Raw genomic sequence first — 64,698 nt, 5'->3', positions numbered from 1 at the left:
CTTTGGCATCCTCTTTCTAATCACATATTCCTTTAGAGGTTGAAGGTATAAAAATTTTCAAGGAACTGTGTCTGATGAGTGTTCCTTTTATTGCAGTTATACTTTTTTTTGAGATTTTAATTCTTTTTAATTTTTTTATTGGAGCAAAATTGCTTTACAATGTTGTGTTAGTTTCTGCTCTACAGTGAAGTAAATCAGCAATATTTATACCAATATCCACTCCCTCTTGGACCTCCCTCCCCACCTTTGCCCTCCCCCCCGCCCCCCCCAATCTAGATCACAGAGCACCAAGCTGAGCTCCCTGTGCTATACAGCAGGTTCCTACTATCTATTTTACACACAGTAGTGTATTTATATCAAACCTAATCTCCCTATTCGTCCCACCCTCCCTGTCCCCCCCATGTCCACAAGTCTGTTCTCTATGTCTGTGTCTCTATTCCTATCCTACAAATAACTTCATCTGTACCATTTTTCTAGATTCCACATATATGCGTTAATATACGATATTTGTTTTTCTCTTTTTGGCTTACTTCACTCTGTATGATAGACTCTAGGTCCATCCACATCTCTACAAATGACCCACTTTCATTCCTTTTTATGACTAATATTCCATTGTATATACATACCACATCTTCTTTATCCATTCATCTATCGTTGGACATTTAGGTTGTTTCCGTGTCCTATTGTAAAGCGTGCTGCAATGAACATTGGGATACATGTGTCCTTTTGAATTACGGTTTTCTCAGGGTATATGCCCAGTAGTGGGATTGCTGGGTCATATGGTAGTTCTATTTGTAGTTTTTTAAGGAACCTCCATACTGTTCTCCATAGTGGCTGTATCAATTTACATTCCCACCAACAGTGCAAATGGGTTCGCTTTTCTCTACACCCTCTCCAGCATTTATTGTTTGTAGATTTTTTGACGATGGCCATTCTCACTGGTGTGAGGTGATACCTCATTGTAGTTTTGATTTGCATTTCTCCAATAATTAGTGATGTTGAGCATCTTTTCATGTGCCTCTTGGCCATCTGTATGTCTTCTTTGGTAAAATTTAGGTCTTTTGCACATTTTTAAATTGGGTTGTTTTTTTGATATTGAGATCCATGAGCTGTTTGTATATTTTGGAGATTAATCCTTTGTCTGTTGCTTCATTGGCAAATATTTTCTCCCATTCTGAGTGTTGTCTTCTTGTCTTATTTATGGTTTCCTTCGCTGTGCAGAAGTTTTTAAGTTTCATTAGGACCCATTTGTTTATTTTTGTTTTTATTTTCATTACTCTAGGAGGTAGGTCAAAAAAGATCTTGCTGTGGTTTATGTCAAAGAGTGATTTTCCTGTGTTTTCCTCTAAGAGTTTTATAGTGTGTGGTTTTACATTTAGGTCTTTAATCCATTTTGAGTTTATTTTTGGCTGTGGTGTTAGGGAATGTTCTAATTTCATTCTTTTACATGTAGCTGTCCAGTTTTCCCAGCACCACTTATTGAAGAGGCTGTCTTTTCTCCATTATATGTTCTTTCCTCCTTTGTCATAGATTAGGTGACCATATGTGCATGGGTTTATCTCTGGGCTTTCTATCCTGTTCATTGATCTATATTTCTGTTTTTGTGCCAATACCATACTGTCTTCATTACTGTAGCTTTGTAGTATAGTCTGAAGTCGGGTACCTGATTCATCCAGCTCTGTTTTTCTTTTGGAAGAGTGCTTTGGCTATTCGGGGTCTTTTGTGTTTCCATACAAATTGTAAAATTTTTTGTTCTAATTCTGTGAAGAATGCCATTGGTAGTTTGATAGGAATTGCATCGAGTCTGTAGATTGCTTTGGTAGTATAGTCATTTTCACAATATTGATTCTTCCAATCCAAGAACATGGTATATTTCTCCATCTGTTTATATCATCTTTGATTTCTTTCATCAGTGTTTTATAGTTTTCTGAGTACAAGTCTTTCACCTCCTTAGGCAGCTTTATTCCTAGGTATTTTATTCTTTTTGTTGCAGTGGTAAATGGGATTGTTTCCTTGATTTCTCTGATTTTTCGTTGTTACTGTATAGGAATGCCAGAGATTTCTGTGCATTAATTTTGTATCCTGCGACCTTACCAAATTCAGTGACTAGTTTAAGTAGTTTTCTGGTGGCATCTTTAGGATTTTCTATGTATAGTATCATGTGATCTGCAAACAGTGACAGTTTTACTTCTTCTTTTCCAATTTGTATTTCTTTTCTTTTTCTTCTCTGATTGCTGTGGCTAGGACTTCCAAAATTATGTTGAGTAAGAGTGGCAGGAGTGGACATCCTTATTTCTGATCTTAGTGGAAATGCTTTCAGTTTTTCATCATTCAGTATGACGCTTGCTGTGGGTTTGTCATATATGGCCTTTATTATGTTGAGGTAGGTTCCCTCTATGCTCATTTTCTGGAGAGTTTTTATCATAAATGTGTGTGGAATTTTGTCAAAAGCTTTTTCTGCACCTATTGAGATGATCATATGGTTTTTATTACTTAATTTGTTAATGTGGTGTATCACATTGATTGATTTGTGTATATTGAAGAATCCTTGCATCCCTGGGATAAATCCCACTTGATCATGGTGTATGATCCTTTAAATGTGTTGTTGGATTCTGTTTGCTAGTATTTTGTTGAGGATTTTTGCATCTGTGTTCATCAGTGATATTGGTCTGTAATTTTCTTTTTTTGTTGTATCTTTGTCTGGTTTTGGTATCAGGGTGATGGTGGCTTTGTAGAACAAATTTGGGAGTGTTCTTCCCTCTGCAATTTTTTGGAAGAGTTTGAGAAGGGTCAGTGTTAGCTCTTCTCTAAATGTTTGCTAGAATTCACCTGTGAAGCCATCTGATCCTAGACATTTTTTTGGAAGATTTTTAATTACAGTTTCAATTTCATTACTTGTGATAGGTCTGTTTATATTCTGTAATTCTTCCTGGTTCAGTCTTGGAAAATTGTACCTTTCCAAGAATTTGTCCATTTCTTTGAGGTTGTCCATTTTATTGGCACATAGTTGTTTGCAGTAGTCTCTTATAATCCTTTGTATTTCTGCAGTGTCAGTTGTGATTTCTCCTATTTCTGATTTTACTGATTTGCATCCTCTCTTTTTCTTGATGAGTCTGGCTAAAGGTTTATCCATTTTATCTTCTCAAAGAACCAACTTTTAGTTTTATTGGTCTTTGCTATTGTTTTATTTCTATTTCATTTATTTCTGCTCTGATCTTTATTATTTCTTTCCTTCTACTGACTTTGGGTTTTCTTTGTTCTTTCTCTAGTTGCTTTAGGTGTAAGGTTAGATTGTTTGAGATTTTTCTTGTCTCTTGAGGTGAGATTGAATTGCTATAAGCTTCCCTCTTAGAACTGCTTTTGCTGCATCCCATAATTTTTGGGTCGTAGTGTTTTAATTATCATCTGTTTCTATGTATTTTTTAATTTCTTCTTTGATTTCTTCAGTGATCTCTTGGTTATTTAGTAGTGCACTGTTTAGCATCCATGTATTTGTGTTTTTTAGTTTTTTTCCTGTAATTGATTTCCAATCTCATCCCATTGTGGTCAGAAAAGATGCTGGATACGATTTCAATTTTCTTAAATTTTCCGAGGCTTGATTTGTGGCCCAAGGTGTGATCTACCCTGGAGAATGTTCCATGTGCACTTGAGTAGAAAGTGTATTCTGCCACTTGCAGGTGGAATGTTCTATAAATATCAATTAAATCTGTCTGGTCTATTGTGTCATTTAAAGCTTGTGTTTCCTTATTTATTTTGTTTGGATGATCTGTCCATTGGTGTAAGTGGGGTGTTAAAAGTCCCCTACTGTTACTGTGTTACTGTCCATTTCCCCTTTTATGGTTGTTTTAGCATTTGCCTTATGTATTGAGGTACTCCTCTGTTGGGTGCATATTTATAATTGTTATTTTTTTTCTTGGATTGATCCCTTGATCATTATGTAGTGTCCCTTATCTCTTGTAACAGTCTATTTTAAAGTCTATTTTATCTGATACGAGTATTGCTACTCCAGCTTTCTTTTGATTTCCATTTGCATGGAATATCTTTTTCCATCCCTTCACTTTCAGTCTGTATGTATCCCTAGGTCCGAAGTGGGTCTCTTGTAGACAGCATATATATGGGTCTTGTTTTTGTATCCATTCAGCCAGTCTGTGTCTTTTGATTGGGCATTTAATCCATTTGCATTCAAGGTTATTATCAAGATGTATATTCCTATTACCATTTTAATTGTTTTGGGTTTGTTTTTGTGGGTCTTTTTCTTCTCTTGTGTTTCCTGCCAGGAGAAGTTCCTTTAGCATTTGTTGTAAAGCTGGTTTGGTGGTGCTGAATTCTCTTAGGTTTTGCTTGTCTGAAAAAGCTTTTGATTTCTCCATCGAATCTGAATGAGATTCTTGCTGGGTAGATTAATCTTGGTTGTAGGTGTTTCTCTTTCATCACTTTAAGCATATCTTTCCACTCCCTTCTGGCCTGCAGTTTCTGCTGAAAAATCAGCTGATAACCTTATGGGGATTCCTTTGTATGTTATTTTTTGTTTTTCCCTTACTGCTCTTAATATTTTTTCATGAATTTTTGTTAGTTTGATTAATATGTGTCTTGGTCTGTTTTTCCTAGGGTTTATCCTGTATGGGACTCTCTGCACTTCTGGACTTGGGTGACTATTTCCTTTCCCATGTTAGGGAAGTTTTCCACTATAATCTCTTCAAATATTTTCTCAGACCCTTTCTTTCTCTCTTCTTCTTCTGGGACCCCTATACTTCGAATGTTGGTGCATTTAGTGTTGTCCCAGAGGTGTCTGAGAGTGTCTTCTTTTCATTTTTTCTTTATTCTGCTCCTTGGCAGTTATTTCCACCATTCTGTCTTCCCACTCACTTATTCATTCTTCTCCCTCAGTTATTCTGTTATTGATTCCTTCTAGTCTATTTTTCATTTCAGTTATTGTGTTGTTCATCTCTGTTTGTTCTTTAGTTCTTCTAGATCTTTGTTAAACATTTCTTACATTTTCTTAATTCATGCCTCCATTCTGTTTCTGAGATTCTAGATCATCTTTACTATCATATCTCTGAATTATTTTTCAGGTAGATTGCCTATTTCCTCTTAATTTATTTGGTCTTGTAGGTTTTTACCTTGCTCCTTCATCAGTAACATTTTTTTGTCATCTCATTTTCTTTTTTTTTTTGGATGGCTGGGATTGTGTTCCTGTTTTGCTGGTTGTTTCGCCTGAGGCTTCCAGCACTGGAGTTTGTAGGCTGTTGGGTAGAGCTGGGTCTTAGTGCCGAAATGAGGACCTCACTCTGATGAATATTCCCTGGGGTCTGGGAATATTCTCTGTCAGGCCAGTGGTTTGGACTCGGACCTCCCACCACAGGAGCTCTGACCCAGCCCCGGGCTCGTGAACCAAGATCCCACAAGCTGCATGGGGCAGCAAAAAAAGGAGAACAATAACGAAGTGTAAAAAATAAAATTAGATTAGAAAACTGACAGACATGTTAGAAAGAATAAAAAAATAAAAATATAGATGAAAACAACACCTGGATGGTAAAACAAAACCACAATAGTAAAAAAAAAAAAAAAAAAGCTTGAAAAGGCCTTGGCTATGGGGGGCGGGGCTTAGGCAGCGGTGGTGTTTAGGTAGTAGGCAGGGCCTATGCTTAGGACCCACAGGGCAGGAAAAGGCCCTAGGGGTGGGGGAATGGAGGGGGGCTTAGGCTTAATGCAACAGGAGGGGCCCCAGCCCTGGAGGGCAGAGGAACAGGTCCAGGACCCGAGCAGGCTCACTGGGCCTGAGTGGGTGGGGGAAACACTAGGCACATCCCCCCAATCCTCTGATCCCACAGGGCCCCTCCCCATTGGACTGTCTTCTTCTACCTGCTCCTTCCCTCCTATGCCCTAGGACCCATGAGGCTGGAGGGGGCCTTGGAGAATGGAGGACCAGGCCCGGGAGCCCAGCAGGCTTCTCAGGCCCCAAGTGGGTGAGGGGGAAACACCTGCCACACCTCCCCTGATCCTCCCGTCCCAGAGGGCCCCTCCCATCCACCTCTCCTCATGTCCCCGCTTCCCTCCTATGCCCCAAGGACCCATGCAGCCCAGAGGGGGGTCTTGGAGGGCAAGGGACCTGGCCTGGGAGCCCAGCAGGCTTCCTGGGTCCCAGTTGGTCAGGGGAGATGCTAGGTGTGCTCCCCCTTGATCCTCCAAGCCCCAAGGGTCCCTCCAGGAGTGGAAACCCCTCCCCTCTCCCAACTACCCCTCAGGTGCATTCGTCCTGTCCAGCCTCCACTTCTCCCCCCTCACTGCCCCCTCATCCTACCCGGTCGCTCGGGGGTTCTTCCCGTCTCCTTAGGCGTCGAGGTCCCCCACCAATGTCCAGCAGGCACCCTAGTTGTGGGGAGACGTGAACTCTTCATCCTCCCCCGCCACCATCTTGACTCTGCCCCCTCTATACTTGTTCTTTATAACAGTCGTAGTTCAGGTAGAGAATACCTAGGTATATTACCAACATATCACCTTCAGTTGTATCTGCAAACCCAGAGAAAGGTCAATATTGTTTCACCAACACAGCACTCAAACAAGTAAAGAGAAAGCCATAGGGATGTGCTTTCAACTCAGCTTTATCCAAGGTAAGAGAAAGTAAAGGCCCAGGACAGGCCTTGGTAAATACCATCCCAGGAGCTTGATTGATTTTTATGAGGCAAAGAACAATAATATTGATCATTTCAGCAATGCAGTTTGAAGTAACATATAATGTGAACTTGAGCCTTTTAGAGTAAGCAAGGGATAACATGCCTCAAAAACCATTCTTTTAGAAATGTGGGCTAGTATACAATTGGTTTTGAGTCCAGCTCTGATCACAAAAGAAAGCAGAGATCCACCCAAAAAGGCCAATTAGGTACAATGATGTAATAACAGTGCACAGTGCTATAGAAAAAGGTATCTGAAAAGCTTGCAGGACAGGTAAAATCCAACAGGTGTTGGCTGAACAGACTGAAGTTATATCCAAGGAAAAGGAAATGACCATGTGAGGCTTTGGTCATGAACTGTTACCGCAGAAGTTAGAGAAAAAAAAGCAAAGTTTTACCTTCTGGGTTTTGCTTTGTAAAGCTTACTTTGCAAGCTTCAGTTCAAAATTTCTGAGTTTTCCTAGTGAATGTCATCCATACCTGAACCTTAGTAAACAGATAAATTAGTAATTATTATTGATAGCTTTTCATGATGCCCATCTTTCTTAAAAACTTAAAGATATGCCTTAAATAGTTTAAAACTACTAGTTAGCCACAGTCCTAACAGACTTTAATAATAAAAACAAATACTTGATACAGATAAAATGACAATGAAAAACTGTACAATACTTGCTATGTTAGGGCAAAAGTATACAAATGGCTTTTCAAAAAATAGTGGATGCCTAACACAAATACTCGGTTTTCATTCAATTTCATGATTAGCTGTAAGATAGCACATGTCTGCCTAGTAAAAAGACTACATTTATTGTTTGTACTAAGTTGACCAGTAGAGGTGATAAGCATTATAAAGTAACAGGACAAAACAATCTAAAGTCAGGTAAGCATTTTCACAGGCAAAAATCGGGTTCTTCTAACTCTGTAATAATTCAGAAGGGCTTCCTGTAGTCTGCATTTGCCCACAGAGATAGACAGGAAGGTCCTTGAGCAGCTTGGTGAGTACCAGAAGCACACATCCTTAAAAAGTTGCTAAAAGAGGAAATTCATTCATTTATTTAATATACATATATTGAGCACCTACTATGTACCAGGCACTAGTAACACAGATGAAGAATACATTGGTAAAGCTTAAATTCAGACTAGTCTTTAAAAATGCTTTCTACCTAGCCCCAGGGACCACTTATATCTTCTGAAGAAGTCTGCATATTAGGTAAAGGTGAGATTTCACCTGGGGGGGGGGGGGAATGCACCAGGTTACAGTGACAGAAAAAATCTACATTTGTGAGGTCTGATGGAATAGTGGGGAAAGGACTGGATTAGGATTAGGGAAACCTAGTTCTAGTCCTATTACTTATTAGAGCTGTGTGACCTTAAGCAAACTTTACTTCTGTGGCCCTAACTCTTCATAAGTAAAATGATAATTGGGCTACAATCATAGAATATTAAAGCCAAAAAGAACAGAGGTCATCTAGTCCTGTGCTTTTCAAAGTCCTTAGTTCAAATGTAAATACACAGAAGTCCCAATGTAAAACTGATGAAAGCAGAGTCACCTTGAAGAAGTAAAAGCAGCACCCCAGAACCTCATTCCCCCCTGCCCACCGCTGCCTTGAAGTGGTCCAGGAGGCGAACTCACAGACCACCACCTGAAAATCACTCATCTAGTGCAAACTCTCACCTTTCAGATGAGGAAACCAAGACCCAAAATAGGAGTGATGGTTGTGATGTGAATATTTGGTTTCCTAAATAGAAAGGGAGGGAGGCTAAATAAAAGTTTTAAAAACTCATTAAAAAAAAAAAAAAGCACAACAAAGGAAGTTTTCTAATTCTCTCGAAGTAGCTCCTTTATGAAAGGGAGCTTTGAAACAGACTTTAAGGCAGCCAGCCCATCAGAGGCTGAAATGAACAAATACCAACTAGTCTGCAGGGCCTACAGAGAGGACTGTGGCAGAAAACCACACAGCCCTCATATATCAGTGGGCACTGGACCATGTAAGATCCTTGTCCCAACAATGCAAGCATTAGCACTTTCAAGAGAAACATCTGGAAAATTAGGAATGAATATAGACAAGTGTCTAGCTCCCAGATCCCCAAGGAGGATTCACCATCTATTACTCAAAAATATTAACAGAAGTGGGCATATTAGACCTTAAAGTGAACAGTGCAACCAAAAATCACTAGTTTGAAAGTTCTTCACAGGCATCCTCTCCGTGGAGGATAGTTTGGTATCTTGAACACTGTTAATCACAGCAGATTTGAAATTAAACCAGAAAGTTAAAATGCATGTCTAGTGCTCGACTACTTGGTCAGGGCTGTGATCTCTTCTGATTTCATGGCGTCAGACAGGAAGCTGAGCTCATTGCATAAGGTCTCATATCGGAACGCCATCCGGATCTGAGCAACATTTGTCTTTCGAATATCATTTCCTTCAGGTCCCTCTTTATAATAATTTTGTCCCAGAAATTTTTGCTTTTCCTGTGGACCAAGAGAAATACAAATGAAACAATATACCTTAGAATCACTTTCTATATCCACATGGCAGCTCTGACATTAACCACACCAAGTCAGGCTAGTCCTCCAAAGCAGGTCCTCCATCAAGACATCTTTCCCCACAGAGCTCTTACAAAATTCCTCCTGGCCTCCCTCTCCTCGAGCTTGTCACCCTGACAACCACATTCATTCCCGTCATTTCCAACTGTGCTTTCCTTGGTCAGAAAGGCTAAGAACTACAAGAGCTGCTGGCAATGAAGAAGGCAAGATGAAGGCGTGAAGACTCTAGCAAGGCTCTCCCGGGAGCTGACAAGAGCACAGGTGTGTCTGGGGACAGCCAGTCCAAAGAATCATGTCCCCACAAAATGAATCTTGAGCCTTAACTCTTGTCTACATCAGCATCCAACAAGAGCAAGATGCAGCCCTCTCCCTGTACCAGTGACACCACCCAGCGAAGGTACCCAGGGACCTAAGACACCATCTGGAGCAATGGTTCTCAACCCTGGCTCCATGTCAGAATCACCTAGGGAGCTACAAAAAATTTTTTTGTAATTACTGATGTCTGGGTCCCATCCCTAGAGTTTTCTATTCAATCTAGGTACTATTCATCTATTCAAGAAGTATTGAGTGCCCACTATGTGCCAGGGTCTATTCTAGGCCCCAGGGCTATAATGCTGAACTTACATTCTAGAAGGCAAGACAGAAAAACACATGACTACATATGGCAATGTCATATAGTAATAAATGTTATGATGGAGAATGAGGGCAAGTGTGTGGCTATTGTAGAGTGGGTAATCAGGGGAGGCCTCTCTGAGGAGGTGACATTTGAGCAGAGGTCTGAAAAAGGTGACAGAGCATCCATGAAAATTCAGGAGTCTCCACAGCGTTCTCCCCTAGAATATGAGTTTTCAGTGTGACAGAGACCCTGCTTGTTCTGTTCATCCCCAGTCCCAGGGCCAAGAAAGTGCCTGGCACACAGCAGGCATCCGATGTACACGTGTGTTGAAAGGACAGGAGGGATGGGGTGGTGCAATCACACGGCGTACCTGATGCGAGAGGCCGCTCTGCAGCACACTGTTCCTGGCGATCTCACACAGGTCACACGTGCTCAGCTTCCACACTTGAGCCGCAATTGCATATTCTTCCATAAGTGCTTCCTAGATTCCCCCAAAGTAAATGTGTTAGATGGGAGACTATCCATTTCAATGCTTCACATATTTCCCAAGCTAGAAACATCAGACTGACATTGCAGATTTCATTTTTCTTTAAGGACTGGCACCTGAATAATAAAACAATATCCCCCCACCTTTAAATTACAAACTCCGGAGATCTTTGTGTGAAAGCTCAGGTTGCCAAAGCCAGATATATCAAAGAACACCTACAGATTTATCTGTTGACCAACACATGTTCCAAGCCCTGTGCCCATGACTGGGGATGCCAGCCTGCTCTCCTGTGCCTGTCTCCCTGTCGTGCACACTTTTAGTACCCATCCTATAGTCTTGCTTTGTATTTAACACATTTTCTTAGGATCATCCAAAATAAAAGTTAATCTGAGTAAAGAACAGAGATGGAACATTAAATAGGAATGAGAAGCGATCAAGGATCAGTAGTGAGATAGTGTTAGCCCAGAAGCATTTGGGTTTGAGCTGTGCTTATACTTTGTCCTCTGGGATGTGAAACGTCTGACATTTATCACAAGCCCTTCCGTCACCTCTTTGCCACATCATTGCCTCTGTATTGTAGAGCAGTGGTTCTGAAAACATGGTCCCAGCATTCCTGAGGGTCCCCAAGGCCTCTGGAAGGTCCTCCCTTTTCCAACTATGCATTTTGTGAGGCAAGATTTTCTTCATACACCTTGATAAAAGTAATTTATCACAGCAGATTAACTGAAGAAGCAGAGATGAGAATCCAGCTGTCCTCTATCAAACTAGACATTAAAGAGATTTTCAAAACACCATTCTTGCCATTCTCAGTATTTTGTTATTGTAGTTTGCAGAAATATGGTTATTCTCATAAAAATTGCTAAGTTTGTTAACATTTAATGATTTATTAGTGTTATTTTACATGAGTTAGTATTTTTCAATTTCACACAGTTAAGTATCACTAGATACAAGGCATGTCAACCACAGCTCTCTGAGGGCCTCAGTTCTTCATAATATAAAGGGGTCCTGAGACCAGAAGCTTGGAGCTTGGAGCCTGTCCTAGAAGACCCAGGCACCTCTATTTTTACTAATCCGTGGCTGGTCTTATCAGTACCACCCAAACGTGCTTGTACACTAAGTGATGCATGGCATCGCCTTTCCCTTCCTCTTCAGTTTCCCAGAGATCCACAGTGTGCTAGTAATAATAGTGGTAACAAAAATGGTAGCTAACATCTTTAATACATGCTGTACGCAGACACTACATTAGACACTGATTCATTATCTTAATGAATCCTTAGAATAAGGTAGAGGTGGACATAGGAACAATTTTATCCCTATTTTACACATGAAGAAGGATAAAATACAGAGAGGTCAAGTAAGTAGCTCTACCAACATCACAGAGCTAGTGAATATCAAAGACGGAAAATGAAAGGCAAAGAAAAATCCTCAAAGATTCAAGAACCCCGAGGGCTCCTGGAAGGAGCACTTCGCTCACCAGAAAGTTACCTCTTGTCTTCAGTGGGCCACCAATGCCACCCCAAAGGCAGAGCTGAGCCATGTGCTCAGGTGCCAGCAGTGGGAGGCCCTACAGTCCTTATCTGCCCCTAAAGTCCTCACCTTCGTGTAGTGGAACTGCATGGGGTCATCGGTGGAGAGAGAAACATGCAGTCCCTTATGCAGGAATTCCCTCAGAGGGTTTTTGGAATATTCGAGGAACAGACTGTTGTTGCTAAGAGGAGACATGGCAATGGGGATCTGAGCAAGGTAGTAGAGATACTGCAACACCGGACTCTGCAAAAGAACCACCAAACTCAGGAAACAAGAGCCAGCGAGGGGAGGGAGGGATGGGAGAAGCATTCACCAGGGGAAACCAGGGGTCCGGGCAGTGTCTGCGGGAGCCCCCAGTCACCCCGAGCTCCACAACGCCAGGACCCCCAGGCCCACCCTCCACATTTACCTCACTACTGCATCAGGGCCCATCCCTCCCTGGGACTGCTCTCCTGCCCACTAAGCGCTCCCTCTTGGCTCCAGACTGGAGGCACAGCTCAGGGCAGGAAGGGAAGGGCACCTACAAGGCCCCGGGCTGACCCCAACCTACGTCCTCAGCTGCCCTCCCCCAGGAGCTGACCCCAATAGGTCAGTCCTGGAGATGCCCACTTTTGTTGCTTTGCGCTCTGACCACAAACATTCAGGTTGAGACTGTAAACACTGCAGCTCCTCGGAGGTAGGAAGGGGCGGACCTGACCGGGCCAGAGTGGTTCTCTGATGTAGCAGCCACCCCACACAGAAATGTGAAACACGGTTCGACCTCCCCAGGACCAGGGAAGGAGAGGAGTTGGAACAAATATCCTTCCTATGGAAGTGAGTCAAAATACGGAGAAGACAATGCACAGAGTTCATGGTAGCATGATTTACACGAGCAAAAAGTTGGGTGGATTCTGTGCAACAGCTAGAGCCTGGCTGAATCAGGCACAGCCCAAGCAAGTGGCAGCCGTCCTTTCAGCAGCCTTTAGAATGAGCAGCGCAGAAAAACGCTTGTGACGATAAGGGATGAAGAAGGAACCAAAAATTTGTGTTCTTTATGATAATAAGCATATTAGAAATATGTTCTGGAAAAAGATGGGAATTGGAAATACTAAAAAGCTAATAATGCTGTTTCTATTAAAGTAATAGCAATAAGGACTTTTTTCCATTTCTCCATTTTTTTGAAAATCTAAATTGTGATGTATTTGGCTATGTTTTTTCATAATTAAATACGAAGCCAAGAGACTACAGACGGCACAGCCCAGAAAAAGGCCCCGCCTTCCTGCATCACTGGCCAGAGCCTCCCAGGGCGCAGGCAGGAGCCCAGGTGGTCCCACTCCTCCCCAGGGCAGCCCCGGGCGGGACTGTCACTGCAGGGCAGCCATCTGTCAGGGGCCCAGTTACCTTCTTGAGGAGCAGCCCATGGGAAATGTTGTCGGCAGTCAGGAAAGCAGATACCAAGTGAGTGATGGAGCCAGACTCCCCGCAGTGAGGCCGGAACAGGAACGTGCTCAGGCCCCGTTCCCTGCAGACGTGAGGCTTGTGGTGAGAAAGAACCCCTGGTCCACCTGCCCCGGGCCCCACAGGCCTGCACTGCTAGCTCAGGGCCCACTCCAGGGGAGACAGTCCCCCATGGCAGGGTCCGCACCGCTGAGGCAGGGCACCCTGGAAACAACCTCTCCCCAGGTGCTGAGGCCCAGGCCCAGAGCTCCTCAGAACCAAGAGACCTCATCTCTGGGAAGAGAGGACCTAGTCCTCCATCCTCTCCTCCCCTTCCCCAGGGCCTGGTAGCCCAGATTCATAAACCTTCAGAGCAGGAAAGCCCACGAGAAACTGTGGAGTCCAGCCTCCTTGTTATAAAAAGGGGGTAAACCCAGATGTCAGAAGCCACCGAGAGGGCAACAGCAGAGCTAGAACTAGAGCTCCTACCTCGGAGAGCTCAGCCCAGGGCTCCAACCCTGGCCGTCTCCTTTCAATCATGGTCCCCCTCAAAACTTCCACACCCACAAACTAGCGCTGGCTGAGGCTGAGCTCTGAGGCCCCGTGGCCCAGCAGGGGTGGGAGGACGCTAGACGTGTGGGGAGGGACTGGCTCAGCATCCTGCCTCGTGGGCCTCGCCTCCATGTGTGCGCTGTGGGGAGCCTGGGCGTGAGACCACTGGATGGAAGCTCCATGAGCACGTGGATGCAGTGTTTTGTTCCCTATTATGTGTCCCGTGCCCAGGACCGTGCCTTAACATGGCAGGTGCTGTGATTCACTGAATGGATAGACGCACGTGTGAACACCACTGGCGTGGAGGTTAGTGAACGTGTATCAGCAGGTCCTGTGTCTCTATCATATCAGGGACAGACGTGCACACATGTAGGTGTTGGTGAGTGTGTGTATGGACGTGTGTCCAGGCATGGGGTCTGGCTGCCTTGTATGTGTGATCGTATCTGTGGCAGCAGGCACGCCTGCATGTGTGTGTAGCCCTATGGGTACGTGCCCTGTGGGTACGTGCCCTGTGGGGTGGGCCCAGGAGCATCCCCTGGTTTGAGGTGTGCACAGGGGCCAGCTCACCCACCTGCGGAGGTTGTTGAGCACCATGATGTTGGCATACATGTAGTACAGGTAGTAGCTGTAGGGCGGGTTCTGCTCGCTGGTCCAGACGTCCGGGCTGGGGCTCTTGTCTGAGAACATGTGATCGCTGTGCTTGGACTCATCATCCACGCTGTCAAACCCCGTCACCTGGGCAGGAGGAGGGGTCCTGCGTCAAGCCAGGGCAGACGAGCTGCCAAAGGCCTTGGTATATGTGCAGCTGAGGTGAGCCTGCTGAAGGCACTGGAGCCCAGGCCTCTCAGCTGTGAAACCTCAGCTGGGGACCCCGTGGCCTGCCTGAGCCCCATTCTTTCCAGGGATAGTGAGTGGGCGCAGCGCCCCAGTCTGTCCCTCCGGGGCTTCCAGAGGTACCCGGGAAGTCAGTCTGGAGAGTGCCAAGCCCCTGTGTGGTGGCAACAGTGAAGGGAAGCTCAGGCCAGGCCAGGTGAGCGGTGAGGCAGCTATACTCACCTCCCATCCTTAGGCTGTGCCAACAGCAGCGGTGACAACAGCTGTGAGGGGGAAGGGGACAGGCATTTCCCCTGCACCTACTGTATGTCAGGGCCTGCTTGAAGCACTTACCACACATCAGCTAACTTAATACTCAAGTGACCCTGTGAGGGAGGGCTTGGCTGACAGCAAAGCAGGGCCAGTTAAGGAGCTTTCCCACGTGAGACGACCAGCTCTGAGCCTAAACGGGCTCAGGGTCTGCACTGTTTGGGGCTGTAGGTGGAGGATGCCCTAGAGCAGCCATGATGTCCCAGGTGTGGCCAGCTGGGATGCCTCTCAAACAGGCCAAGGTGTGTGCCATCCAAGAGGGCCCCTTGGCAGGCTGAGCCATGGCTCTTGGGGTCAGAGCAGCTCAGGAGATGCCCACCCTCCCCCTGCACTTACACCTCAGCTGGGGCCCACACTACACCCCCAGGGCCCCACCCGAGTCACAGGCTTCCCGTCACCTGCTCCCAGAGGTCAGGCCCTGATGAAGGATGTACCTGCAAGGACCCAGCTCTCAGCCAGCATGCAGAGCAGTTTTGCTCCTGTCCCTCAGCCACAGCTGTGCTTTGGGAAGGGGCCCCTGAAGGACCGGCTGAGTCTGCCTGTTCCAAAATGGCAGTAGGGGCCCAGAGGAGCAAGCGACCACCAGGGGCTTGGCAGAATCTTCCCTGTCACGGTCATTATGTGTCAAAGGAAATGACAGGGTCCCACTGCAGCTCTCAGCACGGCCTGGACAGGTCTGGGTGCCAGGGCGGACCTCGAGTTCCGCTCTGCTCTGCGCTCACTAGCTCCATGCTGCACCTGAACTCTGGGGGCCCAGCATGGGGGCAGTGTCAGCCCCTCTCCTGGGCTCTGCTAATGCAGGGCCCCAAACTGGGTCTCCCATGGCCTCAAGCACAAAACATGTCCAAACCCCAACTCCTCCTCCCCAAGCCTGCTGTCCCCCCATAGTTGGCAGTGTCCTCTGAAAGGCACACCATCTGCTCCCCAACGAAGCCAGGCACCAGGAGGCCCCCCGTGACTCTTTCCCCTTGCTCACCTTCAGGGTGTGCCCAGGCCCCATCCATTCTCCACCCGTGCCCATGCCCGCCCAGCGGCCCCGCCCACCGTCTGTATACGTCTCACTTTCCTTAATGTGGGGATGACAACACCTGGGTCAGGGAACTGGGTACGAATTCCACTTCTGCCCCTTTCTAGCTCTGTGATCTCTCAGTTTCCACTTCCTCATGTGTAAATCGGAGCTAGTAGCTTCACAGGACGGTCGTGAGGATTAAGTGAGATAATCCACAGTGTCTAACACACAGCAACACATAATCATGCTGCTTACTATTAACACCTACAAAATGATGTCAAGGGGGGCAACCGTGAGGCTGAAGCAAGATCACGTCATGGCGTGGATCACCAGAGCAGGGAGCGAATAATCAGTGTGAGCTGCGACTGCTGGTCCAAGGCCCCTGCACGTCTCCATTGCTGGAGCAGGCCCCTGACTCTCACCTTGCCCCCTTGCCCCCCACCTCCAGCTCCTTCTGTTCCAGGCCTTTCTTCACACAACAGCCTGCATGGTGTTTGTCTAAGACATAAATTCAGTGCCGTCCCTCAGCCCCTTCAAACTTTCCTGGCAACCCCCCAACTCCCCCAACTCCCACTACACACACACACACACACTCACACTCACTCAGTCACCCCTCCTTCCCCCAGTCCCAGCCCTCTGGTATCTTCCCCACCTCCCTCACTGTCAGAAACCATCCCCATAAACTCTACCAGGCACTGAACTTGCTTCTCACCACCTGCAGCCAACTCTATTCTGGGCACCCAGGAGGCAGGACCAGCTCCTGTCCCCCTGATGCCCTTTCTGGTTAAGTCTCTCTTCCAGGCTTCTCACACTCTCCCACAACTAACCAGATAAATATATTTTGTGGGGCTTGTGTGCTTAACCAAACAAGGTGGGAGGACCATTGGTTTCTAAGCAAAAGCAGGAGCCTGAAATGTCTGCATTTGTAACAACCTGAGGCTACAGCTGGGACAGAGGCCAGTCCTTCCAGCCCCACCTGGTCAGGAACTAACTCCTCAGTCTTTCTGCCTCACGGCTGCCTTCCCAGCACCCCACCCATGCCCGCAGGCCTGCCCCAGAGGAGCGGGCTCATTATTCTAGAAATTCAGCTTCTTGGGCTGGCCACCTCATGCCTGGGGCACACCAGTGACAGGATCTTAGAAGGGAAGGCTGACCCTACCCACCCCCCCGCCCCCCCACCCCCCCGGGGATTCCTCTCGTCCCTCCCTCACTGGGCACACTGCCTGGGCACCACCCACACTTACATATCTGAGGAAGAGGTGAAGCTCTCGGTGATCCTGAGGATTAATGGTGGCCTCAAAAAGGGGCAGGAAGATGTTCTCCAGCATCTTCCCAAAGCTTGGCAGCAGCTTCTTTGACCTAAATATGTCACTGGGGGAAAGCGGAGACTTGCTGATTAAGGTGGACCCAACAGCCCCCTTGGCCCATCAGAGACCAGCCTCCCCAGTCCCTTCCCTCAGGCAGCACAGATCCCCATTTAAACACCCAGGGTAGATTCAGAGGTAGGGCTCCAATACAGATCCTCCCCTCCTCGCCAAGTTCTGCAACACTAGGCATTGGTGGCACACTCAACACCTACCCATACCCATCAGAGAGCTTTCTCCAGCTAGAGGCCAATCTGGGAGTGGGGTGCCAGGATTCAGGCTGATCCAACTCTCTCCCCTCAGCTCAGTTCCCCTAAACCACGTGTCCCAGGCCCATCCAGGGGCCACATTGGCCAGACTGGAGAGGACAGTGGTGGTCTGAGTCATATCCAGGGAGAGGGCCAGCAGTGTAGGCCCCGCATCAGGTCATTCAGACCCTGGGCCTCACCCAAAAGGATAGCCCATCCTCAAACCACAGTGACAAGAAGATGGGCAGTAGTTCCCACCAGGCCTCTACACATGTATGTTCTTCAAAGAACAGAGTTGAAGTGTCACAAGGACGTCTTTGCCAACCACCCCGCCCTGTAGGAAAATCCCTGGGGCAGAGAGGCCTAGGCTGGCACTGGAACAGGCCCTGTCCCTCAGCAGCACAGACTCAGCAGCTCCTGTGGGACAGGCTGGCGACCCCAGAGGACACAGGTAGACAGCAGCTGCCTCACTTACTAGATCCGGGGCACCTGGATGATCCAGCGCATGTTGGGTGAGTAGACCTTGTGCTGGATGAACCAGCGGGCCAGGTTGGACCACTCCTCAGGACTGCAGCCGTAGATGGAGAGCCGTGGCTCTGAGTACTGGTACTTGCTCTCCTCCAGCTCCTGGGCCACCTCCTGGCACCAAGAAGAGCTCAGGTCAGCCCAGAGCACCCCAGCTGCTAGATCCTGCAGCTCCCTCAGCCACCTGCTCCTGGGCTCAGAAGGCCTGATCTACATCCCCTTGCTGCCCCGTCAGCACTAACTCCACCTTTCTAGGGAAGAAGGCCTTGGACCTGCACAGTCACACACATGACCAGGCCAGACACCAGAAGCATCTCCAAATGGGGCTAACCTATACCCGGTGCAGGCTGCAAACACACAGAGCAGCAAGCCTGGATGCCGAGAGCTGGGCCAGCGGTGGACACCCTCCCCCCCCCCTTGCCTGCAGTCAGCACAGTCCACACACAGCACAGCCTGCGCACTCGGGAGTCAGCGGCCAGAGCCACAGCACTTGGCACCCAGGCACCTGCACCTCGCCTGAGCTGGATGGTGGATGGACGGGGATTCACGAAGGGGAAGAGGACAGGAGGCCCTGCGGGGCCCCCACCCCATGAACGCAGATGCTGTCAGGAATCCGAGGAGGGCTTGGAGAGGTCCAGGGCTCACCCACCTTGACCATCCGAGCAAAGTACTCTCCTCCCAGGTAGTTTTCAGTTTTCAAATACAGGTCTCGGAGCTCACTGGCCCCCACAGGGTTGTATTTGGAGTTGAACTTGTCAAAGCGGTGGAACGTCTGCCGGCCCTGGGGAGAAGGGACACCAGCCAGATCACCATGCAGCCACCACACACATGACCCCTTCAGGCCTTTACAAGGTGGCCTCTGTGAGCCACACTGAAAGATACCTTCTGTGTCAGTTCTTGCATGAAAACCTGGGAAGTCCCAGGGCCAGGATCATGCATCCTCACTCAGCCAGCACTGGGGTCCTTTTGCAAGGCCCTCTGTAAAGGGGGATCGAGGGCCTCATGCCTCCAGGAGCAGGGCTGGCTGAGTGAGCCGAAAATACTGAACCATCAGTGATAATGTGTGTCCTATTACCGCTTAGACTTCATAAGGCACTTTTCTCCACGTTGCCTCATTCAGTGTCTGGTTTAAGATTTTTTATTGTGGTGAAATGTACATAACACAAAATTTACCTTCTTAACCATTTTTAAGTATACAGTTCAGTGGTATAAAATACATTCACGTTGCCATGCAACTATCACCACCATCCATCCCCATAACTCTTTTCATGTTGTAAAACTGAAACTCTGCACCCACTAAACAATAGCTCCCCCAGACCCTGGTAACCACCATTCTCCTTTCTGTCTCTATGAGTCTGCCTATTCTAGATGCCTCATACAAGTGGAATCATACAGTATTTGTCCTTTTGTGTCTGGCTTCTTTGACTTATCATAATGTTTTCAAGCTTCATCCATGGATGTAGCAGATATCAGTACTTTATTCCTTTTTAGGACTGAATAATATTCCAGTGTGTGTGTGTGCATTTCATTTATCCATTCATCTGTTGATGGACACTTGGTTTGCTTCCACTTTTTGGCCACTGTGAATAATGCTGCTATAAGCATTAATGTGCAAGTAACAGTTTTAGTCCCTGCTTTCAATTCTTTGGGGTACATACCTAGGAGTGGAATGGCTAGAATGTACGGTAATTCTATATTTAACTTTCTGAGGAGCTGCCATACTGTTTTCTATAGCAGCTGCACCATCAGTTAGTATTTTAATAACTTTGTAATGTCAATAAGGCACGTGGCAGTCACCATTTTATAAGCAAGGAAATAAAAGCTTAAATGAGTTGCTTAAGGTCACACAACTCCTAAGTGGAATTAACAGGGACCTCTCTGACCAAGTCACACACTCTTTTCCCCTGTCCCAGCCCTGTTACTCTCTGAGGACAAACTACCTCTCACAGTCCCCATGAGACAGGCTGGGACCTGGGACTCCTTGCTGCAGTGCTACAGTACTTGCACCTGGACAAACGTCTCCTCAAGCAGCAAAATGCAAAGAAACTATATAGGACTAAAAATAACTGTGTGCATGCACAGTTGGGGCAAATTATGGACAAAAGATACAAAGAGGGCTTCCCTGGTGGCGCAGTGGTTGAGAGTCCGCCTGCCGATGCAGGGGACACAGGTTCGTGCCCCAGTCCGGGAAGATCCCACATGCCGCGGAGCGGCTGGGCCCAGGAGCCATGGCCGCTGAGCCTGCGCGTCCAGAGCTTGTGCTCCGCAACGGGAGAGGCCACAGCGGTGGGAGGCCCGCGTACCGCAAAAAAAAAAAAAAAAAAAAAGATACAAAGAGACCAAAAAACCCAACTGCCACTTCTGAAGAGCCTGGAGCAAAAACGGGGTGTTGGAAGCAAAAGCAGGGTACTGAGCATGCCCCCTGCACTCAACACCACCAGAGGGGTGGGCAAACCACCTAAGCCACCGCTCCCGCCCAACCCCGGGACACATCCCTACCCTTACCCCATATAAGGTACAAGCTCACTCCCCACGCAGGGAGCAAGCACGAAAGGGAACCTGTTTGTTCTCGCTCCCCCCTGCTGCAGCAGGGTCCCCAATAAAGCCTTGCCTAAATTTCTTGTCTAGCCTCTAGTCAATTTCTATTGATCAGCAAGGCCAAGAACCCTGTTCCGTATCATCCACGGCTAGAAGAGAAAGAGATGCCTACGTGGCCAGCCTCTCTCCAAGCCCAATCCTGGCTCCTTTCCAGGGGGCTGAGTCCCCTGCCAGGACTGCACAAGGCCCTTTGGCCGAGCTCACTCACCGCATGGACATCCAGCGAGTCCACAGTGAGGTCGTACGGGTCCATGTGCAGGCTGTCGAACACCTGCCGCAGGGTGATCTTCCGGCCCCACTTCTCGGCAACTGTCCGGTCGGGCTCCGTCTGGTACGTATGCTTGATGAAGCGCAGCAGGTGCTTCTGGTTCATGCAGGCAGCTGCGTGGATGTGCGTGTCCACCTGCAACACAGTGGCCCCCAGCACGTGAGCTGGGCCACCTCCCCCCGGCAACAGGAGCCAGGACATCCAGGCTTCGGTGTGGAGCGCAGAGCCTCAGCACCTGCACTGGCGCCAGATCCCCCGCCCCATTTCTCCTGTAGACTTTGGAACTGGTCTTCCTCCGCCTAGCCTTGCTGCCCAGTCCCCCTCCTTACAGCACCAAGAGATCTTTTTTAAATGTAGGTCAGATCCAGCCACTATCCCTGTTAACAAATCATCAGTGCCCCCAAGTGTTCAAGATAAAGCCCAAGCTCCTTAGCCTGAGATTCAAGGCTTACTTCAAGCCTTAAGTCTCACCTTGCCACTGCCCTGCTCTCTGCTCCAGCCAGGACACCCCCACTTACAGGTGCCCGAGGTGCCATGCTATTCACACCGCGTGTCCTCAGCCTGGCATGCCTTCCCTCCTCCCCACCGATCCATCCACCAAGAAATTTCCCACGACTTCCTCCACGTGGCAGCCTGTCCTGATCCCGCAAGCACAGCGGATCATTTTTTCCCTTGCCCAACCTGGGACTCTAGCACAGACACTCCCGTCACTGTTTATGTCCTCCAATCTGATCTAATAATTTTCTGTCTACTTCATCACTAGACTGGGAGCTCAGTCCTCAAGGACAGGGACCATGTCTGATGCATCTAAGCCTCCAGCGCCTACCCCAGAGCCTGGTATGATGTTGAATCAATGGATGGATGAATGAACCAATGAACAGGTGTAGGAGGTTCCAATAGTTTCGATGATATCCACAACCTCCTAGAAACCTGAGGACCCACCTAATGCCCCACAAAATCCCACACTTGCCATTGACCTCTCTGGAGCCCTCAGAGCATTCCCCTCAGCCACTAGCCCTAAAGAAACGGAGGCCTGGCTAAGCTGAGAGATGGCCTGAAGTCACAGTGAACATCCTGACCCCCTTCCATGAGCCCAAGGGGCCTGAGGGAGGTTCCCCCAGGAGGGTGGCAGCAGCCTCACTGACCAGGGTGCTGCCAGCTGCCAGCCCACACTCTGCAGTCCCTGCTGCAGCTGACTGGGCACTCTGCCAGGGCTGGGGTGAGGAGGCGGCTGACCTCAGGCCAAAGAATGCTGTTCACAGCTGGCCAGGCATCTCCAAGTCATGCCAAACCAGACATCTGATCCACTGAACCTCTGTGAGCTTTTTAATCAGCCAGCCCATATCACTGACCAACATCACTCACTCATCAGAGCCCTTCCTGCCCTTAATCCTGCCACTCCTACCAGAAAAACAGACCACTAGGCATCAGAGAAAGGAAGCACCAAAAGTTAAAACGTCACACAGCAGTACACAGGCTCAGGCACAACACGGATGGGCTGGGCTCATGTGGGACACACAAGCGGAGGTCAGCCGGAGTAATCTCATCTGGACACAGCTGGGCTCAACTACCTCAGCATGACTTAGCACATTCTGGGCTTTCTTGCTGTCCTCTAGCATAGCAATGACACACTGCAGGGGGTGCAGCCTGTCCTCATCCCCAGGAGTCACTAGATGAGGGAGGAAAACAACTGGATAATCCAGGATGCATCTGATCCAAACTTCAAACTTACCAAGGTGATTATTTTAGGAACAAGTAAAAGAGCCTGTCCTTGGAGGTCAGCATTTTCAACTCACCAGAAGACCCAAGAGCATTCCTTGCTTTCATCTAAGACCTGGGTCTAAACGAACAGTAGAGTTTCTAAACAGGGCTGGCCAATACCCGGCCCCTAAGCCAACGCTGACTATTTCCACCCCTGTGGCAAACATCGGTGATCAATTACAGCACTCTTCACTAAGCTTCGGGAGTAGCCTCAGGTAGCCGCTCCCCGTTGGTCAAGTTTGGCACAGAAGACGAAACCTATCTGCTATCCCTGATATGACATTTAAACCGAAGTGGGTAAGGCCTAATCTTACCCAACTCCCAAGCAGCGAACACTCAGCCCCTCATTCTCAGCTCTGAGCAGAAAACAGTCATCTCAGTGACACAGTCCTGCTGGTTTGGCCTCACGGTGCCATAACCCATGACCTGATGTGACGTTGCAGGTAATTTCACAAGTACCGCCCACACTGACCCACAGCCAGGCACAGCTCCTGCCTCAGAGCAGGACCCTGGCCTGCCCCTGTGACACTGACAGCCACTTGGAAGTATGGAGGCCACCTCCCAGCCCGGCCTGAACTTCAGCAAGTCAGCTCTCCTCCCCTAGCACAGGCTTCCAGGGTAAGATGAAGCAGCCAGCACTCAGGAGGCAGGGAGGGGCGGGCACAGCCTGACCTGGACGTGCGTTTACGGATAGCTGTGGTGCCAGAGAACAGCCCACTGTGTCAGAGCACGGGGCTCAAGGCCACCTCTGTCCAGAGAGCACATGAGCCCCCAGACTGACAGGGAACGCGAGGATGGGCTCTGGTATGTAACCACAGCCCCTTCGCCCCCTGCCCCCTAGGACTCTCGCCCTCATGGTGGCCAGAGAGCGCAAACACCCACTGGGGCCCCGCCTTAGAAGCAGACAGTGTCGGAGCCAGTGCAGTCAGGCGCAGGCAGCAGGAAGCAGTCAGGCCCAGAGCGCGCACGTGGGCAGAGGGCAGGGCTGCGCAGGGCTGGGCAAGGAGTTTTCTTGGACACCCATCTGGGCGTTGTAGGGTTCCTTCGGGCAGGGCAGAGAGGAGCTGACCTAATGACTGAGGCACCCAGCTGTCTGAGCACCTGAGGATCACACAGAAGAAACAGATGGTGCTTGAAGGTGAATATGCCACGGAGGTGATGTCTAACACACATCCTTTCACCTCTGCCTGGAAATCCCCGAGACTCTTCCATGAGCCTCAGAGCCCAGGAGCAGAAGCCTAACTTGCACCCTGGGGGCTCTTGATCCCATCCAAGTGGGATGCAGCTTAGCAGAGGTGATCTCGGGGCCTCGCTGGAGAAGGCCGTCCACGTAGTACTGCTGAGTGCTCCCAGGCAGGGGGTCAGGGAGGCCTGAGCTGGGCTCCCCAGAGGAGACACAACCTCCTCTGGCCTACCCTCCCTTGTCAAAGCTGACCCCAGGGAGAGGGTGGCACTGGGACAGAGGCCCCTGTGGCCATGACAACCCTGCTGTGACTCAGTTCAGATGTGGCCACCCCTCCTCCGGGCATAGCCTTACCCCACCCTTCTCCCCGGAGCTTCTGTCCCAGAGCAGCGCCACACCCCCGCCCGCCTCCCTGCTGCCTCTGACAAACCTGTGGGCCCTTGCGTGATCCAGAACCTCACCCACACCTGCAGGCTCACTCCCCACAGCCCGCCACGAGCCTCTGCCCCCACCCCCGAGCTCCAGCCACACTGCACCCCTTGCAGCTGTACCGGCACCCTCGCGCTCCCTCCTGTCTCAGGCCACTCTCCCCCTGCTGCTGCTTGTAGCCACAGCTCCCTCTACCTGCTGGGCCATCACTTCCACCCCCTGCCCTGCCCTCTGCCTGGCAAACTCCTACTCAAAGTCACCTCAGTCCTGGCCTCTCCCTGAAAGACACCCTGGTCACACACCTATCACACTAACAGTAACAGGCTGGGAGCTGCTTGTGGACAGGAAGTCCTCTCATTAGGCATCAAAGGCCCCACGCTTGGCACTGATCCCACGCTCGCTGTATATCAGTCACACGGAATAAAATGGCAAAGCGGAAGTCCGTGATCATTTAACCTGCACGTCGGCCCCGACTGCGGCCCCTGCAGGCTCTCCACTCTAGGGGAAGGCCAGAGAGGGGGGCCTTAAATACGCCCCATGCAGAAGGAAGCAGGGCCACAAACTCCCAAGTCCAAAAAGGCCTTAATAGCTTTTCTCAATCCATGATAAATTTAATACATTCTCTACTGTAAAAGTAGGCTGGTCTCCACTCTTATAACCACTTAATAGGCCATGCCCTATTTCTCAAGGAGGAGGGCACGTTCCAACAGATACACAACATGGACAAAGGTTTCCACCATGTCATACCAAGTACCACCTGAGGCGTGGCCTGCCGCACGGAAGGCAACTGGCCAGTCTTCCCTCTGTACATAGGAAGGCTACGCAGGGGGCCGAGCCCGGACGGGCTAGGGCACCGGCTCTGAACACCGGCCGGCTAACGCACCTTTCTCACGTTATAGAAGTCTCGGTGAGGGTTGCTCTTCAACTCTTTGAACTCGGCCATTTCATTTAGCATCTCGTGAAGGCTGAACTTGGATTCCAGAAAGTTCAGTCGCCGGTGACAATACGTTTTCCTGCAGATTGGGAAGGGGGAGAAACCACAGTTGAGAAGAAGGCACAGCAAGCTCTCTAGTCTGGAGACCTCCAGTGTCTGCGGCGACCGACCCCTGGGCGGAAGGTCAGGATGGAGCAGGGAGGGGTACGGAGGGGCCCGCTTTCTGCAGACCCAGCTGAAGTGTGGAACCACAGCCATGTGAGTCGATGGGGGCAGTAGAGAGCTGACTGCAACCTCACACGGGTTCCTTAACTTCTAGCCTTACGGGCTTAGGCAATTCATCCCAAGCTGCTATCTCTCATGAACAGGTATGGAGCCAGCAATGCCCAAGACTGAAACGAGGGTTGAACTGGCTTATGTGTGTGAAGGGCCCAACTCAGCAGAGTGGACACTCAAGGAAGATCTCCCTCCTTCAGCCCTTCCGTCTTTCCTTCCTCCCATCTATCCTCAGCCACCTTTCACTCCTTGAAAAGAGTGAAAAAGTGAAAAAGATTGATAATACAGTCAAACCTTAAGGCGTGACCTGCCCACCTTGGCAGCAGAGAACCACCCTGTGACCAAATGACATCCCCCAAACCCTGAGACCTGAAGACTTCTCAACTCTGAGGCTTCAGGATGAGGGGAGGATGTTCTGCATCATGGGCCACTAGAAACGTAGGGGTTACCATCTCTGCAAGGACTGATGTCCCCACCGGCTGGCAAAGGCCACTGCAGGTGGGAGCACTCCCTATTCTCAGCCAACTGCCAGGTGCCTGTGCCCACAGCCACGCGGAACCTTCAATCACAAGCCAGGCCACCCTGCTTCCCTGTGGCCCCCAAACACACACAGCTCCTCTGGCGCCCCGTCACTGAGACGTGCGTGAAGAGCAGCCGCCGGCCCCGCACCAGCACCATCAGCTGGATGAGCCCCAGAGCCAAGCACGGGACAGTCTGGGTCGGACGGGATCCCCAAGGCCATATCACCCAGTCCCTTCCCCAGCGGGACTCGCCCTGACGACAGCCACTGCTCACACACGTGGGGAGCAGTCCCATCCCCCAGGCTTCCCCTCAAAGCTCCTGCTCTTCCTGGCTGAGGCAAGCTCCCGGGAACTACCCTTTCCCCTCCCGGCTCTTACGTCTGCCCTCAGATCACCGAGGACCAAGACCCACTCTGTCCATCCCTTCGGGGCCCACCCTCCCACCTCAGACACGGCATCTCCCCACTTCCAGCGAACCCCAAAAGGCAGGGCAAGAGATAAGTCCCTCAGCCGTGACCAGCTTCCTCCCCCTCCCCCGGACCCCCAGTCCTGGCTTGGTATTCACAGCACAGCCGCTGTCAGAGGGGCTCAGGGCCCGGGCAGGCTGAGCCTCCACTGCTGATTCGCTTAAGTGCTCACCAAGAAGCGAGGGCCCAGGAAGACAGCTCCCTGCCAGGTTAGCTCGAGCCAAGCCTACAGGCGACACAGGGGTCGTGGCTAAGTTCCCAGGCTCCCTGCACTCTCCCCTCCAGAAACACAGAAAAGCCAACAGAGGAAGCAACAGTCTTCATCACTCCCCCACCTGCAGTAATGCCCTAGGCTGGTAACTCTCTGCAAGGCTGCCGTCCTGCCTGGGGGGAGGAGTGACCGCCATTTTAAGGTGCACAGGTGGCCAGCAGCAAGCAGACGCCCCACACCTGTGCGTGCAGAAGGGACAGGTAGTAGCGACTTTAAGAATATGCCAGCCTGTGAAGGAAGATTGTGGCAGAAACCCACAAAGCACTGGGGAAAGGGGAAACCACCCTCTTTCTGGGGGTGGTTTAGCTGAGGAGAAGCCCACAGCAAGAGGCCTCCCCCGGTCCCTTCCTACAGGATAGCACCCCTGCAAAGAGAGGCAGACTCGGGGGGCTTACGTGGGGCCATGGGTGATGAGAGCCAGGATGTGGCTCATGTCCACCGTGTAGGTCTCCAGGTCCGGGTAGGGCAGGCTGTGGGGCTCCTGGCATTCCAGCATCTTTGTGTTATCGTACACGTAGAGGATGCCCCCCTGCATGCGGACCAGGAAGCCCAGGTTTCGGGGAGCATCATCCAGGCAGTAAGGGTCTTCCTGGGGCAGTGGGGGAGGGTGGAAGTCTGCAAAACAGGATTGAGTGATGGCCAAGTGCCCTTCACCTCAGGAGCTCACAGGGGCTCAAAAGTCGCATTCCGGGCTTCCCTGGTGGTGCAGTGGTTGAGAGTCCGCCTGCCGATGCAGGGGAAACGGGTTCGTGACCCGGTCCGGGAAGATCCCACATGCCGCAGAGCGGCTGGGCCCGTGAGCCATGGCCACTGAGCCTGCGCGTCCAGAGCCTGTGCTCCGCAACGGGAGAGGCCACAACAGTGAGAGGCCCGCGTAACGCAAAAAAAAAAAAGTCACGTTCCCACCGAGGCCTGCCCTGCTTGTCTGATCTAAAACCTAACCACTCCCACTGCCCCCGACATCTCATATCCCCTTCCCTGCTTTATTTTGTCTCCTCAGCACTTGCCACTATGTAAAATAATTTCTCTTCTTTATCTTGGGCAGTATGTGTTCATTTTGTTCACTGCTGTGCCCCCATTGCCTAGAACGGGCCCTGGCACGCGGCTGGCCCTTCACTGCTTTAACTGAAACGAGCTTCAGCCTCCTGGGAACTTCAGGGACACGAGGCTTATGAAAAAGGGCAGCTGTGTCTCCTCCTAATAAGAGAACAGACAGAAGCTGGCACTGCCCGGTGGGAGTAACTGTCCCTGCCCTTCCACATCTTCCTGAGCCCAGGGAGGCTAAGGGGCTAGAAGCCATCCCCTCCACAAATAAGCACAGAATAGGGAACGCGTCCCCCCCAGAGACAGAGCTGTCTGTCCCTACGGCTGCGGGCTGTTAGTCCACAGGCGCCAGAAAATGCCTCTTGGCTATTTCCCAGCTACGACTTGGAGCAAACGACGTTACCTCCTGAACCTGTCTGCTCACCTGAGGATGACACCCTGCCTTAATGGGCTGTTGTGAGGGCTGCACTAGCAGGTAGAGGAAAATGCTTTGTAAACAGTAATACATCGTAAGGCATTATTCTCATTACTCTCATAGTGGGTTTTCCTGGCTCTCGATAAGCTCTGTTCTGGCCAAGGAACAGGTTATGCTGAGCAGCAGTAGAACTGGGGGCTTTAGCTCTGCACATCAGCCAACCCCACACAGGGTCCAGCTGCCTGGCTGCCACCCCAGGCAGGAGGAAACCCTGGAATCTTCATCAATGGAAGGAATGAAGGCGGAGTAGCTGCCTGGGCGACCCCCATCAGTGCTCGGAACAGACTGCCCTAGAGCAGATGTGAGGCATCACAGGGGCTGAAGCAGCAGGGGGGCAGGGAACTGATGCCCCCCACACACACTTCAGGCACGGCCACAGGCCAGCTCAGGAGTCCCTGATGTGTGCCAGTGCCTGTGAGACACATGCAGTCCAAAGGCCTGGGGGGACCACTGCCTCCACATCACCACACTCATACCCGGGCCCCCGGGGACTCTGTTCTGTATAAAGTACACCTTCGACAGTCAGTCCTGCCTGCCCTTGCCAACACTGGAGCGGGTGGGATCAACTTCCCTCAGACAGACAGGGAAACGGGTTTGGGAGGGCTGAGACTTACCCAGGGCCCCAGGTAGTAACAGATGCCCAAAGTCGAGGTCTCAGAGCTTCAAGGAAAGCAAGAGACAGGAGACATCTTGGCACCAACTCCCCCCGAGGGGGCAGCCAGGGTCCTGGGTGCTGGCACAGGTCACCAGGCCCTCATCCGATCCCCCACCACCAGCTTTCAAGATCGAGGTTTCCTGTTGTCTTCATTCATATTAGTTAACTTACAGCCTCTGCTGCTCCTGGGTCTTTCACAGGCCAAACAGACTCCACCAGAAACCATCCTGCCTTCTCTGATCCCTCCTTCCCCAAACTCCACAGCATCAACGTAACTCCTATTTACCAATCACTCCCCGGATGCCAGAACTGCACTAACCACTTCACGTGCATTCTCTCGTTTCATCCTCACAACTGGCCCAAGGGATAGATATTAGTATTCCCATTTTACAGATTGAGAAACTGAGGTTTGGAGAAATACCTTCCTTGCCCAAGACAGTGGTGGAGCTTAGATCGGAATGCAGGTGTGTTGGATTCCAGAGCCAACTTCCCTGCCCTGGGAACACACCCTCTCTACTTACCCACACGCCACCCACCTCACCACCAATTTGGCATTTACTGTCTGATTGTGTTTAAATATCCAGCATGAGGCTGCCTGTCTCCCTGGAGGACCCCCAAGATCAGGGACTGTCTTTCACCCCCTCCCCTGCCTTGTCTCTCTCAACTTGTACAGCTCAACCAAGGGCAAGGCACACAGTGCACGTGGAATCAATCCTCAGGGAAACCAGCAAAAAAAATCAGTGTAGGAGAAGCCAACACCAGGGCTCTGCCCTTAAAACACCATCTAGGGGAGATACATCCAACCAGTAAAACCTCCTGACCAACCCTCGGGCCATGCCCTGCTTGAAAGCCCACCTGCAGCCACAGCGCCGTACCTGGGAGGCCCTCTTCCAGAGGTGCAGCGTCTGCCCGCCAGTGACCCAGGTACTGGGCCGTGGTGCGTGGGAAGCGGTGGTAGGCGAGCCGGGCGTACTTCTCCCGGATCACCAGGGCCTTGGCCAGGCTCTTGGCGGCCTGTTCATAGTCCTCCACGGTGATCTGCAGAAAAGGGTTCATACAGCAGGCCTGAGACCACTGACCTAGCAAGACCTGCCACAAGGTTAGCCCTTGACGAGCAGCAGGCAACTTGGGTTTGGGGAGCATTCCCACCACTGTGGGCCCAGTGGTTCCCTGTGCTTGAACGGTTTGTACAAATACCATGGTTAATGCCGGACACCCAAGTTCCTTCTGGGAGTCTGGACCCGAGGGATGTGCTCTGCAGATGTGTGGCCACAGCCCCAGTGAAAACCGTGGCTGCTGAGTCTCTAAGGAGCCTCCGTGGTAGACGACACTTCACACGTGCTGTCACAATTCAATGCTGAATGGATTAAGTGCGTTCTGGTGACTCCACTGGGTGGGGCTGCTGGGAAGCTTGCTGCTGGCCTCTTCCAGACTCTGCCCCACGTACCTCTTCCCTTTGCTGACTTTGCTCTGCAGCCTTTCCCGGTAATAAATCCTAGTCCTAAGCACAGCTCTGCGCTGAGTCCTAGGAGTCCTCCTGGCAAATCACTGAACCCAGCAGGGGTCTTGGGGGTGCCCTAACACAGGAGGAGATTTGGGGCTGTTGGAGAGAGTCAGGTACCCCAGCCTGCACACTGCAGGCCAGCCTCAGTGCGGCTGATTAAACCACAAGCCAGCTGCTGCTGCCCCCGGCCCAAGAAGAGGCACAGCCTGGACCGTATCCCCGATCAGGGTTAGCACCATCATTTTCAGTTGAGAAAATACATGGTTTCTTCGGAGGTAAAGATAAAAACTTCTGTGTGCTCAGTCTGCTGCTTTGCCAACCCCAGGCTTCTGATTCATCTGGTAATCACCCCCGTTCACCCCGTCAACAAGCACTTGTGTGTTATGGGACAGACCCTTTTCGTAGATTTCATTTTGGTCCTCACTGCAACCCATTTTACAACTGGGGAAACAGAGACCCAGAGAGGATAAGTCACAGGAAGTCACGAAGTCAAACTTCAGACCCTGATCTGACCGAGTCCCAAAGCCCAAGTATGCTCTGCTTTCCCAGAGCTGCCTCACGCTCAGAGATAAATGAGATAAATTCCCACCTTCCAGAGGGCTCGTTAATCTTTGTCTCTTGGGAAAGACAGGTGTGGAAGAAATCTGAACGTGCTGGGGGAGACAGTCATTCATAAGAGAGGATATGAGATGCAGCAGAGGGAGGTACAAGAGGGAGCACAGAGCCGGAAGGCTGGGGCCTGGACCGTGACCCCTCTGCTTTAGTAAAAAAAAATCATTTTTAGCTTTGAAATGTTGTAAACATACAGACAAGCACTGAAGATAATATGACAGACACCCATGTATCTACCTTCCAGAGCTAACAATTTTAATATTTTTTATTGTTGTTTCAGATGTCTTATATGTTTACATAAATAAATCATCTCAGATAACAGCTAAAACTCTGCCCTCCTCCACCCACTCCATCCTCAGAGGAAGGAAGTTGGTATACATCTTTCCCATGCACGTTTTTACACTTTTTTTTTTCCTTGCTTCTTGTTAAGGAAGGAGCTTCTCCTTTCCTGACTCCAGGTGTCCCCATGAGGGGGTGTTAATTCCATTTTACACTTTCTGATGGCTTAGAAGAGCAACAGGAACAGGTGAGCGGACAACACCGTAGACACAAATATGTCCCTGCCAACAATAAAGCCAAATACTGTCTGCAGGACTGAGGGACTCAGCAGGGCAAGGGGCTCAGGCCACGGCGGGAGGTATCAGAGACGTGCTCAGAGTCCCAGCAGACCAGCCAACCTGTAAGCACTGCAGGCCTCATGCCTGGCGGCTGACCCACTGGGGGCCAAGGCGACCTGCAAGGTCAGCCTGCCTCTCATAGACTGGTGGCTCTCTGGGGACCACTCACCAGTTCAGGGGCTCAATGCCCTACAATGTGCCAAGCAGGAGACTGACTGAAAGGAGCTAGTTAATGCACCAGGCCAACGTCCTCCCCCCCGTTCAGCTGGCTGTCAGCCCACCTCTAGTCTCCCCTTCCACTGTTCTGCCCACATGCCAGAGGCTGGGTGGACACCACGGACTCCTGGTCAGGATACTGTATCTCCAGGCAAGGCCTGTGTTGTTTCCAATACAACCAAAATTCCCATGCATAGAAAGGAATTTAAATAAAGTATGGTTCATCCACACAGTGGAATACTATGCACTTGTAAAAAAGAAATAACAAGGAAGTTCTTGATGTATTGATATGGCATTATCTCCAAGATGTACTGTTACATGAAAAACCCAGGCTCAGTATAATGTATAGTAACCACCATTTGTGTAAAAATAAATAAATCAACTACACGGGCATAGTAAACTGTAGGTACACAGGCCATCTATGTGAGAACACACCAGAAACCAAAACCAAGGATTGCCTCTGAGGAGGGGAATCGGGTGGCTAGAGGACTGATATAATTTTTGTACCTTTTAAATTTTAAGCCATGTGCAAGGATTTTCTATTGCTCAAAAAATAAATTTTTTTAAGCTAGAAGAAAACGTATAGAAGAGTAATAAGTCACTTTGCTTTCTCAGATACACTTTATATTCTAAAACTACTGTTAAAAAAGAAGAGAGACAGAATAACAAGGCCAACTGAGGGTAGTAGGTTGAGGGCCAGGGAGATGGAACCAAACCTGGCACTAAGTGATACTTCTCTTCAAGAAACAAGCAATAAAAAGGCATCATCCAACCAGGTGAAAGGAGCACATTTTCAGTGACTGAGCTAACCGACTTGGTGCAAACCAAGCTTGTTTACTTTCTTGTCGAGACCTGCTCGTCCTGCCTGGCTGGTCTAGCCTGTATTTAAGGACATGAGTCCAAGCACAGAGGAGGAGCTGATTCAGCAATAACTGATTTCGCACAAACCAATCAACACCAGGACTTAATCCATTCAACATCTGGGAACACTAAAGAGCCCAAGCTGGAACCGTCCCCAATGGGTTACAGGGACAGAGGGCAGTGTTTCTGGGCCCACAGCACATATGGAACCTACGGGCCACACGGTGTACCAACCTGCAGCCCTAGGCCCTCCTCACAGGGAGAGCAGCGCCCTAGACACACACCTGCTACGTCGCCTAGAACCCTCCTTCTCTCCAGGCTCCTGTGCCTCCTGCCTGCCACCTCCCAGACACCCACAGACCAGGCCAGGCTTCAGGGCTGGACGTGACCCCACGGGACCCCAGCTTTGGCACAAGGCATATACAACACTCACAGAGCCCCCGCAGAGACGCCTTACCCCAGCACAGTAGTCTCCGCTGATGGTGACCCGCTGGTACTCAGGCATGGCATAGGGCGCAGGTGCGGGCTGGGGAGGGGCTCCGGGGAGCACAGGAGCTGCTGCAGACACGGCTGGGCAGGCTGTCGGGGGGCCCTTCCAATCTTGCTGCGTCGGCATTTGCAGAGACAGGGACTGGGACCGAATCATCTTAAAACTTTTCTTTCTAAAAGTCGAGGACAAGGAAAAGTGAAAGAAAGCAGCGAACTGGGGCGAGTGATGAAGAGTCTCTGTTATGGACATGGCAGGAGAATTTGGCTCTGATTAATCAGCGGTGCTGGTCCTACCGTGAAGAAGTTTCTAATCGTTCGTGCCGTCCTCTCACACTCGTCTCTCTGCATGCAATATCCCAGACACCCCTCCCTGCGGCCACTAAGAACTGCTGTGGCCTGCGTTTGCAGGGCGCGTGGAACATGCAAGTAGGCAAATGTCTCAGGAGACAGAGGGCAGACCACCCTGCAGGGGTCTAACACCAAGGGCAAGTGAGGTGAGCACGATGTCGAATCAACCACCATGCTGTCTTCAGATAAGCCAGACTCTGGGTCCCAGCATATGAACAGTCTCAATCACAGTGCACTTCACAAAGTTAACAATTTGGGGCATTGGAGCCAGAAGAGATTGTGACAGTCAAGCAGTCCCACCTCCTGTTTTCATAAAGGAAGAGTCAGGGGACCAGAGATGGGAAATGGCTTATACGAAGTCACGGCAAGGTGCAGCTGGCCCTTAGCTTCCCACCTCCCTGGTACCCTGTCACCCCAGCTGCTCCCTCCTCTAGCCTGGCATGTGCCCTCCTGGCCGCTGCTGGGGCAGGCACAGGTCTGTAGCTTTGTTATGGGAAAGGGACTGATCAGCATCAATTTCAGGTCTCTCTGGACCTGTCACCTCGGGACCAAAAGACGATCTCACAAACTCTTGGGGAAGTAAGCACAAGGTTGGTTTAAAACGCCACAAGCTCGTGCTTATTTGCAATGCTGATTTGTGAACCCTCACCTTCCTCATTAACTAATCAGTAATGTTTCAAATGACACCACCCCAAGTCCTAGGATCTCCAGGCATAGAGTTAAGCAGCAGGGAGGTGAGGCCATCAGCACTCCCCTCTCCCACGTCTCTCCCCAGCACTGCCACCCAGTGATGTCCAACGCCAGCAACCAGCTGACTACTTGCCCTCCTGTGTCACAGGGCCCAGCAGCCTCCTGGGTACTATCCCAGCACAACCAGGGCCTACAGCCACCAGCGAAGGACTCAGTGACAACCGTGACCCACCAGAGCCCCTAGAACCCCTCCTTTTCTCCAGGCCCCAGCGACACCTACAGGGTGTGGAGAAATCAGCTGATCTCCAAACCGACCTTATGACTCACCCAGAGGCAGCTGTCTTCCTCCTGGCTCTTGGCCGGGTCTCTTCTCACAGACTCACGGCTGATTTTTCAGGAACCACCAGTCTTTCCCGCCCTGTCTATACACCCACTGCTTGCCATGGCTCTCTGGTCCTTATCTGCCCACATGTGTTATCCCCTCTTAGGGGACAAGACTGTTTAGACCTGGAAAGTGGAGGCGGGCGGCCCTTTTTCAGAAGTCTGTCTTTGCCCTGACCCCAACCCTACATAACAGATGCACTGAGTTGTTCAGGAAACCCAGGCTGGACTCCAGAAACCTCCAGCCTAGGCTTTCCCCAGCCCACCATCCATCCATCACACGGAGCTGAGTCAAGCATCCCATTCCAAGGAAGATACCAACTCATGTCTGTCAATCATTCCTCAGAGGCAGACTCACCTTGAGCAATGAGGTTCCCACTTTGGCATCTTTTGGATGTTCGCACCTAGAGGAAGAGCCGTTACTTTGGGCTCCCTCTCCTGTTCTGACAGAGTCAGCCAGACCCTGGGAGACTCTGGCTTCTGTGTCACCCACACGTCTGCCAGGTCACTGTTTTTATCTCTATGCCAACTATACCCCTGCAGGCCTCAGCCAATGCCGCCTGATGACCAGTCCTGCTAAGGAAAAGCAAGGTGACATCTAAGGTGAGGAACAGGTAAGAAAGTTTAAAAAAAAAAAAAAAAACACAATCAGAAAGCTGTCTGAGCCAAAGCCCACCAGACTTGTGCAAGGAACGTCCATATTCCTCTGCCCCAGGGAGGAAGCCAGAACCCATCCATTACGGCTCCAACCTTGGTCTTCAGGTGAGCCCCAGACTGTCACACGTGAACATGGGCTGGGAGCTCGGACTCCACAGGGATAAGGGACAGGTTTAACAACAGATGGGGCAGCTTCTTAGGGCCCACACGCCATGGGCCAGGGCTTGGAATAACCAGAGCTAACCACTAAAGCTCGTCTCTAAGAAAACCGGAAAAGCTAAATGGAGCCCAAGGAGAGGGCCCACTTGCTGGCTCGCAGCTCTGTAGGTGAAACGTCGGCGTGGGCTCGGCTGGGCTCTACGTCCGGGGTATTGAAAGGCCAAACCCAGGCTGGCCACACTGGGCTCTTAGCTGGAGACCCTGGGAAAGAATCCACTTCCAAGCTCATGCAGGTGGTTGGCAGAATTCATCTCCATGTGGGTCTAGACTGAGGCCCAGGCTCCTCGCTGGCTACTGGGCAGGGGTCGCCCTCTGATTCTTGTATGTAGCGCCCTCCATCCTCAAAGCCCGGCACAGCGCCTGGCTCTGGCGGGAAGGCTCCACATGAGCATTTAGGCTCCAGAATGTCAGGGAGCAGCCAGAGACAAAGAGGAAGCTGCAGAGAGGGATCCTCCTCCGAAAGATTCACATCTGAGTATTTGCATAACGGTGCCTCTACTGAACAGCGAGGCTGAGAGATAAAGCTGGGGGTGCACAGCTCCAGAGGATGCTGGGACATCTGACAGGCAGTCTAGGGACCAAGCTGTCCTCTGGCAGAAAAGAAGCCAGCGGGCAGCAGGGAACTACGGTCCAGCTTTTCCCTCCATTTCATTCAAAAGCTGGCAATTATACCCTGGGGAGCAGCCCCCAGTGTCATTCCAGTGTCTTCTCGTGGAAGCAAGGACCCCAGCCCTGACTGGAGATGGGACAGCCTCGTGGTTAAAGTGTGGGGTCCTACCTTCGACAGACGTGGATTTGAGTCTCTGCCCTGTCACTTACTGGCAATGTGTCCTAATCAGCAAAATCGAGATAAGAATATCCACTTGATAAGCTTCATGTGGGGCTTAAAGAATGAAAGTAAACTGCACAGGGCAGCACTTAGCCCACAGGAAGCAGTAGCTGCTGTTGCTGCCCATCTCTGCCACAGGAAGCTGGACAGATAGTTAACATCTCCGTGGGGCTTCCTGTGATCCAGGCACTTCCCTAAGCCTTTTGTGTATGTTAATTCCCTCATTCCTCACAACACCCCAAGAAAGTAGCTCTTTACCATATCTACTTTACAGATGATGAAAAACTGGGGCACAGAAAGGTTTCCTAATGGGCCCAAGGTCACAGAGCGTACCAGGGAGTGGTAGAACACAGTGGCCCAGAGAGCCGTGGCCACCCCGAGGTAGCATCTGTGGTGGCAGTGGAGAAACAGGATGTCTTTCTTCTGCCACACGTCATCCACTGCTCACCAACACAGGCCGAGTCCTGGGCTAGATCCTGGGGATCCAGTGGGAGCCAGATAAAGTCCTCAAGGAGCTTCCAGTCAAAAGGGGCAGACAGGGCTTCCCTGGTGGCGCAGTGGTTGAGAGTCCGCCTGCTGATGCAGGGGAAACGGGTTCGTGCCCCGGTCCGGGAAGATCCCACATGTCGCGGAGCGGCTGGGCCCGGGAGCCATGGCCGCTGAGCCTGCGCGTCCGGAGCCTGTGCTCCGCAACGAGAGAGGCCACAACAGTAAGACGCCCGCATACCGCAAAAAAAAAAAGGGGGGGGCAGACAGATGCAAACCAAGACCATCACAACCTAACAAGTAGGGAAGGAGCAAAATTTCTGGAGATGAGCTTGTAGAGGAATTTCTGGAAACCACGGAGCATCGTTTAGACTTAGAGTAAGAAGGCTTCCATTTTGCCATTAGCCTGGGCATCGATAAGAAGAGAAGACTCTCTTTTGAAGACGTCAGGCCCAGTGTCGCTCTGTAATGGAAACTGGCCTCAGAAACCTATTTCTAGTAATACGAAATGCCAGGACTCCTTCTCATTATTAAGGGTCCAAAATGCTCAATTCTTAAGACACAAAACGCCGGCAGACCATTCAGTTCATGAAGTTAGCCCTCTGTTCAGTCAGTGTAGTGTGGACCAGGGTCTCCCCCATCAGCCTCTTCTTTACCCTCCAGAGATGACCTGTCCCCACCTCACTCAGCACAAGGCTGGCACTCAGAGCTGGCCAATGGCACCAACGACCCCTTCACTTCACAGCCCCTCGGAGGAAGGAAAACACTTATTTTTTGGATGATGAACCTCTGTTCTTACCTTCATACAAGTACTTGACATTTTACTACTTTCCAAAAAAAGTTAAGGAAATACTGAAATTCTGTCCTACCAAGAAAGGAAAGGACTTGCCTTTTAAAATAAGGCGGTACCTTAGGAAGGACCTGATGATGGACTAGGTGGCAGAGAAAGCCCAAGTTCTACGACGTTAGCCGTTGGGGTCTGCAGTACGCCAGCCAGCCAGGCACCCAGCTACGGCCCTGCCAGACACGTTCTCAAAGCTTTTTATTCTTTAATTCTGCTCTCCCAGGTGAGATAAGCTAAAAGGGTGAGGGCTTCCCAATGCACTTGGACAAAGATCCAAACTATTGGGTTGGATAAAAAGTGTATTTGGGTTTTTCCGTAACATCTCACAGACAAACCTGAACAAACTTTTTAGCCAGCCCGATACTTACCAGGGAGCACAGACCACTCTGATCTGGGCCCTGCCTACCCCTCCAGCCGGAGGTCATGGCTCTTCCCCCTTAACCACACCTCTGCCCAACATGGGCCTCCTTGAAGATCCCTGAGGGCCTCTGTCCTGGCTGCTCCACCTGTAAGACTCTCACCCAGCTCTACCCAGAGCTAGCTCCTTTATGCCCTTGCAGCAGCTACAACGTCACCTCCTAGGAAAGACCTTCCCTAAGAACCCAGTCTGAAAAAGGACTCTCCCTTCTCCATGCGTCAGCTGGCTGCTGGCTAGGTTTGGCCAGTGGCAACCGGTGGGGGAAACTGGAACATGCCAGAAGGATTAAAGCCAGGTATCCCTGCCTCCATCTCTGCCTTGGGAGGCATCTCTGCAGCCGTTGCCTCTCCCCCTAGGCTACATTTTCCACTGACAAGGCCACCACAGTTCCAACTTCTCTACCCCAGGCTCCAGCAACACCACCTCTCTCCACTGTCTCTCTGCCTGGGGTAGTGGCTGCTTCCTGCTGTGTCTAATCTCCGGGCTGCCTCTCTCCCCACTGCTTGCCTCCTCGGTTCTCTACCCCCTGTAACCAATTCCCTGCATGAAAATCCTATTTCCATTACTCAAGTAGTTTCTGCTTTTCTGGTTAGACCCTGACTAACACAGCACTTATCATAACTTGTCATTTTTCAATTAAGTGGTCCAGTCACTTAATTACTGTCTAGGCTGACTGTAAGCTCTACAGAGCAGGGACTATACCTATCTTGTTCACTAATGCATCCCCCGTGCCCAGCACAGCACCTGGCAAATAGTGAGCTGAGTTAATTAACAGTGCAAAGTACATATACATTGTTAATTAGCAATGAAAAGAAGTAAAACATGTTTCCCAAGAAATCCTCGAGTTTTCAGAAAGAAAATGGAAATGTCATTTGGAAACGGTGTGTACTTGTGCACATGATTTGTTATTAAAACATCAGGAGAGAAAGTGGTTTTTGATCTTTTCAACCAAACAAAGGCACCAAGACACACTTCAGTGAATAAGCGGTGAGTTCAGTAGTCTTGGTTAAGAAATAAACTCAGTTCCCAGGACAGCCGAGTTCACACAAAGCGTCTCATCCAGGACACACGCCCACAGCCCGCCTGGGTCTGAACAGCCCCACCCAAGTCAGGGGGACAAACCTTTTCGCAGTCTCCACAGACTTCTGCTCCGCCAGCTCCTTCTGCAGCTCCCTCTCCTTGGCCTCCTTCTGCCCGATGGGGCAGTCCTCGGGGACGGTGAAGAGGGACAGGACATCTTTGCTGTCCTCTTCTCGGAGCACTTTAGCGAACACCTTCTCGGCCAGGAGCCGGACTTGCTCGTCCACCTCGGAGATGTTCAGCTTGGGGAACTGGCGCGGCATCTCGACTGGCAGAAAAAGAACCAGCGTGAGCCTGTAAGAATTACTGGACCACCTGAGTCACTGGTGAGTGGCAGGAGAAGACACTGAAAAAAGGGCCAGGTGCCCTGGTGCTTGTGGTCAGCTGTCTACTTAGGAACTCCCCAGACCAAACCCTGCAGGCCAATTTTTAAAACTAGCTCCATAAGTGACTGGATGGGAAGGGCGTAGGTCCAGTTACATCTCACGAGAACGCAAACGTTCAGAAGTGAAAGAATGAACTGTCCAACCAAGTCTACTTCTGTTGTCCTGAACCCAGGGAATCCTTAGCGCGTGGGCGGCCCCGTCCTTCCAGCCTTGGTTTCCATGACAGAGCAGGAAGAGGAGAGTTCAGAAGCCCCTTCCTGCAGGCTATGAGGAGGCCGTGCCACGTACTACAACGTCCAGACTTGCTTCCCACTGCACATAGGGGAAGACCAAAGACCTAAGGGGTTAATGATTAGCATAAGGTCCCAGGAGATCCACAGCTACACTCCTCACCACATAAAATGAGGCCTTTTGCTGAAATGAAATCATAATTCCACCATCTCCCAAACCCTCTGGAACTTCTAACAAGACAGCAAATAAAATAAAGGTTTGGGGACAGGGAGACTCTTTACCTCTCACAACCCCACTGAAAACTCACTTCCTCAAAGAAGCTTGCCCTCCTCTGCACACTGGGCTCCTGTCAGTAGCTGGTCTAAATCGCCTGGTTGGCTCCTTTCTTTACTGTCTTTCTGCCTGTCTTTCAACACTTACATAGCCCATAGTAAGTACACTCTGCGAAGCCCTGTACATTCACGAGCTCAGTTTATTCCCATTTTACAGATGAGAGAAGGAAGGCACAGAGAGCTAACTTGCCCAGGGTCACACCTCTCATAAGTGGGCAGAGACCTGAGCTGTTCTCAGTCTCTGGCTCGCCTGTCCCTTTCCTCTCTAAGCCTCTGCTGAGGGATTTGAATGCGGGCACCTGGCTCCTGCATCTGTCCTCTAAACCACTACGCTGTGCTGCTTCTCTCTGTCTATTTGGGGGTCAGGACAAGTGTCCACACTGTCCCTCACACTTATGGAGCAGACCAATACGGCCTCCTCTCCACAAGCCACCTTCACCAGGAGCGGCTCTGGAAGAGGCGTTTCCTGTCCATCCAGTTTCTTTAAGGAGGGTTTTGAAGAGAGACGTGGCTTTGTCAGCCCGACAGAGGAGGACGAAGGTGAGACAGGGCCCAGTTGCTGCCTGGCAGGGAGAGGAAGCAATTACAAGGGAGGAGGGACTCACTGAACAACCCTGGGGCAGTCATTCTCTCGCCTCACAGTGTTCTCACCTGTGAGATAAGGGGATTAGACTAAGTGATCTCCAAGGCCCTCTCAGTTCTAGGTACCAGGGAGGTTTCTGGTGCCTGGGGAGCCTTGCTGCTCTGGTCTTCTCTGCGGTACATGGGTCTAATTCATGACACAGACAGGAGTGAAGCAAGCAGGCTGGTAACGGACAGGCACAGTACCCCTGTGGGCCCCTAGACTGTAAAACCAATTTCCTCCTTCCCCCCCACCCGGCCCCCAGGGCCAGGCCTTTCCTGGGCCTCCTTCACCCTCAGGGGCTTGAGTGGGAGGGAGCTGGGAGGTGAGAGGCAGCCCAGCACGCAACTGCTGGTCCGTGGCAGCAGAGACCAGGACTGCAAAGGCCTATCCTGCAGAGATGAACAGCTGACTGTGGAGATTTCCACATCCTGATAGCAGAGAGAAGGGGAAGCTGGAAACTATCAGAGCAGAGGCCAGAGAAGGTGACAGAAGAAAGAAATGGAGAGAAAGACAAACAGCTAAGACCCGGGAGGAGCTGTTAGGGGAGAACAAAGCTGGGCCCCCAGCCCTCAACTCTAAGGCCCCGGGCAAGTGCAGCATTCCAAAACCTCACATCGCATCTCAGAAGCAGACCTCCAAAGGGCCCCAGGCAAGAGGCAGCAAATGCCATAAACCATTCAAGCATCTGACAGAGTAAACCCACTTCTAGAAATTGCTTCTAAGAAAAGAATCTGAAGGAAGGAAAAAGCACAAACATGTTTACCTTCACTCTTTATATAAATAGCTTTAAAATGTCCAAATGAGAGCATACTCGCTTGAAAAAAAAATTAAGCAACCAAAATTATAACTATGAGGACAGTGCAATCACATAAAAAATACCTTGTGAGGACTTCCCTGGTGGCGCAGTGCTTAAGAATCCACCAATCTCAACACACAGGAACGTTTTCATAGCACCATGACCCCTCCAGAAAGGGAGCACAGTGCCTCTTAAATCCCCTCCTTATACAAATGATGCTGTTTCTTGCTCTTGCCAGACTCCCACAGTTAGAACCCATGACACAGACCTGAGCCTGGCACTGGAGTCTCCACGGCCGATTCTGAGGATGCCACCCAGGTGACGCACTTGGGCCAAGGGCTGCGTGCTGCCGGGGAGGCTGAGCTGAGTCAGTGTAAGTGCAGCTAGCTCGGTTCTGTCTGCTGCTGGGGTGGGAGGTCTCTGCTTTGCATATCGGTGAGCACCCCTCAGTAAGAGCAGGAAAAGTCTGGGCTGGAAATTCTTCCGTGAATATGAAATGGAAGCGGAAAATTTCCAAGAGTCCTACGGGGCCCAGGTAATGCTAGTTATCATGGATGCTGTGTCCGGAATGCAGCGTCCTGGCCCGGTTCACAGCCCTCTTCAGAGCAGGAAACTAAAGCAACTGCTGTCCAATGCAATAGTGCATTCAGCCTTCCTGACAAACCGCAGACGATAAGCCACAGCCTCCCTCTAATGTCCAGACCCCTCCTGAAAGCCGCGCACTAACCGCGATACCATCACCCGTGCTGCTTCCGTTTTGAACCCCGCCTCGGGCTTGGCCTGGGACCCGGTTCATCTTACCAAGGGAAGTCGTCTATACACACAGAGCCTGCCCTGGTCTCCTCAGAGGGCCCCCCAAACAGTCCTGAGGGCACCCCAGGGCTGGCGGGGGGAGCTCCGGGCCAGTTGCTAATATGAGCCTCTCCCCACCCCCTCTAAAAGAGGGAAGGGCCAGGAACTGGAAAGGACAGAGACTCAGGGGGAGGGGACATCTCAGCGCAGGAGCAGGCAAGGATGAAAAGACGGGCATGCCCTGTCTCATTCCTTCCCTTCTTCCCTGAAAAGAGCTGCACATCACAGGTGACAGGGCAGCCTGACCAGCTCTGCCGGAGCGCACGTGCCTGCCCACCCCTCCACACCCAGGGAAGAGGCACCTCCCGCCTGACCCACCCAAGCCCACCTGCCCCAGCCTCCCCTTCTTACTGCCGCTCCCGGCTCCCATGTGGGCCTCCAGCTCGGAGGAGCCTCCTGAGCGCCGGCTGGACGCGGCCACCCAGCCACCACAGCTGCCGCTCTCCCTGCCTCAAGGGACCCGCAGAGCAGTCAGGGTGGATCACAGCAGCATCACAGGTCGCAAAGCTCCACTCTTCATCCGTCGTTTAGGAGAAGGATGGTCCTCTGTGGGGAAGCTCACAACAGACACACAGCTTCCCCGTGACTCAGACCAACAGCGTGGGTCTGGGAAATAACCATGAGCAAAAGGGCTATTTCTGTGGTGCTGTCGAAATCCTGGGGAGAAGCGCCCAGAAAGGATGGGGCCAGTTGTTTACCGGGAGGCTGGCTCCAGCCCTGACCTGGGCCTGAGTCACCTCCTCACGTCCAATCATGAGGTTGTGCCTTCCTGAGCCCACATAATAACTCCTGTGCGTACAGAGCAGGATTACAGGGTTGACACACGATCCTCAGGCCGCTGCCGGGCTTTAGCTACCAAGAGATTATGAACCCCCCGTCCTCACAGCTGTTTCATAAACAGTGCAACCAGCAGGCTACAAGCAACCTAGAGGGAGGGTAATGTGTATTCATTAAATAATTAAATGACCTTAAAACGGAAAAAAAAAAAAAAAAAAAGAAATCCGAGCCCTTAGTACTATCCTGCCAGAGGGAGGAGAGGCAAACGATTCCTTCTGCTAGTGTGTTTGGGGGGCGAGGTTGGGGGCGGGTAGGACGGGGCTGCCATGGGAGCATCCTAGCCCATGCATCTGAGAACCGACTTAGACCCAGCACATCCAAGGAATCTTATTCTGCACCTTTAACCAGACCGTGGATACCCTTGGTCTAAACAAGCATTTTCCAAAGTGTAGTGTGTACAACATAAAAATGTCAGAAGGCTGAGACAGGACTGCATACCACAGTCTTTATGGGGATTCACACGCAATTCCTACTAGTAGGTCCTAGACATCTGAGAAGTCCTCCAGTCAAGAAAGCTGCTTAACTTTCTTTAACCCAACACACTTATTTGACCCTCCCACCACTGCCACCATAGGGAAAAACACCCATTAATATCCTGGGCATAGGCTTTGGAAAATGCCTTCCACTTTGAGCCTTCATTTTCCAACCTAGAGAAAGCTGCCTTCCTGGGCCCCAGTGACCAGTGTGAGATCTACTCCATCATGTCCATACAGAGATGGGCAGCAGACCCACTAAGATGACACAGGTTGGGACAATGGCCAAGGGCCCCGCTGTAGGGATACAAGACCCTCCAGAACAGTTTAGGAGGAAACTGTGGCTCTGTTTTGGGAGGGCAACCTTTGCTCAGGACCTAACAATTCCACCTTGAGCCTAAGCTGTCTCTGCTCCCCGTGGCCCAGAAGTCCCTCTGGATGGAGGAACACTGGTCCCAAACGCAAAGCCTTTTCCCTTTTGAAGGAACGTTAAGACAATCTATGATACTACTGAATGGAAGAAAATATTGCTAATGATATAACCGATAAGGGGCTAATATCCAAAGTATCAATATAAACAGCTTATAAACTCAACATCAAAAACACAAACCACCTGATTAAAAAATGGGCAGAAGACTTGAATAGACATTTTTACAAAGAAGACATACAGATGGCCAACAGGCACATGAAAAGATGCTCAGTATCATTAATCAGAGAAATGCAAGTTAAAATCACAATGAGAGGGCTTCCCTGGTGGCGCAGTGGTTGAGAGTCAGCCTGACGATGCAGGGGACACAGGTTCGTGCCCCGGTCCAGGAAGATCCCACATGCCGTGGAGCCGCTGGGCCCGTAAGCCATGGCTGCTGAGCCTGCACGTCCAGAGCCTGTGCTCCGCAACGGGAGAGGCCACAACAGTGAGAGGCCCACGTACCGCCAAAAAAAAAAAAAAAAAAAAACAGGACTTCCCTGGTGGCACCGTGGTTAAGAATCCGCTTACCAATGCAGGGGACACGGGATCAAGCCCTGGTCCGGGAAGATCCCACATGCTGCGGAGCAACTAAGCCCATGTGCCACAACTACTGAGCCTGCGCTCTAGAGCCCACGAGCCACAACTACTGAAGCCCGCGCGCCTAGAGCCCATGCTCCGCAACCAGAGAAGCCACCGCAATGAGAAGCCCGCGCACTGCAAGTAAGACCCAAGACAGCCAAAAATAAAATATAAAAAAATTAAAAACAAACAAACAAAATCACAATGAGATATCACCTCACACCTGTCAGAACAGCTGTCATCAAAAAGACCACCACAAATAACAAATGCTGGCGAAGATGTGGAGAAAAGGGAACCCTCATACGCTGTTGGTGGGAATGTAAATTTGTGCAGCCACTGTGGAAAACGCTATGGCGGTTTCTCATAAAGCTAAACACAGAACTACCATGTGACCCAGAAATTCCACTCCTGGGTATGTATCTGAAAAAATGAAAACACTAATTTGAAAAGATACATGCACCCCAACGTTCACAGCAGCATTATTTACAATTGCCAAGATATGGAAGCAACCCAGGTGTCCGTCAACAGATGAATGGATAGAGAAGATGTGGCACATATATACAATGGAATACTACTCAGCCATAAGAAAAAATGAAATTTTGCCATTTGCAACAACATGGATGGACTTGGAGAGCATTATGCTAAGTGAAATAAGTCAGAAAAAGACAAATACTGTATATTATTTATATGTGGAATCTAAAAAATACGAATGAATATAACAAAAAGGAAACAGACTCACAGATACATAGGACAAACTAGTGGATACCAGTAGGGAGAGGGAAGTGGGAGGGGCAAGATAGGGGTAGGGGATTTAGAGGTACAAACTATTATGTATAAAATAAATAAGCTACAAGGACATATGGTACAACACAGGGAATACAGCCAATAACTTATAATAACTATAAATGGAGTATAACCTTTAAAAATTATGAATCACTATATTGCATACCTGTAACTTATATAATATTATACATCAACTATATCTCAATTTTTTTAAATAGACTTAAAAAAAAAAAAGACAATCTATGATAACCAGACCCAGGCCTGCACCTCCCTCCCAGGAGACCAGACTGCATTCACTTTTTTTTTTCATTGCCATGAGATAAAGACCTACAATATTTATTAGGTTCAAGGACATAAAGTTATTGTGCCAAATCAGACTGCATTCACTGTTATCACTTAAGTGTCCCTTACAAAACCCCAACAAACAGGAAAGGCTGGAATCAAATTATGACTCATCCCAAAAGATACGACTCTCCCCTCCCCAAAAGGATGCTGTGGGGTTGCCTATAGGGGCCCATCTTCCTTCTCATTTCTGAGGTGTGCATGACTCAGAGAGGCGTTGGGCAAAGGGGCTTTGCCCACTATATATCACCTCCATGACAGACCTCGCCCACCTCATTCACTATTGCATCCCCATGCCTGGAATATAGCAGGTATCAAGAAATACTTGTTGAATGAATGAACGCATAACATAATTAATGGGTCAATGAGCTAAGTGGTGAATCTATCTATGCCAGTGTCAAGAGTCAGCTCGGTGTGTGGTTAAGAATATGGATTCAAGCCAGACTACCCAGGTTGGACTCCTGTCCCACCACTAAGGTGCATGACCTTGGACAAGTTACTAATTTCTCTGGCTCGGTTTTATTCCCTCTAAAATGGGGATAATAACAGTGCCAACCTCATAGGTTGCCATGACAATTAAATTAGTTAGCATGTGTAAAGTGCATAGAATAGTACCTGGCACATAATACGTGCTTTGTAAGTATTATCTCGACTCATTATCATCCTGATACCAGGTACGAGAAAGTCCAGCTGGGAAAATGAACATGACCTTTCATGTAGACACTGAATCCTTTCACTCAACATTTACTGAACACTATTATGTGACAAGTACTCTCTCAACTCCTATTTGGGTGCAAGGAGAAGGCAACCATGTTCAAATGTGAAACCGTATCAGGAAAAAGAGCCTTCTCCTCTATGAGTGATACTTCTTGCTGACTTTGCATGGCCAGCACCCCAGCCTTGAGCCCATCCTCTTGGGCCCTAGCCCCTCCTAGATCAGAGCCCAAAGCCATGATCTCCTGTCCTAGATATGCAGCAGCACACAGAAGAAATAAAGGATTAATATTTGGGGGGAAGAACCAGGGAGGCCAATGAGTAGCTTTCGGGGAGAGAAGATCTTCTCCCTGCTTAACCCTAAGGCTACATTTTATCTGCCCATGATATTTTCAAAACCAGGGATTGATTTCAAAGCCATTTGAAGAGTGATTCACCTAGTGTGAGGACAAGGAAAACAGGCCTCATCTCTCCAAGAGCTTCCTGACCTTGCTGAGAGCCTTATTGAGGCTCTCCAAAGAGCCAAGGTTGGGGCTCAGAGGTCCCAGAGTCTCCCAGCAAACCACCCACGTAAGTCCCATGATCTTAGCGCAGCCCCGAACCGGCATCTTCAGAGTAAGCCGGTCCCTCAGAGCTGCCACTAGAGTTGCAGCCAGGTCAGGCTAACTACTCCAAACCTGCTAACACTCCAGAAGGTAAGTGCCGACAGGGGCTCTGTCTGCCTGGCCCTACGGCTTGACTACCACTCAACACTGATGCTTCACAGCCAGGGGAGGAATTTCTCCCATGAGGGTTCCAGCTGCAGCCAACTCCCCCCTAAAGATGGCCAAATGTTGGTCACCACATCCAGGGGGATAGCCAACAAGGGCTCAGGACCATGCTGAAATTCCTACTAGTGCTGCCAGCTGTCTTCACTCAGCTCCTTTGCTAATTTGTCATGACCAAGCTTCCAGCCACATACAAGGACCCAACAGTTAGTGTAAGTGACACTCTAGTTAGCAAGCGTCTCCTACTCCAGGGCCTCTCAAAACTCACCCCAGAGGCCTCTGCCAGCCAAGGCAAGCAGTTCCACTGGCAAAGCAGCTACCAGGAAGTTCAAGGGCACAAAGCAGACTGCCAGATGCAGTACACCTATCTCCCTTGCCAGGAACGAGCCAAAGAGGTAAGGATGAAGGCCTCCAATGACCCCATCACTCTGCCATCCTGCCCATCCCCCTGCCTCCAGGTGGAAATCCTCAGCCCTCGGTATCTGGCCAGTCCTCAAGCACTAGAAAGTGGTCCGGGCTCTAAGTGGCGGCAAGTCCCGGGTCCCATGATTTCTCTAAACCTTTCGAATCCAATGTCGGTCGCCAGGGAGCTGAGGTATGGCGGGCTCACCTGAGGCCTCTGGAGCCCAGGCCACCGCAGGAACTGGGACAGGAGCACAGTCCAGGGCCCAGGCAGGGGATGAGCCCGGGATCGGAGCCGCCGCCTTAGCGGGCAGGGAAGCCCAGGGCCAAGATTCCGACCCGGGGGCGCTCCGACCCCCACTGTGGGCCGCCGGGGGCCGCGAGCCGTGGGTTCAAGGTCAGTAGCGCAGCGTCGCGCGCACTCACGGGCTTCAGGGGACAGGGTCATGCAGTGGGCCAAAGGGGGCGGCTCGCAGTCTGGAGAGCAGGTGGCGACGCGGGTCAGGGCGAACAGCGAGCACCGCAGAAGGGCTGCCCCGCCCTGCCGCCGACCCGCGGAGCCCGGGCCGGGCCTCGCCCCACGGCGGGAGCTGGGCGGTAGCCGGCGGTGCGCCCCGCGGCAGGGACAGGGGCCGGCGGTCCCGGGGCGCGGTGCTGCGCCGCGCCAGCCCGGAGCTCCCGGGCCGCTGGGCGGGAGGAAAAGGGCCGCTTCCGCAGGGGAGAATCCCGGGGGTCTCGCGCCGCCCCAGCCGGTGACCTACCTGGGCGCGGAGCAGAGGAGAGGCGAGGAGCCAGCGGCAGAGGGGCGCGGGCCGAGCCGCCGCCGCGGAAGTCTGCCCTGTCCGCCGCCCGCCCACCCGGCCGGGCCGCTGCTACCTGAAGCGCAGGGCCGCGCGGTCAACAGGAAAGGAAACTTGAGAGAGCCGGGGGCGCGGCGGCCTCCGCCCCGTCCCTCGGCCGGAAAAGCGCCCGCCGCAGCCGGGGGTCAGGTCCAGCCCGGCTCGCCTCCGCGGTCACCCCCGGGCCCCAAAGCGTTCCTCACGATGTTCGGATCTTCCCAGACCTCCTCCCCTGCCGGGACTTGTCCCAAGGAGAGATTGTGGGGTCAGCGCCCCCAAACAGGTGACTTACTCCCTGGGGCTGAACTGACACACTCTCTCCTCCAACCCTGTGCTCTGGCTTACACACCCGCCCCTCTAAGTCCGGATTGACCTCTAGTTGCCAAAGCCAGTGGGTGCTTTATAGCCTCCCCTAGTCGCTTCTCCCCAGCCTTTGAACCTGCTGAGCACACCTTCCTTCCTGCAACCCCCTTGGAGTACAGTTTCCGGAGTCGGCGCCTGCAACCACCACCCCTCTCTCTCTCCAGATTTTCTACACACCTTAATGACTGCAGCTTCTCAGCCTCCAGGGCCTGGCTTTTCATTGTGGTGGTGTTCTCTGGGGTTCCACTGCTCGGCTGCCTGCCCCATCTGGGGATCTCACCCACTCCCATGTTAAAACCTCCTGCCTGCTAATGACTCTGGAACCTCCTCTCCAGCCCAGAATGCTCCAGAGCTGCAGATGGCATATCCAACCAAATGGACACATCTCCACTAGAGGTTCCTAGACCGGAGGAAACGTGTCCAAACTCAAACTCCTAATTTCCTTCCAGGAACGTGCCAGAACCCACTCCTGTTCCTGTGTTTCTGTAACCAAGCAAGACCCTATAAGGTCTTCTAGGGACAGACTCCTCCCACCCTCCCTGTCCTCCACCTGCATCTTGTTTGTAGAAAAACTTTAGCATCGTAGGCCTTTCCTGAGTTCCACATTTAATCAGAGAAGTGAGAAAATGCAGAAGCAAAGGAAAACAGTCAAGTAAGACAAAAATAATAATAGTTTAGCTATAAAACAAAGTCAAGGACCTTTAGTTCCTCTTCGAGGGCTACAGATAATATTCTGAGCCATATGCTTGAGCTGTTTTGCAGAGACTGAAACCTCCACCAGGTGGAAGGCATAAACTGCATGCTGATCAACAAGCACATAGACCCCAGACAATTAGAACCAGAAGGTTGATGATGTTGACTCCCAATTATCTCACCACCCATCAGAAGAATGTCCAGGATCTGATCACCCACCCTGTTGCCCTCTCCCTGTCTTTAAAAACCCTTCCCTGAAATCCATCGAGGAGTCTTTTGAGCTTTACCCGCCAGTACTCCTTGCTTGGCCTTGCAACAAATGCTGCACTTTCCTTCACCACAACCCAGTGTCAGTAGTTTGTCAAGTGGACCCAAATTTCATTAGATAACATTTCCAGCCTTCTGGGTGACAGCACCACCACCCACTCCCCCAAGCCACTCTTGAGAGCTATCCTCGACTCCTTCTCTCTTTCATATCTCACACCGGTTAGTCACCAAGGGGGAAGCGAAACTATTCATTAGTGTCCTGATGGTGCTAACTGCTTTCACATTGTCACATTTGTGCACCAAGTTTTATTCCTTCTATGTCCTAGCCTGATATTTACAATTTATTTGTAAGTTATATGCACATGTAACTATATAAATACATTATGTATTACAAGGCATGCTAAAAGTCATTACAGGATTGGGTAAAGATGAAACAATAATCTTAAATTATTTCAATTTTAATGAATGGTACATTATACCCTTTTCCCTTCACTTTAAAGTTATTAGCAAAAATCTGTTTGAGAGCAACATGATTAAAAATGATTTCAATCAATCTTAGTTTAATATTTTATGAGACTAGAAAGTATGCTTTTAAGTTCAGTTAATGTCAATACTTAGTCCTAATGGCTGTTAATTGCAAAACAAAGCCAAAAACCTCACAAAGATAAATACACCCAAATAAAAAAGTTCTGGGTCTTCCCTGGCCGCCCAGTGGTGAAGACTTCGCCTTCCAATGCAGGGGGGGGGGGGTGGGTTCCATCCCAGGTGTGGGAGCTAAGATCCCACATGCCTCCAGGCCAAAAAACCAAAACATAAAACAGAAGCAATATTGTAACAAATTCAATAAAGACTTTAAAAATGATCCACATCAAAAAAAAAAAAGTTCTTTCACTACACTTATTAAATCACAATTCTCACTGCTTAAATCCCATCTACCAATTTTGCAAATGTGAAATTCCCCCAGGAAACTCTTCTTTGTCCATGAAGCCCACACTCCCAATGATGTTTTTGTTATCAAGCAAAGGTTCACTGCCTGATGTGCATAGGAGCCAATAATATGGCACTGGTTTTGAGGGAGAAGAAGCTTTATTGCGAGGTTGACCAGCAAGGAGACAGGAGGCAAAGTTCTCAAATCTGTCTCCTTGATCCAGGGTTGGGGTGAAATTTAAGAGGTTAGGGGAACTTCAAACTTGGAAGCTGACTGGCTAGTCTTGAATCAGAACATATAAACTACTCGTGCTACTGGAAGATGTTCCTTATTGAAGGACTCCCTTTGCTTTGTTAAGAGTTCCAGTGGCAACCTTTTGATTCTTTGAGTGCTGTAGACTGAAGATTCTCAGTTGGGGGTCATCCTGAAGAGATGGCTTCCCATCTTGCACTGCTGTTTCTGTAAAATAACTCAAGGTTTGATTAATCAACCTATTTAGGGAGGCAAAACCAGTTTAAGCTGGGGCTGTTTCAACAACCTATTTAAGGAGGCAAAACCAGTTTAAGCTGCTCAGTGTTTTATGAGCTGTTTCATTTTCATCAGTTGTTCCTGCAGATATTTTTAACAATGGGATTTTTTTAAACTCCAGAAACTCTTTATTTGAAAGAATGTAATATAGGTTTAAAAAGTATATTTCTTAATTTTGAAGACAGTGGCTATGACAGTCTATATAGTTGAAACTGACACACTTCATTTTGGCATTAAAATCACATGATAATGGAAACAGTTACAGCATCAATTTTCAAAGTGCTTTCCCCATAACATGATTATTTTAAAGCACAGTTACATTCATTGCTAAAATATCACCTATACCTGAAGGGATACCTTGTGTGACTCACATGGAGTCCCTCCCTGCCCAGCCCCAGTTTTGTATTCCAGTCTGGGCAGCCACTGCATTGATATTTACTCTTACACATAAAAACCACAGCATGTTATACTAGATATATCATTCACATTATAAACACATCTTTTCTTTAGTAGATCACAAGAAGTATTTCTTTATGAATGCCATCACTGAAAAGACTTAAAGTAAAACATATTAGCAACTGGCATCCAACCATAATCCAACTTCCACAACACATAATATGTTCTAAACCATTTTTCCAAATCTTCGACGACGTTTTCTGTGTGTCTTTCAACAGAATGCATTTTTACGTGTTGCCATCTTCTCACTGTACCAATTCAGTCACTTTAATCATGGCAAATAGAACAGTGGGTTTTTTCCAATATACTGACTGACATTTTGCCTTTTACTATTAAATAAAAGAGATTTTACTCAAAAGAGATTTCTAAACATGTTTATTACATTTAATAATAGTTCACAAAAATACACGACTAAGTATCGCATGACGTGGAAAAAAATCATCGAGATTTGTCTTCATGCTCTGGGTGTATAGAATGTACATATCTCGCTGATCATGATGGCATATTTATGTAATTATTAGCTAATACCTCAAAGTGCAGTATCCCCCTAGGCTGGTTGTTAACTACAGCGATGTAAATCCGTATTTTGAGAGGTCTTTTTTTATACATTTGAACTTTTTTCTGATAGACTTCCGTATCAGAGATATCATCATAATGGATCTCATATGAATAGCAGGAAATTGTTAGCTCTACCATTTTTCTGAGTTTGCTTTTGCTTGCGCTATCCATATGACAGCGTCCCTTCCAAGACCCCTGCAGATACTAAAATCCATGGATACTCAAGTCCCTCATATAAAATGGCATAGTATTTGCATATAACCTATGTACATCCTCCCGTATACTTTAAATCATCTCTAGATTACTTATAATACCTAATACAATATATAAATAAATACTATGTAAATAGTTGCCAGGCACACTGCAAATTCAAGTTCTGCTTTTTGGAATGTTCTGGAATTTAAAAATATATATATTTTCCATCCTCAGTTGGTTGAATGTGCAGATGCAGAACCCATGGATACAGAGGGCCAACTGGATTTTCAATCTATGGATTTCTTTGCAGGAATCGTTTCAAGCTACTTGTCCCTTTTGTGAGAATTAGTTAAATGCTAGTTAGATGATATAATCTATCTACCACCTGGGCTACAAGTAATTCGTAATACCTTGCGATCCACTTGAAAGTAACTGGAACAGTGAGGGTGCCACTGTCACCCCTCCCCTATGTAGTAGAATTCCCTCTTCCCTGAGGACACTTCTTCTATGACACATGACATGGACACCTGACAAAAATGTCGAGTAAGGGTGACTTAATCCATACAGTAAGTATTGCTAAATTTATTTTTACACTAAAACATGAATACAAAAAACATACCTCATTTTATTCTGCTTCGCTTTATTGCACTTAGCAAATATTGTGTTTTTGACAAGTTGAAGGTTTGCGGCAACCTTGCATCGAGCAAGTCGGTGAGAACACCAACTAGTAGCAACCAACACAACCGTCCCCCGCCCCACCTCCATCCCCCAGCAGCACCATCAGGCTCTTCTCCATTCTTCTGCCACCAGGGGCAGACATCCTGAGTCCTTTCTCCTCCTCTCCTCCAATCTGCCCTTCCCTCCAATCATTCAGACCTGAACGCTTTGGAGAGCACTGGGCCCCGAGCTGTGGGTTACCTCCAAGGGTGCTCTGACACTGGCAGATGGGGATTATCTGAGCATTTTTGGAAGCCCAGGGGTCTGCGCTTCATCCCCCCAACCCCTACTAACACCGTCCTCTGGGTAGTTGTTCCACAATGCACACACGCACATCCAAGATGGGCATGGCAGCCTCCAAATAACCAATTCATCTGTCTCCTTTTACTGTCTCCTGAACTACAGAAGCAAAAAATCTCACCCAGGAGACGATAAGAAGGGGGTTCTGCTTCTGAGAGTGCTTTAGCAGAGTCTCAGCAAATACATTCAATTTTCAAACCAAAGTGCCCCCAGGCCTTCTACTAATTGAGTGAACTGAAATCATAGCATATGGTCTGGAAACGGGGCAGAAATAGGTCCATCAGGAGTATGTAGTGGCTGGAAAATGAGTGCTCCGGGCATGGAAGGGCATTGTGGCCCCCACTGGTGCTGTAGCATACAGCCTTCGCCCCACCTGCCTCCCCACTCCAGCTGGAGGTTCAATTCCACCCCCCCCCAGGAATTCTATTTTTTTTGGCACAATGCACGCCGGATGTCAGTTCCCTGACCAGAGATTGAACCGGGGCCGTGGCAGTGAAAGCCTGGAATCCTAACCATTAGGCCACCAGGGAACTCCCTCCTCCCCTACAGTTTTGAACTCCTGTGTGGTCAATCATCCCTAAGCAAGCTGGAGTCTGACAGCATGTCCCCTTACAGTTAACAGCCGGTTCCTTCTTTCTGAAATGGGTTTCTAGAAAGGAGAGAGACAAACCCGAGCACCTTGAAAGTTAGCGTGAGTGTGAGCTAGCCCCTAGACCCAGAGCACGTGCACTCAGGATTGGAAATGGAGCTGTTGTGACAGGAAGTGGAGAGATGTCTTGTCCCCATGCCCGGGCCCGGAGTGGGGCTAGTGTGGAGTCTTGGGGTGCCTGGAGATCTTGGGCTTAGAGTCCCCCAGTCACTCCTCTCTGGACTGGAGTGAAGAGGGTCAATGAGTGGGGATTTGAGGCTTGGGGCTCACAGCACATGACCACAGAACACCCTCTCAGTAGGCAGGGGGATGTTCCCCAGGACACACCTGTCAGCTTGTGGGCACACGGTCTCTGTATTTAAATTGAAGTCTGGGAATTAGCAACCCCCTTCCCCATCTAAGAATGGCCTGTTGTCTCTGCCTTCCCTTCAGGACTCTGCACAAGATAATGCTTGGCTGTAGCTCCAGCTCCACCCCCAGCTCATTCCCAGAACTTGAATTTGTGTGGTTTTCATATTCTCTGAACTCTACCATCAGCCTAATCATTATACCATCTGGTGAGACTCTGTGGTTGGACTCCTATAGATGGGAATCACAGCCTCAAACAACTTGCACGTTTAACTCATTGTCTGAACACCCCAAATCACCTGCCCCAAACTCCCTTCATCTCTCCCTCTATACTTTGAAATTCAGGTGTCAATTTCTAGCATGAATATAGCCCTCCAGAATTACTTGGGAAGGGGGAGAAGGAGGTGGGTAGAGTACAGCCTCACATGAGGCAGTGACCTCTGTCTTCTGGGGATGCAGTCTTCCCCCATTGCCACCTACACACACACACACACACACACACACACACACACACACACACACACACACACACACACACACACACAGGCACACACACATTCCCCTTAGGCCATACTCATTCCTAAGATCCCTCCTGGCTGCAGACACTGTCTGCTTCCCAGTTGAGTGTCAGACTCCAGAAGGCTGACCACCATCAGTGTGACAGTACCATCAACACCCAATCCATCCTCAGCTCTGTGGATTCTACCAGGGACATCTGGAGGAATGGGAGCAGCTTAAATTGTATCCAAGAGAAGCACAGGCATTTTTCCAGTTCCTGAATTTCTATTATTTAAGAATGAGCCTAACTATGATCTCACTGAGAATAATGACACCTCTGGGTGAGGGAGGAGGACTCTGCATAAGATTTTGATTTGGGAAATCAAAAATCAGAAAATTGTGATGATTGCACAACACTGTGAATGTAATTGATGCCACTGAATTGTACACGTAGAATTGTTCATGTTACAATAGCAAATGTTATGTTCTATATGTTTTACTACAATAAAACATTGTTAAAAGAACCAAAAATAATGAATTTTTTAAAAAACTGTTATTTCACAACTCCACTGTTTCTTTGCACCATTAACTGTGAAAAGACCCAGGGCAAATGGCTCTTTATCGACTATCCCACTATCCCTAAACCTTCAGGCAAAGTGGTTTCAGAGGTGCCCTGAGGGAACAAAGAAGGAAGAGTTATGTTCCATGCTGGAAAGACCCAGGAAAGAAAGGAGAGTGGCTGTCAGAGGAGAGGGGATCTGCACATAACAAGGGATGAGAACCCAAAGGTCACTATGAAGCAGAAGCTCTACCCAGAAATCCTCAGAAATCTTGGGGAGAACACTGGACGAACCCCAAACAGTTCGGGGTGGGCAAAAGTCCCTATGGCTCATGATTTGTCTAAAGGGTGAGTCTCTGAGAAAGAGAAACAAAGCAGTTGGAAGTCACTGATATCTATCACCTGTCAAATGTTCCCAAAAGGTAAGCCCCAGTCCTTGACCCATCTGCATAGTTCCTGTCTACAGTCACATTCTAGACAATCCCCACTTGAGCCAGATCAATTTCCAGTGACATATGGCAAAGTTCAGATCCTTTCTAAATAAACATTGCAAAAGTTTGTGGTTTATCAATAATTGAGTATTCTCAAATGTATTATTTGGAATTAGATTCAGCTGAGGATAATAGCGACCTAAAATAACAATGAGATAAATAAGAGAAATATTTTTTTCTCTTTCTTCCTGTAAATAGTCCAGAGTTGGGAATTATGGGCACTTCACAAATCCTCTGACTCTTTCCAGCCACCACTCTACCTGCCCTCAAGTGTGGTCTCATCCTTGTGGGAATTAGCAGTCCCCCTTCCTTTGCTAAGAAAAGCCTACAGATAGATCTTCAGCCATTACTTCCATGTTTCATGAAGCAAGAGGGAGGAAGGACCATATAGTGGTTCTATTTTTCATCTTTTGAGGAACCTCCATACTATTCTTACAGCAAATGCACCATTTTGCATTACCACCAACAGTGTATACAAGGGTTCTAATTTCTCCACATCCTTACAACACCCATTGTCTTCTGTTTTCTTGATAATAGCTATCCTAACAGGTAGGAAGTACTATCTCATTGTGGTTTTTATTTGCATTTCCCTGATGGTTAATGATGTTGAGCATATTTTCATTTACCTGTTGGCCATCTGTCTGTCTTCTTCAAGGAAATGTTGATTCAAGTGTTTGGCCCATTTTTAAATTGGGTTATTAATTTTTTTGCTATTGAGTTGTATTACCATATGATCCAGCAACCCCACTTCTGCATAGTTATCCAAAAGAATTGAAATCAGGATCTCAAAGAGATATTAGCATTCCACATTCACTGCAGCACTATTCACAACAGCCAAGATGAAAATGCAACCTAAATGTCCATTGATGGATGAATGGACAAAGAGAATGTGGTATGTCCATACAATAAAGAATATTCAGCCTTAAGAAAGAAAGAAATCCTGCAATATGTGACAACATGGATGAATCTTAGGACATGATGCTAAGTGAAATATGCCAATCACTGAAAGACAATTACTGCATCGATTCCACTTATATGATTCTTTTCCATTATAGATTATTACAAGATATTGAATATAGTGCCCTGTGCTATACAGTAGGTCCCAAATGTCTTTTAATGAAGCCACCATATCATATTTCCACTTATCTTGCATTGGCCACACTGAGCAGTTCTGTAACATCCAAATATAACTCCCACAGATTTTGTGATTAACTTGATTACATCAGGCCTAAAATCTCACATCAGAGAAAGCAGGGAAAAATACAACACTATGCAGTTTAGATATCCTTGCCACCTTAGAACTTCTCCAAGTTGGTGTCAGTGCACCATGATATCTGCATAATCATAGCAACCACTCTGAGACCCAAGGATCTAAGTTAAGGATAAACGTTTTGGCAATTTCAGGGAAATCAAAGGAGTTGTCTTTCATGCTGTGAGGGCAGGACTCTATCTGACTGAAGGATTCTATCTGACTACCCTTCCACATGAAGTCCTAACGTCAGCAGTTACCATGCTGGTATATGGCGTTACATGCTCCCACCCTGCTAGTGTGGTGTCAGAAAAAGGTCTTTTCACGGAGCAATGCAGGGAATATAGGCCCAAGGTTAGCAGAACTATACACTGTGGTTCACCTGCTCTTTTTTTTTTTTTAACATCTTTATTGGAGTATAATTTCTTTACAATGGTGTGTTAGTTTCTGCTGTATAACAAAGTGAATCAGCTATACATATACATATATCCCCATATCTCCTCCCTCTTGCGTCTCCCTCCCACCCTCCCTATCCCACTCCTCTAGGTGGTCACAAAACACCGAGCTGATCTCCCTGTGCTATGCAGCTGCTTCCCACTAGCTATCTGTTTTACATTTGGTAGTATATATATGTCAATGCTACTCTCTCACTTCGTCCCAGCTTACTCCTCCCCCTCCCCATATCCTCAAGTCCATTCTCTACGTCTGCGTCTTTATTGGTTCACCTGCTCTTACTTGGGAAGCCAGTCTTGACATGCTCTAAAAGTCCTTTGGGCAGTCATCCATGAAATATCTACTGAGTATCTAGCAGGTGTCAGGCTCTAGGTCCTAGAGCAACAATGGTCAGCAGAACACTTCTTGCCTTCATGGAGGTTACAGCTATTTAGCAAGACAGGACATTAATCAAATGACCGCCTGAACACATAACTTCAACAGTGATAGTGCTGGAAAGAAAAGTACAAGAGCTGTAACAGAGCATAACAAGAAAAACTGACCTCCTTCCAGGTTCCACACCTTGGAAACAGCATGTGCAAAGGCCCTGGGAGAATTTAGGGGAATAAATACCTGAGTCATTTTCCCACATTTTATTTCTGTCACATATTCATGATTGGAAAGTCTGTAAAGATTACACAATAAAAGCTCCATTTCCAACATGTATAAATCTCTTATTTTACTAAAGGAAATATCACATGGCCTGGGTAAATAAAACCAGATTTAGTGCTCCAGGGTGGTGATGTTTTCAAATTAACTTTTCCAAATTCTGTCACTTTTCCAGCATTTATTAAGTTTATAATAAACCTGTTTTTAAATTCCTCATGCCCACCCTCCCCAACCCTTCATGTTTTCTGGATGTTTCCAGTTCTGTCTCTCTCAAACATTCCTTCCATGTGAGTATATCCTGGAAGTCAGTGGGGAAGAATGTCCTCCCATACTGTTTTGTGAGCATCTTTGTTCCTTCTGCCAAAGCTGTAGAGGGGCCCGACCCTGTGCCGGGACTCCAGGGCCAGGTCCCACCCCTCCCACCCTACTCCTGCTTCAGTGGGCTCTAGCTTTAATCACTCATTCCCCCCTCCAGGGTCTAGACTGCTGCTCAGCCCTTCTCCAGAGAGCAAGTGGAATAAGATCTGGGTGATATTAATGGTCCTGCTTCCTAATACCACCACCCCACCCACTGCTTCAAATCAGATCTGTCTGATCTCTACCCATCCCGATGAGTTAGGCATAAATGCATTGCCAAATTCCATTCCTACCAGGGATCTCTGGAGTATGTCAATGAAGTTACACTCTCTGTCCTTATCTTTTGTCCTTTCCCCTCCTGCAGGCATCTACTATTTAAAGCCCTGTCCCCAGACTCCATCTCCAGAGCTGGTCCAGAGGGCCTCCCCAGAGCCAGCAACAGAATGGCTTCTATATCAGTAGGGTCCCAGAAGCAAACAGATGCTACCTTCATATTAGGATAATTGATTTAATAGATAATTTAATAGAGGGACTATTTACAAAGATGTGGCAAGGGTGTAGGGAACCATGAGGATTTGTATGATACTCAAGGGCTGGTAGCATCAGGGTGTCACCCTCCCTGGGCCTGAAGAGGGAAGGCGAAAGAGCATCTGCACTGATTCCATGGCAGGCTTCCAATAAAGCCAGATTCCCAGTGTTCTTACTTGTCTCATATTACCTGGCCCTTTGGTCCTGGTAGGCCTTTTTCCTCGCAGCTCTAGCCTACATCTTCAGACCCCTCCCTAAGCCCCATGCAGAGGTTACTCTTCAGTATAGGGTTTTCCTGTCTCTAACCTGGCCCACAGGCCTCCCTATGAACCCAGTGGCTGCAGGCACCTGGCTGAGTCCACCTGTCCCTGTAGCTTCTCTCTCTTCCTCAGTTGAGGATCTGAGAACAGTGCTAAGAGTCACCACATTAGCCCTCTGACCTCTGGCCTCTATGTTAGTTGGTGACTGGTACCCAATCAGGCTGAACATTGAAGTCATGGCCAATTTTTGTGGCAGCCTGTCGTGGTGGTCTTGCAACCCTCCTTTTCCAGACCAACATAGTTCGGTCCACTCATGGCTCAGGCAGCTGTATCCAATCCGTTTCCAGGATTATCTACCATGAGAAGGAAGGATCCCTCCCACCATCCCCTCCCTGTCCTCCATGGGTCACTATTACAGAGAACACAAAGCAAGGTAGCCCAAAACTCCCACAGAAATCAGTGAAGCAGCCCTGTTTTTATTCACTTTCCATTATAGCCCCTCCCTCTGAGGATGGTCAGGGCAACACGAGCAATGTGCACAGGCTTGACCCTCTCCCAACAGGTTCCTAGATCCTTCTGAGAGCAGACTGCTGCCTCACCCCCTCCCCACAACTGCTCCAGACACACAGATGCATCTAACCTGGCAGTCCTGATTCCCAGCACACCAGGCTGTCCCACCAGGGCCATGGCTCGGTTACAGTTTGATGAGGGATAGCTCTGTCCAAGCAGTCACTCACAGACTTTCCGAATATTTTTCTTTCTGTTCAACTGTCAGAAGCTGAAGTCATGCAGCCCACTGTGTAAAATGCTCTTTGTCCAGTGGATGGGATTTCAGGGGGACAAGTTAACTTCAGTTAATTTGTCCTTCTTTACACCCTGGGATTGATCATTGTGTTTTTAAATAGGAAAAAAATGCAAATGTAAAAAGATGCTTACCAAAATCATATAGTAATGTAGTAAATGCTTATGATAGAACACTAAGTTATAAAAGTACAACGCAAAGCATGATTTCAACTATGTGAAAAATAAAAGAAGTGAAATAAAATAAATAAAAACCCAAGCATAGAAAAAAAAAAGTGGCAGGAAATTTTTTTTAAATACAACTCTAGGTTCTGGGAAAAAACCTCTTAGCTTGGAAGGCCCACCCTGATTCTCCAACAGGCTGCCCACAGCCCCATTTCTGCCCCAGACCTCTGGGTGTGCTTTGGTCAGTAGAGAAGACACCATGACTAGGAATTTGATTTTATCCTAGGTAAGGAAAAGCTATATGTAAAAACTGGAGAGTTTTGAGGTGCCTTAGAATAGGAAGGATGGGAAGAGAAGAGAATACAAACTGTGAGGGAAAAGCTTAAATAGAGAAGAGAACTCAAAAACCTGGCAGGGCCAAACCAAAAAGAGAAATAAAGACAAATTTCATGTGCGATGAAGAGGAAGGCATATTCAATGTAAAGTTGTTTCCTATTGTGTGCTGTGCTGTAATACCCCTCCATTATCCCCACATATTCAGTAAAAACCTCTTATAACAACAATCTCATAATATTGATATTTGAGTAAATAAAGGAGAAGAGGTCTTCTGCAATGTGGACCAATACAGGAGCTGATGTAAGACAGGCCCTCTTATATTAGCCACGATAAGTTAGGTTATAGCAACCTATTCAAAACAAACAAACAAAACTCAGTAGTTCAACACATTAAAGTTATGTTTCTTGCTCATATCACAAGCCAACGCAGGTCAGGCAGCTCTCCCGTATGGCTTCCCTCCAAACAGTGACTCAGAAATTCACACAGTTTCCATCCTGCACTTTCACCATCTAAGAGTCTTTCACTACTTGATCAGTGGGAGAAGGGAGGTAGTGTGGTCAATAACACTACTGAAGCTGTAGCTAGAAGAAACCTATACCATTAAATGTATATATTAAGGAACTTCCCTGGTGGTGCAGTGGTTAAGAATCCGCCTGCCAATGCAGGGGACACAGGTTCGAGCCCTCATCTGGGAATATCCCACATGCCGCAGAGCAACTAGGCCCATGTGCCACAACTACTGAGCCTGTGCTCTAGAGCCCGCAAGCCACAACTACTGAGCCCGCGTGCCACAACTACTGAAGCCCGCGTGCCACAGCTACTGAAGGCTGTGCACCTAGAGCCTGTGCTCCACAACAAAAGAAGCCACTGCAATGAGAAGCCCACGAACTGCAACAAAGAGTAGCCCCTGCTCGCCGCAACTAGAGAAAGCCCATGCACAGCAACGAAGACCTCACACAGCCAAAAATAAATATAATTAATTAATTTTTTTAAATGTATATATTAAAACATAAGAAAAGTTGAACACCAGTGATCTAAGTGTCCAAATCAAAAACTTTTAGAAAAAAACCCAGCAAATTAAACACCCCTCCAACAAATAGAAGGGAAAAATAAAGATAGAGCAAAAATCAATGAAATAGAGAAAAAGACATGCAATAGAGAAAATCAGCAGTCAAAAGTGTATTCTTTGAATAGACTAATACAATTAATAAATGCCTGGCAAGGCAGATCTAGAGAGAAAAAAAAAATGAGAGAGAGAATACAAATACCAAAATCGGGTATAAAAAATGGGATATCACTACAGACTTTACATACATGTAAGGACAATGAGAGGCTATTATAAGCAACTTGATGCCAATAAATTGGCGTTCTATATGTGCATATTTATGCCAATAAATTGGAAATTTTAGGTGAAATATTCAAGTTTGTTAAAATACAATTTACTGGGCTTCCCTGGTGGTGCAGTGGTTAAGAATCCGCCTGCCAATGCAGGGGACACGAGTTCAAGCCCTGGTCCGGGAAGATCCCACATGCCACAGAGCAACTAACTCCATGCTCCACAACTACTGAGCCTGCGTGTGCTCTAGAGCCCGCGAGCTACCACTACTGAAGCCTGCGTGCCTAGAGCCCGTGCTTTGCAACAAGAGAAGCCACCGCAGTGAAAAGTCCGTGCACCACAACAAAGAGTAGCCCCCGCTCACTGCAACTAGAGAAAGCCCGTGTGCAGCAACGAAGACCCAATGCAGCCAAAAATAAATAAATAAAATAAATAACTTTATTTAAAAAATACAATTTACCAAAACTGCCACAAGAAGAAATAGAAAATGCCAATAGTCTTATAGCTATCAAAGAAATTGAGTCTGGCATTAAAACTCTTCCACAAAGAGAACTGCAAGCCCAAATGGAGTCACAAAAATTTAAGGTATAAATAATACTGATCTAAACAGATGCGTCAGAGAATAGAAGAGGAGAAACATTCAAACTCATTTGGTAAGTCTTCCAAAAGCTTGATACCTTGACATCAGAGATACTTTACAAGAAAGAAAAATTACTGCCCAACATTGTAGGCTGAAAAATGTAGAGGAGCACATGGCAAGCCTATGTGGTAAACAAATAACAGTCTCCACCACAGTGTCCTCTTCTGGTCATTAAATATCCCTTTGTTCCCTTCTTCCTACAAATAGAACACCTTCTACTGCTCTTCATGGAAAACAATCCAAAATCCAATCTGTCATTGCGTTTCTCAGTCCTCTCTGTCAGGAACAAATGTGACTTCTTTTAGACTGTGAACTAAAAGGGCAAGTTGTCTGTCTCATACCCATGCCAACATACAAATGTGCAGTGATGGAACAGGAAGAGGAAAACTTCACTTAACACTCCCATTCGGAAAGGGGAAGACTGAGAGACCCACAGCGGTCACTGTTCCACAGCTACACTGGTATGACACTGCTGAATACATGGGTATTGCAATGCTGACGTACCAACGGGCAGACATTAGAATGGCTGCCTAGCCAGGGGTAGGAATTCAGCCCTTCACTGTTCTTTGTGATCCTAGGCACCACCATCTGAGAGGCTTCCTCTTGGACCTTACTCTCTTTGGCCACATCTAAAGAGGGCACTGGAGAGAATGTTTTCTTAGGGGCTGTGCAACTTCCTGCACAGTTTTAAGGCTTAACTAAAGGACTCAAACTTTTTACACAGGCTTGTGGTTTCTTTAACAATACAGTTTCCTCAAAAATAACTTTCTAACCTATTTGCATCCAGACCATTCCATGTGCCAATACTCACACTCAGTGTTCCTTTTCTAAGATACAGTTTTCAAGTTTGCTTTATTCTTTTGCCTTCTTGCCCCCGCATACTCTCTTTCAATGTGAGAGTGATTTCGTTGAAGCTAGCTGGAACAAAGGAACACACCTTTTTTTCTTTCTTTTTGCAGTACGCGGGCCTCTCACTGTTGTGGCCTCTCCCATTGCGAAGCACAGGCTCCGGACGCGCAGGCTCAGCGGCCATGGCTCACGGGCCCAGCCGCTCCGCGGCAAGTGGGATCTTCCCGGACCGGGGCACGAACCCGTGTCCCCTGCATTGGCAGGCGGATTCTCAACCACTGCTCCACCAGGGAAGCCCGGAACACACCTTTAATCAGGTATTTTCCATGATTCACTTTAACCAGCTGAGATATTTCCTTGGGCCTTTGCCACGCAAAGCCTTTTAAATTCCCATCTCTTTCTATCTGGGAACTAGAAGCAGTCAGCTTTTCTAACTCTGCAGGCCTCAATATTCTGGACTTTGTCTATTCCATTTAATTTAATTGGCAAAACAGCCAATCCTATGCTTTTTTATTTTAAGTTGAGCTATAATTGCGACCATAATACTCACCCTTTTAAGATGTACAATCCAGTGTTTTTTGCTATACTCACAAAGCTGTGCAACCATTCCCACTGTCTAATTTCAGAATATTTTCATCACCCAAAAAGAAACCTTGTAACCATTAGCAGTCACTCCCCATTTCCCATTCCCTCTATCCCCTAGATTCATCTGTTTTCTGACTCTATACATCTGCTTATTCTAGGTATTTCAGATAAATGGAATATGTGGTCTTTTGTGTCTGGTTTCTTTCACTTAGCATAATGTTTTCAAGGTTCATCCACACTGTAATATGAATCAGTACTTCATTTCTTTTTATGGCGGAA

General features: G+C 48.9%; 1 protein-coding gene across 2 annotated transcripts; it reads right to left on the bottom strand.

Moving 5' to 3' along the window:
- Window positions 1–6,612: 6,612 nt before the first annotated feature.
- Window positions 6,613–48,634, bottom strand: AMPD3 (adenosine monophosphate deaminase 3). 2 transcript variants are annotated; one of them, XM_082660668.1, is made up of 15 exons: window positions 48,585–48,634; window positions 39,278–39,503; window positions 33,252–33,456; window positions 29,860–30,022; window positions 27,206–27,425; window positions 25,225–25,354; window positions 20,909–21,103; window positions 18,752–18,883; window positions 18,053–18,216; window positions 17,210–17,336; window positions 14,385–14,548; window positions 13,226–13,346; window positions 11,915–12,088; window positions 10,202–10,312; window positions 6,613–9,140 (listed from the first exon to the last, which is right to left on the bottom strand). In XM_082660668.1, the coding sequence occupies exons 2-15, from the start codon at window positions 39,496–39,498 to the stop codon at window positions 8,964–8,966; spliced, it is 2,304 nt and encodes a 767-aa protein (XP_082516794.1). In that variant the 5' UTR covers window positions 39,499–39,503; window positions 48,585–48,634; the 3' UTR covers window positions 6,613–8,963. The 2 variants fall into 2 exon arrangements, with proteins under 2 accessions (XP_082516794.1, XP_082516793.1); XM_082660667.1 differs by lacking the exon at window positions 48,585–48,634 and adding an exon at window positions 42,809–43,020.
- Window positions 48,635–64,698: the final 16,064 nt, after the last annotated feature.

This window comes from Grampus griseus (assembly GCF_964374135.1).
Source record: "Grampus griseus genome assembly, chromosome: 8".
NCBI classification, from domain to species: Eukaryota; Metazoa; Chordata; class Mammalia; order Artiodactyla; family Delphinidae; genus Grampus; species Grampus griseus.
The sequence above is the reverse complement of the archived record's forward strand: the minus strand, read 5'-3'. Positions and strand labels throughout refer to the sequence as shown.

Bases quoted from the DNA above. Each gene is read 5' to 3' on its own strand.
- AMPD3 (XM_082660667.1), bottom strand. The intron at 33,457-39,277 runs GTTTGTCCCCCT...CTCGACTTTTAG, and splicing joins TCTGTGGAGACTGCGAAAAG to AAAGAAAAGTTTTAAGATGA. The intron at 27,426-29,859 runs GTACGGCGCTGT...CCTGTTTTGCAG, and splicing joins TCTGGAAGAGGGCCTCCCAG to ACTTCCACCCTCCCCCACTG.